The sequence below is a fragment of the Epinephelus fuscoguttatus genome, linkage group LG4 (genome assembly GCF_011397635.1).
Source record: "Epinephelus fuscoguttatus linkage group LG4, E.fuscoguttatus.final_Chr_v1".
Lineage (NCBI taxonomy): Eukaryota > Metazoa > Chordata > Actinopteri > Perciformes > Serranidae > Epinephelus > Epinephelus fuscoguttatus.
In genome coordinates, this window is record NC_064755.1 from 11,483,582 (window position 1) to 11,535,978 (window position 52,397).

A 52,397-nucleotide genomic window follows, 5' to 3' on the forward strand; every position below is an offset into this window, starting at 1 on the left:
CCAGAGGGAGGCTGATGGATTTAATTTCATTGTCCTTCCCTTCATCAGTATTCCTGCGCGGGGCCTCGTGCTCACGTCTGTGACTCCGTGCAGGTGAATTTCAGGGTTTACTCTTACAGGGTGGTTTCGAGACTGTCGGATTTTTTCGATTGCAGATATCTTAAATTTGCTGATGTGATCGTTCTTCATTTAAAATGATGAGTCTGTGTGTGTGTGTGTGTGTGTGTGTGTGTGTGTGTGTGTGTGTGTGTGACCCCAAAAATCCAGCGAGGTGAAAAATATCACACACAGCAGTAAAGGGAGATTTATAGCTCTCTAACCTTTGGAAACAACAGAGCAGGTCATGTTTTTTTTTTTTTCAACAAGCTGGGAGAAATTTAATGATGATTTTTTTTCCATATTGCCCAAAATATAAAAATTATTAAGGATTTTTATTTTTGTTTCAGTCACTGAGCTGAGGTCAACTGGGATTTATTTTCCTACAAGTGTGTGTGTGTGTGTGTGTGTGTGTGTGTGTGTGTGCACTGTTCTGCATACAGTAAATGAATGAAGTCAGAGGGCTCCTGTCCCTCATCACCTTCTGACTCCACCTCCTACCCTCCTCAGACACATACACACACACACACACATACACACAGGCTGGGAGCGTGGAGGGAAAAGAGGGCTACTCCTCCTCACTCCTCCACTCCTCTTTCTCCATTCACTGAGAAAGCTCTGAGCAGAAGCCTCTCTCCTCCTTGAATGGACTCCATCTCTCTCTGAGCCAAACACTCTTTTGCTGCTGCTGTGGGGGGACACAGTGAAGATCACAGCTGATTGCTGTGTTTCATTTGTTTTTATTTTCTCTCCTCATGCTGCTGCTGCCAAGAAAAGTTGACTGCTGCAACTTTGCTCTGTCGCCATGAGCTTTTGTCGGACTTAAGGAGTTTCCAGATCAGCCGTGTAGTGTCGTAAACAGCTGATGGGCAAGAGCCGAAGCAGAGAAGACTTGAAAGAGAAGAAGCTGTGAGAGAAGGACTCCATAGAGTCTCAGATATTTAGAGGGTGGTGGCTGATTTGGGTTTGGGTCAGCCTGACACACAGACAGGGAGGCAGACAGGTTGACAGATCAAATTTAAAAATAGCCTACCTTTGTCCTAGTGTATTCCCCTGGACCACAATGGGTTCAGACGTACGTGACCTGAACTCCCTGCTGCCTCCGCTCCCGGCGGGCCCCAGCCCTGGATGCCCGGCCCTGCCCGTCAGCACGGCCCCACAGTGGGCTCCCGTCCTGGACTTCCACACCGCCGCCTCCCCATACTCCTCCCTGACAGCCCCCCACACCTCCCTGGGGCCCCACTCCTTCATCAAGCAGGAGCCCAGCTGGGGGGCCACCGGCGACCCCCACCACCATGACACAGACCCTCACTGCGGCCTCAGCGCCTTCACCGTCCACTTCTCTGGGCAGTTTACGGGGACCGGGGCCTGCAGGTACGGGGCATTCGGGGCACCCCCACCTCCGCCAGCACCTCCGAGTCAACCGCCGTCTGTGACCGCCCCACACCACCACCAGCCCACCAGCAGGATGTTCAGCAACCCAACATACTTGACCAACTGCATGGACACACAGCAGGCAGCCCGTAACCAGACAGGTAGGGCTGTGTGTGTGTGTGTGTGTGTGTGTGTGTGTGTGTGTGTGTGTGTGTGTGTGTGTGTGCATTAGTCTGTCAATCACAAAGTGTAATCACTTATTTTGGAATCACTTTTCTTTCCAGAAGTTTTAAAGGAAGCTGATGAAATATGTCAGAAGTTTTGTCTCATCTGCACAGTTTCCTCCTGTTGCTCTTCTCCACACACACGTCCCTTTCTAAAAGCTTCACTCTCTGAGCCACATGTGTTGACAACAACTTTTCCACAACAGGCAAATGAAATTAAATGGGAAAGCAGGATGAGTCATAATTAAACGTAACTCTATCAGTAAGTGCTTAGATGCAGCGGATTCATGTTACCCGTCTTTTCATTTGCAGAAGTTGACTCACATCAGTAGTATCATACCTGCTATGAAACATTATCTGACATCTTTAAACTGGTAGACGTTCATCCTAATTTCTCACTACATTACTAAGTCTGTGATAAACAAGGACATAACTGTTAAAACCTCATAAAGGTTGTTGAGAAATCCCATTAAGAAGCACAGGGACTGTTGTCCGGCTGTAGGGAAGTGATCCAGTTTATACACTCACAGAAAACACATGGTCCTTGTTTGTGTCCTAGACAGCAGTTTAAATCCAAGCATCACTCACAAAGAAGTCACTTTAGTGTTCAGGTATTAATGTTTCAGCCAAAGATGGGTGCTGCGTGTGAAAATGGCTCGCCATAGAGCCAGATCACAACTGACCCACTTTGTTTTAGAGTCACTGTGATGCTATTCGGGTTCATAACTCCACTTTTTCCTTGAGGTTCTTTTCAGGAATTAAAATTTGGTACGTGACACATTCGTGATCATTCGCTCTTTGTCATTCATACAGTATATTTACCTTTGAAATTCATGCTTTGGCATTAAATATTCAAACAAGAGTTTTGGCAACATGGATTTGAGATATTTAATGCTCAGTATCCCAAAAGTGCACACCCACATAGATCTTTATATGAAACTCTTTTTTAATGATGGAGGGGAAAAGGTTATTCTGAACACACAGCAAGTCAAATATTTTCAAGAAACATTGTTGAAGTTGCTGAACACCTAACAGTCAGCCCCTACTAAGGCTTCTAACTACCCTAAAAATAACATTAGTGTCACTGAGCAACGGTATCTAAAAATGTGTCTGCTCATGGAATCCAAAGTTTTCCTAATAATTCCTCTCTTCTTTAATTATATTTACCGTGACTGATAAAAAAAAAAATACTTTGAATATATAAATAAATTGCTGAGGTGATGTATGACACATAGGGAAATGATCTGTATTTTTTCTTTCCAGTTGTAATAAAAAGGAAAAAAATATACAGCCGCCGAGGCTTCGCCAAGATAATCCTAATTTGTCATTTTGGCTATTAGACTCAGGTATTTCTCACACTTTACAGTTTTCCACATTTGTATACCACAGTTGAATTTTAAGTCTAAAAATCCTTAATCCATATTTTGAAAAATATCTGCTGAAAAAAATTTGTTTCTGTAAAAAAAAAACAACACTCTCATAATATTGTTTTTATTTCTTATCTCCTACTGAGCAGATGAAATTGTTTCAGACAAGTAGACACAAACTTTGTGTTGGACTGAAAATGACACTCTTTTATGAAATTAAATCGGATTAAATACTTTGCATTTATTTCTGTTCTTTTTTGTTGATTTAAATAATTGAGTTCAATTGAATTTAACTCTTTGCTCTGTTTAATTCATTATAAACGTCTGCAGCAGCACATAATACACTTAAGTCTTTGGATTTAACTTTTGTATTTAAAAAGTATTTTTAGGCTACGGAGTCAAAGGAAACATGGTACGAAAATGTGCCACAGGTCAATAATAGGCTTCAGGTAACATATTCTAACATATGATGCATACTTAATGTTAAAATCTTAACCTGCTGGATTTTTTCCTGCAGTTCTCACCTAATCCCTGGTCTTTACCGTGCAGGATAATGAATCTGTTGGTGGTTTCCCAACAGATTAATTAGTAATAACATGCTTATCAAGCAGATAATTTAAGAATAACATTATAATCAAAGAGCTGAGCCGACCTCTAACCTGTTTTATCTGCTCCCCGCTGTGGCTGGACGAGCACAGACAAACAAACTAACTGCAGGACCTGGGTCACACAGCAGAGCTGATAGCACAGCAGGGTCACAGAGACTATCACTGAAAACGCCCTCCAGGAGGGACTCCATTTTTATATCAGAGCTGATTATTTATTCTGCGTAATATTCCTTAAACCTTTATTAGTTCACATTTCACCTTGGGCTTGTTGAAGAGAGGCCTGTGGGTGCAATTACAACTTGTTTTAGTCATTTACTGGAGCAAAGAAAGTTTCTGATATTCAGTTTTACAACAGATTTCCTTTGTTTCATGAGTTAAATAGCTTTTACAGGTCTGCAGCTTTTACCAGTTAACTGTTACAGTATCAAAGTATTAAAACCTCCAACATCAGGACCGCTCTCGTTAAAAGATAAAGCTTGAAATGGACCTGAAACATCGTCATCTAGTCTTTGACGCTGTGAATGACAGCTGGAGTCTACAGAGACGATATTCTTATAGGAACATAAATACCATGTCAGGATGAAAATAAAATAATAAGAGGGAATGCACGTCTTAAAGTCATGGATTTACACGAATGTAAATATTTAAATCTTCAGGTATTTAAAAAACATTGAAATTCAGTCAGTTATTGACAAAAAAAAGACAAAAAGCTTTGGGGTATTTCCAGACTTTGGGTTTTCCAGTTGAATACAAATTGACTGCATTGCTTGTCACCTCGGTGTTGGACTTCAAGGCAACTAAAGTATCGCCCTACACACACACACACACACACACACACAGACACACACACAGTGGAGTCAGACAGGGGTGAGTGGAAGATAAATGGAGATGTTTAATGAGTTTTCTTCCTTCTCTCCTCTCACCCAATGATCCACTGACGAAAGTGAGTGAAAGTGCTGCATTTTAATTAATGAAGCATGTATGTGAGAGTGAGAGATAGTGTGTGTGTGTGTGTGTGTGTGTGTGTGTGTGTGTGTGTGTGTGTGTGTGTGTCCATGCATGTGGGTGATTTATGGGAGTGTGTGGTGCCCTTTAGGTCAGTCTAAGTCATGAGTCAGGTCTGGTCCAGGATGTCAGGCACAGATCTAGTCTCCTCTGACCAAGTGTGTGTGTGTGTGTGTGTAGAGGGCCACATATCTATGAGCCCTGGTATCACACTGTTTATTAATAAAACCAAATTAAAGATTTTTTTTCACTTAAGAAGAGACTGATGTCAGTCGCCTTCTCTCACTTGAGTGTCCATAGTTTTGCTTTAACAATTTCAAAGCAAAAATCCCCTAAATGTATAAGTGTGTATAAATTAACTACAGTATCCAGAAGTTGCATTACACCAGTGGCAACGACTACATGTGTTTATTATTTTTTTTGCAAAATTAGGGAACCACCGTCTGATTTAACATAAAATGAGAAGGGGTAAAATATAATATTTTTAAAGGCTGTCAGGTAAATTATATCCTTTTATAGTTTGATTATTTTGTGTTGATGAGTCATTCAAGTTGGCTCCAAAACATTTGTGGAAACAATTCTTCACATTCTGCCTGTTAAAGCATTTTGTTTGTCCATAGTCTTAAATCATTAATAAGGATTTACTCCATAATCTGTAGCTGTCAGAGAAGAGGAGTGAAGGAATTTCTTAGGTCTAAATTGTTGCACATTCCTCAGTCTGTGAAGCAGCACCAAACTTTATCATGACTCTTTCATCTGATTAAAATCTCACATTTTCTGCTCTGCTCAGCAGCACTTATTGTACTGTAAAATATATTCATATATTTTTTCTCATGTTTTTGTGGTAACTTGACCTGTTTTAAAAAACTGGATCGTTTATTAAAAAATGAGCAGAAAAAATGGTTCAAAGCAAATAATTACAGTGTTTAAAAAAATGGGTAGCACACCATTTACAAGATTATAGGTACAAATGCCATTTTATCCATCTTAAACTATATGAAGTCATACCGCCCTTCAAATTAGGGGAGGAGATGAAACAAAACCCTAGTGTCGTGTCAATGTAGCCGATGATCTAATTAGACATTAAGAACCAGGGATCTCCATCAGAGACCACGCGTGATGGATTTTATTTACGAGTCAGCGTCCCACACTTTTGAATATTTTGTGACTGTGTGTGTTGTTCGTTTCTGTGTTGCAGGCTACAGCGCGGTTGCATTCGACGGAGCTGGTAATTACGGTCACACTCCCACACACCACAGCTCCCAGTTCTCCAACCATTCCTTCAAACACGAAGACGCTTTAACTCAGCAAAGCACCATGGGTAAGTGTGTTTATGTGTTTGAGTGCCGAACTTACTGTTCTTTGTTTTGTTTGTTTTCAGGAACAAATTTTTTGCTCCTCTACAGTAAATTTAAAATGTACAAGCCATCTTGCAACATGGGGAACAGATATAAAGGTTATAATGACTTCACTTTCTGCCTCTGAGTTCGGATAATTACTCTACCTAAACAAATCTTTGCATATATAGAAACACAATATCGAGCAACAATTGGGTTTCTGTTGGTTTCTGAGAAAGTAAACTTTATTTTGATTTAAAGTTCACAGTTGATAGGAATGGGTACTGTTAATATTAAAAATCAAGATCTAATCTACAATGTAATATATTCAAATATGTGATTTAAATTTAGTTTACACACACTGTGTCATGTAACCTAAATTCCACATGAATTCGGCTGGCTGCTCTGCTAAGCCAGTTAGCTTTTTGTTCTCTATCATGATTGCATTAACCACTGCCTCATCAGTAATGTGAAATAATACACTGAAATTTAAAGGTTTATTGCAATGATCATTTTTCAATTATGGATCAATGCTAGGGAAAATATAGCAATGATTAGCATTTAGCTTGTGATTTTCTCACCAGCTTGCCTTCTCTTAAAGTAGCTCTCTTTCTTTAGCTGTCAAGTTAGTTGTTTCTGCAGTTCAGGGCAGCAGCTGTTTCTTTGTAGTTACTGCAGATTTCACAGAATGTACACATTTCTATGGCATAATCATTTTTGAAACTGTGAAAAAGATGTCAGAATATCACATTCAGATCAGTTTTAACTTATGTGCTGCATTTTGCCTTAAAGAGCAGTTCTGTTGCGTTTTAAGTGTGCCCCTCCTGACTGCAGCAGCTTTTAAATTCTCCCTGCACTGAACAGGAAAGGACTTTGTAGCCTGGTCTCGCTCCCATGGAGTCAAAAAAACGTCACACAGGCAGTGGCCCTCGGCATCTGATACAGATGCAAGATGCACCCTTTAGCATCTGTAGGAGAGCAAGATACACACGCTTTCAACCATCTCCAGTGTAAACCTATCTGCGTCATCGTTAGATGGTCAGAGCAATGGATGTAGTATAAAAAGTGCAAAAGTCAGACAGTCTGTCTGTGAATACAACCTGGTGTGCTGTTTTGGGCAAATCGTTGCTCTCCATGCACTATAGGAACAGAACTGTTAAATTTAGTTTTCATGATGTCATGTGTTGGGTCTTTCATATTTGCAACATAAGTCAGTGTTTGAAAAATCTTTGACTGTGTGCCAGGCTTAAACCTAACCACCAACCCCCTGTATCGAGATACAACACATTCAACTGCCCCCGATGTCACTATAATGACCTTTGCCGAAGTGTTAGAATACGACAAGCCAGGATGAGATCACGTTGGACTTTGAAACATTCCAGAATAATTTGAGTGTTTACTCTTATATTTCAGTTGTCGCTTTTCTTTAAACAACGACAGTGCACCAGACTCTTTTTCTATAGGAGCGTAAGTCGACCTCTGTGTATTTAAAGCCACTGTGTGAGTGCACACACAGCTGCGTCTGCATGGCAGCTCCATGGCCCTCACCTAGGGAGTGTCTTGTCCCTTATTCTGACATCTCCGCAGTGACCTCGCCTGTCGGAGGTATAAATCAGCCACATCCTGACTCACAAACTCCCTCGTCTCCCCCTCTCATCCCCTCTTTCATCCGCCCACCTTTCCCTTTAATCCCTCCTCGGCACATGTTATTGGTAAATATTTAGATGTGTTTGTTTTATGAAGTTGTAAATGGTTGTAAATTTCTGACGATTTTTACGGCAAAGATAACTGGAAGAATCGGAGCTGAGAGGGATTTTGGAATGTAGAGAGGTGTCGAGGGAGCCATTCACTACACTGCTGGGGAAGCTCAGAGAGAGAAACACGGAGCGAAGGCTCTTTATTTGTAGGAAAAACTGACGAAAAATGGAGAGAAATAGGAGAGGGCAACAGAGGGCAGAGTTTAAAAAGAGACCAGATAAGAAGTAAGTTGCACAACAAGTCCTCTGAGTGAGTCATGGATGAGTGTACCTTCATCTTCAGCCTTATGGGTGCATACTGAGGTCCAAATGCATTCGCACATATTATAAACTATGTCTGTGTGTCCATGCACTGCAGCCGAGCAGCAGTATCCTGTACCTCCTCCTGTCTATGGATGCCACACACCTTCAGACACCTGTACGGGCAGCCAGGCGCTGCTGCTGAGGAACCCTTACAACAGGTAACACACACACATTTACACACACTCTAGGTACTGTACATGCATCGCACACATGCTCTCTATAAAATCTATTTTTATAGGAAACAAACAGCAACAGTTGAAGCTGGAAATGTTTCAGAAACCATTGTTGATTGTTCAGTCAGCAGTAACTCAGTGAAAGGTAGCAGGATGCGGACTTGAACAGGATGTTCACCTTCAGGACAGGTCTGTCTGCCCTGGATGTTTCCTTACTGTTTCTTTTTTTTATTCTTCTTCCTCTGGGCGCTTTTCAACTGTTTCACTTGTTTTTATGCTAACTCCATAGGAGTTAGTATAAATGAGTATGTATCTTCATGCATAGATTGGTAGATGATTTACAGATACCTATAAAAATGACGGTGCCACTGATGGAGGTAAACTAACCGTATCGGGAATTTCTGAAGGAACGTAGTTTGATTTATTGTTTGGAAAATATTTTAAAAAATCTCATAATCAAGGTGTTCTGCTTGTCATAGACAGAACTATGTGGGCCAGTTATTTTACTCCTTTCATTCAACACTGGTGTTTCCTCTGACATGATATTTACTAATATTTTTTCCAGCACAGCTGATGGGCCAGGAAAATTTTGCCTTTTGTTTTATAGTTTTGATCTTATAAACTCCGCCAGTCATCAACCTGGAGAGGATCAGGCCTTTGGTTGTGTGTGTGTGAGTGAGTGAGTGTGTTTCCATCTGTCCACAGCTAATCTCGCAAACTACCAGGCCAATCAACCTGATATTTTATGTGCACATTTATGACTGTATGCTCCAGGGGCAAGTTTTCCAGACTTATGCTCAGGTAAAAACAGCAAGCCTACTTTAGTCTGTTACAGGCCACATTTTGGCCTTTGTCATGTCTCAAAATTTGACATCCATAGGAAGTCTGGTCTCATTTTGTACCTGAGGATCTGCAGATTAATTTCATACCCAATGTGTTATGATCCACTGAAGTTAGACGCATTATGGGATGAATTAGTCCCCGATTTTGTCATCTTCATCACCATCTTGACTGCAAGGAAGCCTGGAGGGACAGTTTTATTGAGGAAGTTTTGTTTTCGTTTCATCCTCCACACGGCTTCATAACACACCAGAAGTGTTTCAGAAGCAGATCGTTTTCCATGCCCGATTTTGTAGCTCTTAAGATTGTGTTGATTTGGTAATTTCCCTTGATATTTGTGCCTCTCCCATACTGTAAGTAAGTAAGAAGGCTACACAGACAAATGCTATGTTTTTATGCTATGTCTGTTTTAAATGTATGTATTGTCGTTAATTCCTAATTAAGTTCTGTAGCCTACAGAGAGAGTTAAAACCGTTGAAAGTCCAGTTATGAATAAAATGGATCAAAGATTTCAGGTCCTATTTTTGTTATATAAATATTTCATCCCCATAATTATGTTGTATTTATATCCCACAAACAATGCCTGTTAGCCTACATGCTATGCCATGCCCCAAACAAAACAGACAAGGCTGGTATTTTTATACGGGACACCTCTAGGACGTGGTGCGAAGTGTTAACTGGAATTACAAGAATTGTCTAGAATGGCTGCCATCAGCCTGGGCAGTTAATACCACTGTAAGACAGTCCTTGATCATCTGATACCTACAGTGCATTATCAAATCATTCATCATGTTAATTAATTCAGATTGTTGCAGCTCTCAAAATTAAATCTTAAACATTTTCTAGTCTAAATAAGAACGATTTCTTTTAGGCTGTATATATTGTTTTTTTGGGGTTTTTTACTGATGTTTTAGATACTTGTATAAGAGCCGCAGTTATGTGACATAAAGCCATTCTTCAAAAAACTATCTGTAATCTATTGCAGTAGATGAATGACTGGACCACTACATTTCAGAAATGTTTTCACTCATCAAACTGCTGTCGACTGAGAGAAATCAAAACCACAACCAACGCTTTTTAAAATTTACCACGCATTGATTCTACTGATGGCTCGCTCTCTTCTTGTCATTAATGTGAAGTGTGAAGAGGCTTTTAAATGTATTTGTCTTGCTTGGTCAGTGTTATTTGCAACATTATATTGTAGGTCTTTTTCAACACGGGCATTTTGACTTGTTATAGTAGCAAAAGCGCAGGTGTTACTCACAGACTGTAAATAAAGATAGGCAACGCATCTCCACTTGCTCCCACTGTACAAAAATGAAGCTAAAATATCTTGGATATGGCTGCTGCCATCTTGCGCTGGTGATGTCATTTGGAGCCAGAATGTGTGCAGCTGCGATCTCCGCTGTGTCAGGTTACCACCCATACATCCGTCTGACCAATCATGAGCAGCACCATTGATCGTGAGCACAGAGTTTCACTCACACAGCTGTCAATCATGATGTCAAACCTACTATACTGCAGCCAGCCACCAGGGGGCGATTGAGATGTTTTGGCTTCACTTTTGGGGAGCTCTCATGTCATCCATCTTTATATATAGTCTATGATGTTACTATTGACATTTAGGCCCAGGACACATGTCACACCTTTCACCACCTGTAAAGAGCGAGGTCAGGGGTCACAGGGTGCTACTTTGTGCCAGCTTTCAAGGGCTGCTCAGCGATCATGACCAGTAGTATATCATAGCCTGCTTGCCAGAAATCCCAAGTTCAGAGCTGAATTCCTTCCATGTGTTCCAAGTGTGTATCAGGTCCTCCATATTTATCATCATCTGCTGGCTGTGATTGGTTGTTTCTTGTCACATGACATGCGATGCACGCTGCTGCATTCCAAAAGTCTTATATTGTTTATCTCAGAGCACAGCTGTTGTGCTCTGAAAAATAAGAGCTTGGGAATCCTTGCAAGCCACCATGGCGTTGCTCTTGCTTTTGAGTGCCACTTCCACACATGTATATGGACAGCAATGGATTTGAGAGCGTAACAAACATAGCATGTGTACAGACCCTTACAGTGGCTACGTTCTATTCAAGTGACCCAGTCAGCAGTGTTACAGTGAGCCAGCATGCACACCAACACCAGGACCCTGAAACTGAAGCAGTTGAATGGAACCCAGCCATAACTTATCTTATGATTCACACCTGTTCTTTTCAAACTGTGACAAAATGTCTTCCATGAAAAGCCTGTAAGATATTAAGGAAATGCAGACCACCACTGAAGTTTTTCAACCACCAAAAGTTTATTCTGATTCAATGTCAATTTCTATTCCTTCAGTCAGGTATTAACATAGAAACACACTTACCTCATATACCAAATATTAAATGAATAAATAATAAATAAATAAAACCTTTACACACACAGATGCCTGAATTGTGAGTACCTAAAAAACTCTTGCCTAACCAAAACCGTTCATCTCAGCCAGTTCACCTCCGGCCACACCCTGCCTTAACCTTTTATTCCTCCCTACTGCTCCCACACACACCACGACCAAAAGCACATTTTTAAGAAAACATTTAACATCTTCACATTCTTATTGAAAATACTTTAAATCATATTAGTAGGAAAACAAGGCGGGATACTAAACTTACTGCCAAATATTCAGCTGAGATAACATTTAATGCTCAACGAGCTTGTTAATGTGCACATATTTGCCATAATGATGACTATTTCGCTCACAAGGAGGAAACTGCAGTAAAAAGGTTTTTATAAGCTTCTTCAAAATGTAATTAAGATAACATATAGAGAGACACACCTCCTCACTGTACACTCTCTAAACTGTTAGCTTGTTGTAATGTTCTTAAATATAAAATTCTTCACATGAAACTGACACACTGTATTCTAACGATGGCTGAACAGGAGGAATCCTCTGTAAATACCACAACAGGGAGTGCTACGGTTTCAGTGTGTGTGTGTGTGTGTGTGTGTGTGTGTGTGTCTGTGTGTGTGTGTGTGTCAGAGAGAGAGAGAGAAAGAGAGACAGACAGAGAGATGTGGGTTAGACGTAGACAATCCTAAAAGTCTGAGAGTCTTCTTTGTAATAAACATAACTGTAACTGCTCAGCACACACACACACACACACACACACACACACACACACACTCACTCACATGGCTGGGAAGTCTCATATGAGCTGAGTCGGTTGTCTAATCTTGCAGCCTGGTACCAACAGGACTGTATTTACTCTGCAGGCCGTCAGCTTGGCTCGCTGGAACAACATGAAATGAAAACATGAGGTCTTATTAATACACACACACACACACAGAGCACCTACAACACTACAGAAACTGACAAATTCATCACATGAGAGAAGGTTTTTAAAAGATGCAGTTTCAAAGTCCTTGAACTTTATGAAGGTGTAAAAATAGACGATAGACAATTCATCTATTTGAAACAATAGTTTGGGTTTTACTTGTAGAGGTTTTGAGATTTCTGTCTCCGGCACATTACAGTGGAGGCAAATGGAATACTGTCTCCTCTGTCCCAAAATGAAACAGTTGTCATTGGAATAACTTTGTACCACAGAAAGAGTCTCATATGAACACTAATGAAAAGACTAATCCAAAATAATGGGGACATTGTTTCTGATAGTGATATGTTGCTTTTGATGTCATTCTTTGCTACACTTGGGGGAAGGCTGTAGGGATGGTTAAGGTAGAAAAGCCACCGGAAGAAGGACGTTGAGCAGATATTCATGGTTCCCAGATGATGAATCCTAATGATGCTGACGTTTCACTAAGAGCCGCCATGAGGTTGATAGTTATGCTTTCAGTAAAATGTCTTGACAACCTTGATCACCATGAACTTTGGTTGAAACCTTGTGAACCACTGCAACATAACTAGTTTTTAAATTTTTAAACCTTGACTTAGGCCCTGATCACACAGAAAGTGTTTTAGCAGCTGGAGGCATCTTTGTAATTGTTTTTAATAGGAATGAAGCTTTTTGTTCACAGTTTTTGCGTTGCGATACACCTTGCGTTTCTGTGCTCTGGGCACCTGGTGTTTTTGCCAAAGTGCTCTGAGCTCCTTGAGTTGAAAAACCTTTAACTCAAAGCGGAAGAACACCCCACATGATCTCTTTTTTTGTCATCTTTTTTCCCATTGTCCAGTAGGATGATTTGAAAGGTGGCAAGTCTTCCGTGATGGTCACAACAGCAAGTTTGCAGTTGGCAAACAATGGAGGAAAAACGGGTGGTAGTGGTTGCCTGATACCCAGAGCTATATGGCCAGACGATAGACAGCAGATTGTCAAACTGTCCCCAGAGTCATCCTAAAATATGCCTGGAAATGGCCATCATTGAGGTGAAGCTCCTCGACCAACTGGTGGTACTCTCCGTGATCCACCCTCTCTTTTAGGGTCTCATACTCACACAGATCTCCGTTTCCCTGTGTCCAGTACACTATTTGCTGACAATATGTCACCCTCAACTAGAGCTACAGCAAGTACCCTCTGCCTGAACATTTTAGGAGCTAGCTACTAATTAGTGTGAAATAAATACATAAACGGTAGATTGATTACATTGGAAGGTTAGAATAAGGAGGTGAGTCAGTGGTTGCCTGGCAACAATAAAAAGCAAGCATTTAAAAAAAAATTGAACTAGTGGCATTCAATTAAAAAAGGCAGTGTGGCGCACCTCCATTTTGCAACCTGTAAAACGCTTTCTGTGTGATCGGGGCCAAAGTCATTTTGGAATTCACCATCTTGTTTTTTTAGAGCCATAAGTGACCATATTTGGATGAGAGGCTGAAGCTGAGGCAGACACCTCAGCACAATGGTGCGGCTACACCTCTCTGTCCTGCAACACCCTAAAGCATACCCTGCTTTATTGTCCATGTTACTCTAAACAGGACCATAACTGACAAAATCAGCATCATGCTGTCATAAAGAAGACTTGAGATTAGTGATTGAAACCAAAAACTCATTGGAAAATGTTTACTGAAGTAAATAATCAAGTGAGAAGTAGACTTTGGTGACCAGTGTAGTCACCCCCTGCTGGCCATTAGAAAGAATGCAGTTTTAAGGCACTTCTGCATTGGCTTCACTTTTCAGACCCAGAGGCTACTTCCACTTCTTTTATACTGGTTGAGACATTTATATTGTCCACTCCATGAATTACAACATCAGGTATTATATATATAATATTCAGGTCAGCGCCATCTTCATTTTCATTTGTCCAATATTCTATGACCAAATACGTACCTGCTAAACTAGAGACACCCCTAACGGCCTCAGCTGTAATTTGTAAAACTTTGTACTTCTCAATAAGCAAAACTTTGCATGCTAAACTAAGCTGGTGAACATTGTAAACATTAAACCTGATTAACATCAGCATGTTAGCATTGTCACTGTGAGTATGTTAGCATGCTGACGTTTGCAAATTTCCATTGACCTCCAATGAACTGGGGCAGGGACAGCCATTTGAAATGCTGATATTCCTAAAGTTGAGTTTAATTTTTTTTTTTTGTATTTTGGTCTATGTACCTCTAGAAGTGGTATTCCCCTATCGCACTTCTCATATACTTCATGCTCGGGATGTGATATCTTTTAGTACAGACATTGAACTGTTTGCCGTGGTCATTTGGCTGGTTCAAGAGAAAATGGCAGTTGCTGTTAGTTGTTTTGGTAAAAGCACATCAGTGGGGCCTCAACGTACATCACACTCACTAGTTTGATTGCAATGTTGTCTGGGTTTTTTTGTCACACAGTAAAAGGCAGTCAGAGGAGATGGTCAGAGTTAACAAGTTGCTAATATTACAGTATCATTTAATTAATAGAATTTCATGACTAGCCAATAGAAGTATGAAGCAGATAAATTGAATTGAAATCTTGAATTCCTCTCTAGCAGTAAGGCGACAGGGATAGTACACTAGCCCACTACAATGGTCACAGTTCTTTGCAATGGCTGCTGTTCTAACCATCCTGCTATGCTGATTTGAATGGCAATGCCCATTTACTCTCATTCTATTTCTATGGTTTTTTTCATTAGATTTTCTGTTGGTCATGTTTTCATAGTTGCGCTCTTTGTGGTCTATTATAGAAACTATCAGTCCTTATGGTAAATGACCTGTTTCTTCCTCTGTATTTTTTTTTAAAGTTATTTCTGCGGCAGGCTTCCTGTTAACCAGAGGGGTTTCCCAGGAGAGGCCTGCTGTAACACACATTGGCAGAAATGTAGGACAGAGAGCTCTGGATGTTGGCTGAATCAGTGATGGGTTCCATCAGTCAGCAATAGAGACAAAAAGCATACACGTATTTATTTGAAAATGTCGAATGTTTACTTTAAATCTTGTGCTCAGCCTCCATTCCAACAATAGTTGAGCAGAAATACCATGTGTGCTCTGCTGGCTGCGTGCCCCTGCTGTACAGTAGAATAATAGCTGCGTAATGAGCAGGGTACCAGGCACCACATCTACCCCGAGCAGACTGCTGCGAGCCTGCAGGTGGTGTGATAGAGGGGCTGTGGGGTGAGAGCTATAAATCCACTCAGTATGTATGTGTGTGTGTGTGTGTGTGTGTGTGTGTGTGTGTGTGTGTGTGTGTGTGTTTAATCATATGGCAGGTCTGAATAATGATTGTGGAGTCTGCTGTGTTTAATGAAAGGTGCCGTTATGAGAGAATTTAGCTTTCCTGGTGTCTGTCTGAGACACATTTTTTAACTTCAGCTCCACCTGGGTGTGTGTGTGTGTGTGTGTGTGTGTGTGTGTGTGTGTGTGTGTGCATGATGGTATTTCTCATTAGAGTACTTCTATTGAAGACAACAAAAGGCAACACAGCCACGCAAATGGATACAAACACTCAACCCTGCTAAATGACGCTCCACTGCACAGCTCATGAGCTTTTCTTCTACGTCTGTCTTCCCTCCACAGCGGAGAAAATGTTTATCAAATGACCTCTCAGTTGGAGTGTGTGGCGTGGAACCCTGTCAGTACACTGGCATCCACCATAAAGAGGTAGGAACATTGTTCTCTTTAAATAGCAGCAGTCAGTGACGTTTCTGTTGAATAAGACAATGGGAAACATCAAGAGTAGGTTTGATACAAGTGAGTTTGAACAGGCTGAACTTTTTGGACCAGCAACTATTAGTTTGGTACATGAGATCATTCAGTGTTGATCCAAACCATGTTTCTGTAGAGTGTAGATAACCTGGTTTTGTTCAGCAGATAAATGAAAGAAATAAACAATGAAAGTGTAACTTCACTTTTTTAAAACCTGTCCACAGTGACTGGCAGCTTCATTAGTGATGAGAGTTTGTTTTATTAGTTATGATTCTGAATAGATTATAAATGAGGCCAGTGTTCATTCCATCTGACAATATAAGAGTTCAAAAGGTAAAAGTGTGTTCAGGCAAAAGAATGAGCAATTTTTAGAGTTGGAAGTAATTGCAAATAAAGTGAATGCAAGCTCATGCAAGTGGATCAAATTGACACAGCTGTGGTGAGCAGTGTGATACAGAAGCGCATTCCATTCACTGGAAAAAAAATTAGACACCATATCGTAATTACGAGATAAGATAAAGAAAAAGAAAAAGTTCTTGTCGCCTGTAGATCCTCGCTAATCAGTGGGCAGTGATGGAGCTATCGCAGTTAATCTGCTATTACTACCTTCTCCCTAGTGATGTGCTGGATGTCGCTCTCTTTCTGCAGGAGCAGTTGAACCAACATGGGATACTTCATGGAAATGCATCCAAGCTGGTTTGGTAGTGACTCAGAGAGCTGTGCGGCACATGCTAAAAATCCTAGGAGTACAGCTAGGGCAACGGAACAGTCTAGTTGTAAAGAAACCAAGTTGTTGATTTACCCAAAGACATGAATTTACCTCTTCGTAAAATAAGATAATCCCACACTTGGGAAATTCACGTCACAGCAGCTCAAAGCACAGACAGAAAAGAGAGGGTGACAATGTAGCTAGAAAATTAAAGATTAAAAAATATAAAATGTGTATATAGTATATGTAGATATATAAATATAGGCTATGCATATATATATATATAAAAAAAAGCCTTAGTAAAAGTAAGGCACTAAATTGAATTACTGTACACACACACACACAAGACTACAATATATACACAATAAAGATATGGGATATAGTCAAGATGGCACCGCCCAAGTGGCAGCTGGTTACAGTAGCTCCGACCCCCCTTCGTGGATGTGCAGTATGTGGTTCTGAGTGAGGCAGTGGCCAATGTGGCACTTTTCCTGATCTCATAATTACGAGATAAGGTGTCTAATTTTTTTTTTTTATCCAATGCAATGTGCTTCTGTAGTGTGATGCCTCAACCTGAGTGAATAAAACAGTGATTATAGTGTAATGACTTCATCTTAACTACTAGGCAACCAGGATACTACAGCCACTTTGTTTGAAGATAATCTGTCATGAACCAAGGTGTCATTTAGAGGGACATGTTTTTGACGTGTAACTGTCAGTGGTGTTACACAAAAGATCAAATGATCTTCTGGGGACCATGAAACCCTACACCAAATTCAGCAAATCTGGTTTGCAATTCACCAAATCACCAAAATAAATGTTGGCACTGAGCATTTCTGCAAACCATGGATGTGTTACATTTGTATGTTATTAAGCAGCAGATTTAGTTCCTTTACGTTTCAATGATCCTGTGGTTAACGTGCGGTTAGGCTTAGGCACAAAAACACTTTAGGTTTGGGAAAATGTTTTGGTTTAAAATACCTGCTTAAGTCATGATATTGGCAAGAAATGCAGCGATGTCTAGATAAAAAACAACCGCTTTTCATGACACCATCTCTGTAGGAAATGCAGCAATGTCTCAGTAAAAAAACGACCCTTTTTTTGTTGTCTGCAGCTTTGCTGGCGTCTCAGTAGCTGACATGCCAACCATCCTCTCCACCTCCCGATGACTAAGTCAACTCATATACTACGTCACCTTAGAAACCTTGATGAAACGTACATGAAACGTACAAATGTAACATATCCATGGTTTCACTGTAGCATCAGCATCTCCTGTTCACACAGAGTTAAAAACATTCAGCAGTATGCACTGTACTTTATGTCATGATGACCTGCATAGCTGCACGCTGGTCAGCGTCTGTGTCGGCTCACAAATACCTTTCTACCCTGAGCCAACAGGCATTCATCATAGTTAACAGATGAATGAGTTTGTGTGTGCGTATGTGACTGAAAGAGACGTATATGTGCACAAAGGGGTGGTAGCAAGAAGGAATGTCTGTGAAGAAGTGAGTGTGTGCTTGTGTACAAGTGGTGTGTGAGGTTCATTAAATCGGATATTAGAGCCTGATTGGTCTTGAGGACTATTTTTAAATGAGTGACAGGAGAGACCATTGTGTTTTCTTTGGTTGACAGGTCTCAGAAGAGGGTTATATCATTGTGTTTCAGTGGCCTTGGTCAGAAATGACTGTGTCTCTCTCTGTGACTCTTTGTGCTCAGTGTCAGTGGGAGGAGCAGGAGAAGGGAGGGGAGGTGTGAGGGAGTAGTAAGGATGAGGAGGATAGAGAAAGAGAAGGGAGTCAGTAGAGGACAGGGAGATAAAGAAGGACGGGGCGAGGGGCAGGCAATGAGGAAGAGGAAGTGTAGGGGAGTTGAGCTCAGAGAGGAAGAGCAGATAGGCCCGTTCCCAATGTTCACGCGAAATACTGAAACACTGAACCACACGTCACCTGCTGAAGAGGAGTGTCTGTGCATAGTAAAGCCTGAGACTACATGTTTCATATGTTTTCAACAAATACTTTTGTTCTTGTAACTCTGTATTTGTCCCACACAGTGAGTTATGGGTAAGATAGACATCATATTATATTCTTATTCATTAGATTCATAGATTCTCTTCCTGGGTTACTTTCCTGATAGCCTTATTGTAGCAGTGGACTTTGCTGCTGGGCCACACTCACATTAATTTTTGAAACTTTTTCTTAGTTAATACAGCAGGTTAGATGAGGGTTAACTCCTCAGCACCACCACCTCCCACATTCACTAATCAAATTAATGAAGTTGGAGTTAAAGGTGTTTCAGTCGAGAGTCCGAGATCCATGACTAAGGTGCCCCAACGTGTACATTACCTGCAACTACCAACTGAAATGCCAAAAAATGTAAATGAATGAACATAAGTAAAGGAGCATTTACTTTGACTAACACCGTGTCGACCGCTGACGTAGTCTCAATGCTTCTCCTCCTGTCCTTGGAAATGGCGAGGCAGACAAAGAGCACCTTATGTCCACTGGGCCATATACTGAACGTTCCCACTGCAGCAGCAGCAGCACAGGATGCAAACTCCCATCCTCCTCGTTTGGTTAGACAGACTGAAATATGACACATTTCATAGACAAGAGCTTTCTGTTTCTCTGTATGTTATCATTAGAAGATACGAGAGGCAACACCGGCAGCTGTGTCACACAGAGCAGGTTTTGTTCTGCTCTTGAAGTATTAAAGCTGTTTGTGCCATTACTGTAAGCATGTCTGTAAATGATGAAATGTCAAGTCTAATTGATCAATTATCTGAATAACAGGCAACTATTGTTTTTGTCGAAACAAATTTGATAATTATTTAATAAGCTATTCTAAAGTTGAGATGAATTAGATTAATCAATTATTAATTTTCAAGTCTAAATGACAAATAGTCCCTGGTTTCAGCTTCTCAAAGATGAGTTTTTACTGCTTTTCTCTGTTTTATATAATTGTAAATTTAATATCTTTCAATCATGGATGTATGTATAGGACTATACAGTGTAGGAGATGGGGCTCTGTTCATTTCTATAAAAGTTACTCAGTGGCGCATGAAGGCAAAAATAGTTTGACTTCCCAGGTACAAAATGACCCGCATCTTCCTCATGGTGTACCCCCAGGAAGCAGGCGCACTAAAGACTTCCCAGTGCCAAGCCACTAACTTTCGGTTTAGCCCTAACTGAATGGAGATAAATGGGTTAATGGGCTAAACTGTTTGGATTTAGTTCAAAGCCTGGTGCTCTTCCTGGGGGCTTGCTTTGAAAATATCAGCATGGACTCTGGGAAATTGTGATGGATATTTTTAAGTAGATTCATTGCTAAAAAAAAAAAAAAAAAAAAAAAAAAGTCATAGGTAGCAGTAATGATAAAGCTTCAAATTCAGAAAATGAAATAGATGCAGCCAAATCAAAACTCTTTCAGGCTTTGCTAGCATGCTATCATGCACACAGTGACAAACTAACAGCAGGTATAGTGTTTATTATGTCCACCAAGTTAGATTGATGACCTTAAAGGGAAATTTCGATTTATTTCAACCTGTCTCCTATCGTCCTAAATTCGTTTCAAGTGACTAGTGACATAAAAATAATAGTTAGCATGTTAGCCGTTAGCCTAGATACAGCCGGGGCGCATAGTAGCGTCAGATCTGTTAAAACATAAGTGAACGGGCAACCTTCAAGTGCAAAGTTAGTCCACTAAACAAGCTTTTTCTCCACAAAGACCGCTTCATATTGTTAGGAAAAATGTCAGAGAACATATAGAAAACGACATGTAAACGTGTTGTCTTACCTTACCGGTGTGGTGCCGTGTTTGTTTACAACTTAGCTCTGCTTTCCAAGCACGGTCGAAATATTGCGAGAACAAACAGTGATCTCATTCTGTGCCTGAAATCTCGCAAGAACAAGCAGCAACAGCTGGAAAGCAGAACTGGACAGTAGCCTGAAAAGTTCATTCATTTATTTTCTGAAAGATTTATAGAATAATGGCTGACTTTTTGCCAGACTTCGACTTTGTGGAGGAGGAATTTGATTTTTTGTTTGATGGCCACCCTTATTTATTTGAGCCAGAATACACTGACGAAGAGCTTCGTAAAACTGAATAACGGAGGAGAGAGAGAGAGAGAGAGAGAGAGGTGCAAGAGGTAGAGGACGAGAGAGGAGGAATGGCTGCTGCAAGGCTGCGTAGCTCTGGAGATTGGTGGTGTACCTCTGAATGCTGTGCCCCAGTGCCCACAGAAGAGGAATGCCTCTGTTGGAAAGAATGGGACCGGTTGCAGCCTTATTTTCAAGGTCTGGATGTGACCGAGGACAGGACACCTCCACCTGGAGTGGTATCCAGCTGGGCTTTATCTAGAGCTCACGAGATTTCAGGCACGGTATGAGATCGCTGCTTGTTCTTGCAATATTTCAGCCATGCTTTGGAAAGCAGAGCTAGAGGGATAAACAAACATGGCAGCACACCGGTAAGGTAAGACAACACGTTTACATGTCGTTTCCTATATGTTCTCTGACATTTATCCTAATGATATGAGGCGGTCTTTGTGGAAAAAAAGCTTGTTTAGTGGACTAACTTTGCACTTGAAGGTTGCCCGTTCACTTATGTTTTAACAGATCTGACGCTACTATGCGCCCCGGCTGTATCTAGGCTAACGGCTAACATGCTAACTATTATTTTTATGTCACTAGTCACTTGAAACAAATTTAGGACGATAGGAGACAGGTTGAAATAAACCGAAATTTCCGTTTAATAACCTCTAAGTTAGATTAATTAGCAAATGTTAGCATGCTAACATTTGCTAATTGGCACTGGACACAAAACAAAGTTAAGGCTGATATGACTTTCATTATTTTTTTAGTTATTTTGTCATTATTGAAAGTATTAGACAAATTCAAAGTATGACCTGACATTCGGCGTTTGATGAAAAATTAAGGGATCATCAAAGTTGTTACGATGCATCTTCAGGGGAACCTGAATGTGTGTACCAATTTTAATAGCAACTAATAAATGCAGTAGTTGTTGAGATATTTTGATCTGGACCAAAGCGGTGGACTGGCTGACTGACATGCTATCCCTAAAACCATGCTGCTCGCAAGGCTAAAAATATAATCTGAGTAAATACTGCATAGAACCGCACAAAGAGGCCTAATGTAGAGTTCTGCATTCATCCTAGGCTACATGCTTCATTCACATAGAACGGTTCCTATGATATCCTACAAACGACGTCCTAACGAATGATGTTACATCCTTGATGCACTGTTACGTAACTGACGTGAAGTTACAGAGGTTAGGTTAAGGCAAGTAAAGTTGCTGTGGGTAGGTTTAGGAAACATGACTAGGACGTACCTTAAAATAACTCAAAATTCACTCGGTTCCAAACACACGTCTCCAGGGGAAAGTCCTGGCACAAGGTAAACGTTTTTGTGACCCATCAACCACCCCTACCTGCCTCCTTACACGACCGCCTGGAACTTGCTCACGTGATCTCAGCCTTTCGAAAATCCGTGGGATGTTTATGAATTTGGGCATGTTACTTTACATATGAAAACCTATGAACAGTTTGTGAGAACAGCCTGCATGGTTTCATGTGGTCAGTTTCTCTGATATCAGTTCTGTTTAAATATAAACACCTCTTCCTTTACATGGGCCAGCTGATTTTGTATCTGGGCTCGTTGTGCCAAAGGTCAAAGTTGAACATCTAAGACCAGATGTTTTACACAACCCCCCCAACTACACATGAATGGTCTGTGTTTTGCATTATGGGCTGTATATGATGAGGTGAACATGTTTGAATAATGATACTTTAATGGCGCTACCTGCAGTCAAACAGAATTTTATGCTCTATATATCTGCCACTGTGTTACACTGTACGGATTTATAGCATTGAATCACGTTCTTGCATCTTGTTACATGATGTCTCGCTGCTTTATGTTCACCCTACTGTATGTGGCAGCTGTCTGTGCACAAACCGTCTTTTTACCTGTGACTTTTTGTGATTGGAAAATAATTTAGTGGCACAGGATTTGCAATTCTGATATGTTGGAGCTGAAAATGTTTCAGCTGTCTACACTTGGATAGCTAGAGTTGCTGTGCAGCTGGATCTAAGACAGCTGGTCAACTGTGTAAAAGTGTTTAACTGAAGTCGATTTTCTGACTTTTTCATAAATTGACTGTTGATTTAATTTTATTTTTCATCACTCTCACTTTCTGTGTTGGCAGCCATACAGCAGGCTACGACAGCGACCCCAGTACCCCCATGTTGTACAGCTGCAGCACACAGTACCGCATACACACACATGGAGTCTTCAGGGGAATACAGGTAAGTCTCATACTGCATCTCTCCACATGTTACTACTTTATTTATTATCAAGAGGACATAGTGAGGTCCAACAGCTTCTCTGTCTTTATTGTACATGTTTTTTATACACACATATTACTTTTACACACTCTGTAATGGTTACCCTGCATAAAAAAGACACACTGAAAACCCTACAGACACAAAAACACGTCAGTGACACAAAAGAAAGAGAATAATTTTAACATTTTTAAACGAGTGGACTAAAGGAGATGAGCAGTGGAGAGCCTGATGCAATGACCAGGCTATGTGAAGAGGAAATACTGATATGTAGCAGAGGAGAGATTTACAAACACACACACACACACGAATGCCTTCACATGCGCGCACACACAAACATGTTGTGTCCACACATACACAAAGATTTTTAAAGGCAGCTCTAAAGGCCAAGAGGAATCTTTTTCCACAAATCCATTAGCAGTGGTGAAACAGACACACGTGCGTGCGCACACACACACACACACACACACACACAGAGTTACACTGGGTAAAGATACAGTTTCCATACGAGGATCAGCATGTTAATAAATCATTAGATTTTAATTATTGTCTGTCAGCAGCTCTAAAAGACGGGGAGCAGAGATTCTCCAGACCTGCTCTTAGTCCACAGCAGGACTTTTTAAAATATTTCTTTCTTTCTTTCTTTCCTTTTGGGGCCTGTTTCATCATTCACCATGCTCCTTTTCTTCCTTTGCTCTTTTTTTTTTCTTCTGTTCATAGAAATGGATTGTACAACACACACATAAGAGGTCTGGCTCAGTGCAAAAGAATAAACCAACTCTCACTCTCATGCCTTTTAAAGTATAATTTAGGAGCTGCTAAAACACAAGATAACAGATCGGGTAGCAAAGTGATGCTTTGCTCCGTAATTTTTATTACAGGGATTACACTAATTCTCAGTCACTGCCAAAGGAAATACAGATGACAGCCATGGAATTTCATTCTTCATTAATACGGGTTTATGACGAGCAAAAAATATTACACAGCTTGTTAAAAACTAAGTACTATGATCAAGAATCACGTAGCAAATTACTGAATCATGGTTAATTCTATCACTCTATCAATCAGGCAGCTTTGCTGATCTGTGACTAGCAACACCAGACTGTACTCCTGATTACTGTAGTAAGAAATGCTGCGTTAGTTGTCAGTTATTTTAGTATGGGGCCCCAGCGTGTTCGATAATAAACAGATAACTAAGTAATTGTGAAACAAATAATCCCATAAATAAATTATGAAGAAGAACCAACAATTCGTGAAATAATTCAACATAATATTAAACTCAACACATTATTTTGACATGCTTTACATTCCATCATTGTTATTTTCATGATAATTTTCACTTTCATTTAGGAAAAAAAATATTGCAAAATGCCCTCTCTCAATTTCTTTTTAATTGTTTATTTTTATTTCAAAATGGAGATGTTACCAATGTCTCTTCGTGACAGTGGCTGTCACCACCCCAACACCTTTTAGCCAATCACATGCCCCCAGCCTCTCTGACAGCTGTGCTAGGCAGAAATCTCCCTTCTGTCTTAAGCCCCTCCCATCAGACAACCAAGGGCATCTGCACAAGCTTCAAAAATTAACCCATTGTTTCCCATAAATTGATTTATTTAATTTTATTTCATTAGAGTTGCAATGCATTCACTCAGCCCGTCCTTGCCCTGCTTTCTGTCTCTCTGTTTATCAAACCACAAATGAGACCCCACGGCCCCTCTGCCTCACTTCCCTCCGCTGTAGGCTACTTCGCCAGGAGGAGACAGACCTTCAATCAGTGACTGTAGGGGTCTGTATATGAAAACCTCCAGTGCCTGAAGTCACGGCTGGCTGGTGGCCAGCAGCAGTGCCAGGTATAACCTGTGTCACAGCAGCAACAGAAAGACTGTTGATTTGGCAAGGAGTTGGAGCTGTCTGGTCCCCTGGCAGTGGCTACAGGGATACAGGGTGCTGCAGCCGCTGACTGGAGAAAACCCGGAGACTCCCACGCTGACACGGGGAGAACATGCAAACTCCGCACAGAAGGGCTCCCTCCTGGGATTAAACCCTCTTGCTGTGAGGCGACAGTGCTAACCACCACACCACCGTGCTGCCCACAAGCTCAACAACTGCTACCAAATTTATGCAGTTAGCACCTGTTAGCTAGAGCAACTAGAAGCTGCTGTTGTGAATAAAAACAATACATAGACGCAGTCAACCTCTGTTCTTATTTTGCATTACCAGCTAACTAGCTGGGCAGAGTACTGAGTGTAGGTTATTACTTCGCATCAACGTAAAGAGCCAGTGATAACAGTGTTAGATAGCTCTTTAATTACAGGTCACGCCAGCAGCGTTTTGATTCTAAAAGTTTGTCACATAGAGAGACAGAACTCCATTAGGAGCAAAAAGATATAGAGTCATGCTTTGTGGTTGCTCTCGCCAGCAGAGCTGGAGATGTGCTGAACTGTCACATCATGTACTGGGTTGACAAATAGCAAAATACAGGAAATGTAGGTGTGAAAATATAAACCTGCATTTACTATATAGACAGAAAATTTTGATTGACCATGTGTTACTTGTTACTAATTCTTCTCCTGCAGGGTGAGCAGTGAGCAGCAGGGCTGTCATGGGGTGCTGTGGAAGTGGGTCTGTTTAAAAGGCGTGACTAACAGCTCCCTTTGGGCTGCAGTCTGTCTGGGGTCACTTTACTGCTAATTCCCATCTAATGAATATATGAGCATTTTATTATAATGGTCCCCATGAGCCAGACACATCACATGCACTTATTTACACACAGGACAGATTTAATTGCCTGTTTTCTAAATTACATTTTACCGGTTCAATTATTAATGTCCCATTTAAATTATATGTGTGTGTGTGTGTGTGTGTGTGTCTGTGTGTGTTTGTGTGAGTGCAGGATGTGCGGCGGGTGCCCAGCATTGCCCCAGCCATAGTGCGGTCAGAGAGCAGTGAGAAGCGTCCGTTCATGTGCGCCTACCCAGGATGCAACAAACGTTACTTCAAGCTGTCTCATCTGCAGATGCACAGTCGCAAACACACAGGTGAAACCAACAGAAAATGTGCTGTGATATTTCACTAAGCCTGTTACATAACTGCTGACAGCTGTATTGTTTGTGCCAGTGGTTCCAAACACACCTCCCAAAGGCACCCTAACTGACAACGTGTTCTTCACACTAAGGTTTTCTGTTTGCCTTCTTAAAAAGCTTGAAAGTGATATTTCCACTGGCCCCAGTTTTCTTATCCGCTATTGCCAGAAAATACTTACTGGATCGTGAGCATGATTTATTGGTCAACTGTCAAAATTAAGAGCAACTGTTAGCAGCAGCAGTTTCACAGCTCTGTGAAGAGCTGAGTATTTCCTCCCAGGCTCTAGCTAACAGGAGTTAGTTGGTCGGACCAAAACTTGAAGACATTCAGGTAACACAGAATCCTGAGAAAACCAGCAAATGAAAAGATTTAATAAAATATTTCAGAATTGTTGCAATTTAAAGCTACAGTTTGTCAACTTTTATAGAATAACTTGTCATACTTGTTGAAACTGTCTGTAATCTGACAGTAGTACATCAGACAGATAATCTTTGAAAAAATTGAGTTACTTTGGCTCCTCCCAATGCTTCTAAAGGCATTTGCAAGAATCCACTTCACCTGAACTTAGTCAGCCCAGTGAATTAAGTTATTTCTTTCTCAGACTACAGATGCTGCGAAAAGTCAGCAAAACATCCTCTCATTTTATAGTTATTGTTTACTAAGACTTACCATGGTATGAATAAAGGTTACCTAAGCCTCAAAACCAGCCACAACTCAGCCCTGAGCAAGAGTAACTGTTCACTGTTGACCAGTCAACAGACTGCAGTGTTCACAGCTCCACCTTTTAGTACCAGACCTGTGTGCTAGGTACTCCAACAGAAGGAGTGACCAAAAATGGAGACAGTTAGGAGTTCTTTTGGTATCATCCACAACTTTTCACAGTGGAAACGGAAAAAAGGTGTACTGGACTGTACCGTACCGTACTGCTTGGTGAAAACGGGGCTTAACACGATGTCTATCACTGCTTGTGCACTCACTGCACAGCCCTCTTCTGTTTACTTGTCTTAACCGTGCACACTGCAATGCAGCGAATGCACTAGCAGTGATTTACACTGTGTTAGAGACCCCTCCTGGCTCTGATTGGTTGTTTCCATTCTTGCAAAGCCATTAGGAGCACTAGGAGAAGCCAGAGAAACCAGATTATATGTCTCATGTACTACTGTCAGGATATAGAGTTTCAGCAAATATGAGAAAGTTATTTTATAAAAGTTACCTACTGTAGCTTTAAGTTTCTGTCATTTAGCTTATCAATTAATCGCCTGATTGATTCAGCTCTACATATATTGCTATTGTACATGAACAGCCACAAGGAGAACAGCAGACGTGTTATTGTCAACAAAATTTAACAAGGAGACATTTAAACCAAATTTTCGCTTTGGGTGTGTGTGTAATCTATGACGTCCAAGGGGATAAAAAAAAGTGATCAAATAATTTAAAATTTAACCGTATTTCACTGTCTTCTCTCTCATCTTTGTACAGGGGAGAAACCCTACCAGTGTGAGTTCACAGACTGTGGCCGCAGGTTTTCTCGCTCTGACCAGCTGAAAAGACACCAGAGGAGACACACAGGTTTGATCTGTTTTACTCAATCTGTCTCTGTCTTTATGTTGTTTTTCCTTTCAGTTGGTTGTATTTGCTCTCTCCACTTGCTCTCCTCTGCTGTTTGCATGACAGCCATTTTGTGGACAATGCAGTCTTTGGATATGCACAGTTTGCATTTTGTGTACACTGAACGCTAAAGTTGCTAAAGGCTGGTCAAACTTTGGAATGGCTTCCCTGCAAACCTCTGCTCTACTGTATTTTTCTATCTCCCTCTGTGTGTGTGTGTGTGTGTGTGTGCTGTGCGTGTGTGTGATGTTGAACATGTGTTTTCTGTATGTGTGTGTCTGTGTGTGTGAACTGGGGCTTGTTTGTATGCTGTGTGTGTGTGTGTGTGTGTGTGTGTGTGTGTGTGTGTGTGTGTGTGTGTGTGTGCGCGCATGCATATTGTACATGTCTTTAGGAGTTAAACCCTTCGAATGCGAGACGTGTCAGAGAAAGTTCTCTCGGTCTGACCACCTTAAGACACACACCCGGACTCATACAGGTAAAACAAGTGCGTAAACTTTTATTTTTCCATTTCTTCTTCATCCATTCGATGTTCATACAAAGTAACGTAATGTAATGTAACAACATATTTAGGAATGTCAACATGTATTTATTCTTACTTGACTTGTGCAGTTATTTACAGTACTACATAAAGTCCATTTAATCTTCCCATTCAGACTGTGATCAGCATAATATTCTAATATTTCTCTCGTTTTCTTCTTTCTTTTCACTTGATTTCATTGTTATTCCATCTGGCTTGCATCCTTTCTAAATCCTTCCTCTCCTCCACCTCTTGTCATTACCATCCTCTCCACGTCTTCTTCAATCCACCCTCTGTCTCTCCCAACCTGTCCATCCATCCCACCTCTCTCTCAGGCGAGAAGCCATTCAACTGCCGGTGGCCCAACTGTCAGAAGAAGTTCGCCCGGAGCGATGAGTTGGTGCGACACCACAACATGCACCAAAGGAACCTCACCAAGCTCCAGCTGGCCATCTGAGTCTTCTCTCAGCCTGTATCATGGTTTAACATGTAAACATCTGGCTTACATCTGCTTATATATTCTGTCTCCGGTTAATCCAGACCTGGTGACCCTCTTTGCAGCCAAGAAACTAGCCTGTGTGGGAACCAGGAGAGTCCTAATGGGTTCCTTAAAGTGTTAATAGTAGTTGTACATCTGTTTGAGTTTAAGAAGTAGACACCACAGTCTACCCTCTGAGCCAAAAGAGTCTTGACACATTCAGAATTGTGTTTCTATTGCTTAAGTTGTCAGGTTTAAAAGGATAAGACTGGTGATATTCTAAATTTATTCTATTGCCAACAAAGCCCATTAAAAGACCAAAACCAAGAATATGTTACGGCGTTTTCAAACCAACATTAGAACTGCACGAAAACCACAGCCTCCTCAATCAGCTGAATGGGACCACTCTGTTGGTAAAAAAAATTTTGAACTCAATGCAACTTCAGTTGGTGAGATGCTGTTTTGGCCAATCATGTACTTGCAAGCATGCTGCATTTCCACTATTTACCTGCAAGTAATATAAAATAAGTTGTAAAATCCTTCTTTGTATCATTATAAGCTGCTGTGCAGTGTTTTAGTGTCTGATAAACACCAAGACACAGGTTAGAGGGCTTCTGTTGCAGTGACCAGTACCGCTATGCAGCTATCAGGTATTAAACAGCTGTGTTTCTTGCTATGCAGCCACATATAAGCTGACTTTATTATTGGGAGGTGAAGGGGATGGTGGCTGGAGAACCAACAATCACATCACCCGTTGCTCACTAGCAAGTCATCACTGCTCTTCCAGCTACATTTATTAGCCCCAGACACGAGTGTTTAAGATCAAAACATGATCTTCTCTTAACCATAAACAAGTGGGGGTTTTTTGTGCCTAAACAGAACCAAAACTTAACTACAACATTTTTCCAGATTATGTGAACTGATTTTTCAAATTGAAAAATTGAAATAAAGTATATTAAAAGGATATAAAACATTAAAGCCCAAGAGCTTATTTCCATTGTGATCCTTAGGAACGTAAACGGCCATTTAATAAGGTCATTGTGACATTCTGACCATACAAGTCGGTGCAGCAGGAGCCTTCTAATTTACAAGACTGATAACCACTGCTAACACCTAGTTACTAGAGTAGCGACAGATCAGTGACTGACTTTCTGAATGGTATTTATGAAGCCTGTATCTGCAAAAGCAAAAATAAAACCAAAAAAAATAATTAAAATAAAATAACATTCAAAATGCATGGCATATTCAGCTGCGTATATGCTGCAGTATGACTTAAATTAAATTATAATGCTCATGTTTATTGGAAGGAAGGATCATGTCACCCAGTGCAACAGCGTTTCACAGGTCTATGGCATTGATCCCATCACAATACTTGCTAGTGAGATCAATTCATTGTTGGTTTTGGTCTTACAATTAAAATACAGAATATCACCAGACTTATCCTTCAAAGAAACCTCTCCTTATTTTCAATGATCATTTCATACAGTCAGTCAGTAAAATGGAAAGTAGCATTTAATTTGAGTTTCTGTTTACCAGTACATTTTCCACAGGCAAGAAATGCTGTGTAATTTAGATGTTAATATGAAAATATTCACACTACAGTACATTTACTTTACAGAAGGTTCCCATTGCTCAGCGTGAATGCTGGTGTCTTTAACGAGCGTCGAGACACCCTGGTCAAAAAATGTTTCCATAACAATAATGTAGTGTTTCAATCATCCCTAGTAACTGACTATTTTCTTGCCACCCTGTGTACAGTGAGGTCGAAGGTTGCGGTCAGCTACATATATGCCCTGACAGCTTAAAGCCTTTTCAGCTGTAAATATCTTTTATGTTGAACTTCTTTGGGAGGTTTATTTATTATCTCTTTGTGGTCAAACATTGCTTTCACTGGAATGCTTTAAAAGGAGTGAGGTGTCATTTTGCTGTGCTCACGCACATGCTGTCCTCTCTGCCGTCTCTTATAGTTTTCACAGTTATAAAAAATAATGCTGGGTTTGATTTAAAGGATCAAATGAAGTGATTAATTTGCATCTAACACCCTCTGAAGTGTTTGCAATGTAAGCTTTAGGTGTTTTGTCTGATTAGCATAATACATACATTGCAAACACATATGCCTTTATGGTTGCATTTTAAAAGCTGAACTTTTTGTTTTTGAGTAATGTGAGGGTTGGATTTTTTTGTAAGTGCTCAGCGCTCTTAGAGCTAAATTGTCTGAGTCTTTTGTCTTTGCGGTGTGTAAATATTGCTGGACTCTGGCAGTGTTTTAGATACTGCGAGCTCTAAAATATGTCTTTTGGGTCACACTGGCTCTGTGGCCGGGACATTATGGTCAAGATGTAAATAATACTTCTTCACCATGGGAACTGAACTCTTTCCATGGGGGAAAATATGTAACTTAACTGATATATTTTAGACTTGTCTTTGGATGGATCCAGGAAGTGTTTATACTTTAATTTTTCTTTCTTTCATGTGTATTAATATTTGTGTCATAAAACAGCAAATGTCATTGAAACATTTTGTACTGAGATAATTGAAAATGATGGTTTCTCTCTGTTTAAATGTATTGTGACTGTTTTGATACAGTACCAGTTTGCCTCTGTGGTCTTTATTTATTCTTTTAAAAGTTTCTTAATATTAAGTCGGCATTTATTTATTTATTTATTATTCTGTAATATATCATGGCCGTCGTAAAAACCCACAAGCAGGTCACATAGTTTAATCTGTCCAAAGTACTAAAATGTCAACTCCTCCTCATACACAGAGAGACAGTAAGGAAACACTGTTGACGTCATTATATGTAATTCCATCATTTTGAGGATTAAATTATATTTTTGGAATTTTATGCCCCTGACCTGAAGTCACAGTATCTTAAAAAAGAAATAAAGAAAGGAAAGCAAAGAGAGAGAAAAAGAAATATGTGCAAATACTAAATCTATACATCAGCTGACCTTGACCGAGGTTTCACCCTGTAACACACAGCAGAAGGTTTTTCCCGCCAGTACAGTAGGGGAGAGCAGGGTCCACTGGGACACTTTTGTATCGACACGAAAAAAAAAACATCCATTGCTCACAGACTACTGAAACAGTAATGAAAATAATTTGATCCCTGGACAGATACAAGTTTTTTAGAGCCAAACATGAAAGGAACAATTTTGAGTGCACTTTCCCAAAATTCCTCCTTCCTGTGATGATTGCGACGGTGGGTAGGGTAGGGTTCTAAATTTGAACACCATGTAGTTAGGATTGCACTTGTTCATACATTATAGCTCAGCAAATCTGCTAATAGCTTTGAATCACAGTGTGTCTTATCAAACTCGGAAAAACGTTTGTCTTGTTTTGTCCTACTAAGGTAGAAACTATACATAAAACTGTCCTTACCGTCCCAAGCAGTGACGGACTCAGGATGTTTGAAGGACGGGCGAAAAGGAAAAAAGGGCACCTACTGCATGATATGGGGACAAGAGGGCAGCCAAAAGGGCACATCCTCTCATTTTTGCCACTGAAGAGTAGGGGTGGGAATCTCTAGGCACCTCACGATTCGATTCAATTCCAATTCTGAGGGCAACGATTTCGATTATAAAACGATTCTTGATTCTAAAACAAGCCAATAAGAAAATTTACACTAGATATTGAAAAACATTTTTGTAGTAAAGCTGGGAATACATATCCAGTTCATACAAACTGTATTACTTACTGTGGTTGAGATGACTACATTCCATCAGTCTCCTCTGGTCCATCCTCCTCATCCACAAATCTCAACGGGACTCTCCTGTCCCTCGTCGACCTCCTCGACATTTCTCCTCCAGTATTTACAAAACTACAACTGACTATAACTACCTATGAACATAAAAAAAACCGAACTATTGTAAAAAAGCCGAACGATGGCAAAACTACTAACTATGGTGAAAACACGATGAAAACACATCAAAAAACACTCAAAAACACGGCATAAAAACTCAAAAGCTCTCAAAAAACCACAAATACTATTATTTACAATACTAAATATTATTTACAAAGAAAACGCTGCCCAAACTCCACTAAAACTCACCAAGCATGGATGATATATACAGATGGACGACACATCTCTACCTACCCCCACTGAAAATAAGCAAAGCTAAAATTTCCTGGATACGGCCACTGCCATCTTACTCTGGTGACGTCATTCTGAGCCAGAGTCTGTGCAGTTGCGTTCTTTGCGGTATCAAGTTTCCCGCCCATGCACCCATCCAACCAGTTGCAAGCAACACCACTGAATGCAAGCCCATTTGGCTCACACAGTTGTCAGTCATGTTGTAAAATCCCCATTTTATAGCATTGAATAGCTTATTAAAACCAAACTTTTCCCATTTCCCAACCACTAACATGGAGAGGGCAGGCTTTATGACCTATACTGCAGCCAGCCACCAGGGGGCGATCAAGATGTCACAGCTTCACTTCTGGGAAGCTGTCATGTCATCCATCTTTATATACAGTCTATGGTCCCAAGGAGAGCAGACACACTTTGGGCTCCCGAGCTATCTGCCGACAAAAATTCAGACAGCTCACACTTGCATTAACTCATAGGTCAGAAAATCACCTTTCTGTCAATATTTTCATGTTTGGTGGAAGAAAAATTAGAGCCAAAAATTTACTTCAAACACTGTTGATTTCAAAACAGAACAAAATGCGAGGAATAATCAGAAGGTCTCCTTTTAGAGGTTCTAAAGTGAAGAGGGTGTGGCTGAGTATGAGCATGGTGAATGGCATCAGGATAGTTGTTTTCTAACTTGTGAAAAAGGCACTGTCCCAACCGACCCCGCTCTCCCCTATATCCTGCCCACTGTGCTTACAACCAGACTTTTTCATTTAAAATTCAAACATTTTTAGAGAGCAGGTTTGTGAGTGACAAGACAAAGGGCCATAATTAAAAAAAAAAAAAAAAAAAAAAAAACTCGACTGTGTACTCCAGTGGATACAAACAGTTGCACAATCAGCTCTCGCTCTCTCACACACACACACACACACACACACACACACACACACACACACACACACACACACACACACACAGTATAGTACAGTACCATCCACTTTCCTCTCTTTATCTCTCACCAGATTCCTCATTGCATTCCTTGGCTCTCCTCTCAGTGAAAAAAGAGTCAGTAAATGCAGATAAAAATGAATGTTTTCTTTCAGACTCTCAACTTTCTTTTACACTTTTCACTCTCTTTCACACTCTCATGCTGTTTCTTCTTCTCATCCTTCCTTGTCCAACATTAGCTACTTCTACTTTTTTTCCCCCAATGCACTGTTTTATTTATGTCACTCTTATGACCTTTAGTTTCTCAATAACTGATGACAATACTTTTTGGGGAGGAAATTTCGTCAGTAAGATGACAGTCAACAACTCTCACATATATGAAAACAATAACTCACAACACAAAATGTTCTGGACCAACAGCCACCGCAGTATTTATGAAGAGAGAGCGAGAGAAAGCAGCAGAGCAGAAAACAGAGACAAAGACAGATGGAGGCAGAGATGGATAAAGACAGATACAGCAATGTTTCTTTTGTGAACTTTTATCATAAGTTTAGCCAAAGTGTTAGTGTAAATCAGACAACGTGTCCGATTCCCTCTGTGGAAATCCCCTGAAATTCCCCAGGGCTCTTGTGCTATATCTCAGCTGCTGGACAAGGCCTATATCTCTCATCTCTCTCTGCTGCGTGTGTGTGTGTGTGTATGTGTGTGTGTGTGTGTTTCGGTGTTTCATCTCTGTCCCAGCCTTATGCCGCCAAGGGCCTTTGAAGTACGAGAGCTGGTCAGTGTAACTGTAGTTTTGTCCACTTTCAGTAGTCACATTAGAGGCTGTATCTAAATGTTCTACTTAGAGCAGATATAGAAAACATGGATTAGGCCTCTTGAAAAAAAATTTTGGGGGAAAAAAATTACATACAAGTAAATCCTGAGGGCGCCAAGTGCAGTATATCAACCCTTTTTGGTGCTCAGCCAATCAGAACATTTCTGTAGTTATTTTAACCTGCAAGCAACTAGTTCAGCCTGGTCTCAGTCACAGCTGTGTAGCTGCTATGGAGGATGCTACTTATGTAGCCTGTTTGCTAAAAAGAACGCCCCAAAGAAATGTTTAAGCAGCTATGATAGATATTTTTGTGAAAGAGGTTGCTCTAATAATGAATCTGAATAGAGCTGAGTCCCAAATCTGCAGCTCCCCTCAGCTTTATGGAGCATTTCAGCGAGTTTCAGGTCCTTGTTTAGCAACTTATTTTTTTTGGTTCATTCTCATTGCTCTCATTGTGGCCTTTTTCAGACATGGTAAACTCTAATGGTAATGATAATGATAATTTTGCTCAGTGTCTGCTGGACATGTCAGCAGGCAGCTTTTGCTAACTTTGTACCATAGACTGAAAATCTCCCCCTAGTGGCCACAAATAGGTCTATGCAGCTTTAATGTACCTCTGGTTTTGATGGTGTCTGTACTACCATGAAACATCAGTCAAAAGCCAAGCCCCAATTAAACGCTGATTTCCTTTCATTAGCTGGGTCAACACATTCTCACTCTGACCTCGTCATACATGGACATTTGGTCATGGACTACCATGGTACCCTGGGTGCATTTGTTGTTGACGTTATCGGGCACTGTGCACAGGAAATGTACAGTTTGCGTATACCCTCTTACAAAATAAACCTACTATGTCAGAACAACATCACGTATTGACGTTTTTCCCTTCAACGATACACACATGTGGTTTGGTTTATGCTACCCACCCTACTTGGAATTTTTGCCCCCTGAACCTAGAGTTTTTTTTCTAGCTGCGTTTCTCCCTGACACGGCCAGAGGAGCTCCTGGACCTCATTGTTTTCCTAATTTGTGGACATTTTCAAGTGCTGTTCTTCTTCTTTTAATTAGCTGCTAACTGCTATCAGCTGCTTTTTAACTCTCCGGTTATGGGTCGCACACAGAACATGTTGTCAAAACATCACATCTGCACCACTAATGATCCTGTCCTACTGGCTGTCCCATTTATACTGACTTCCTGTTGGCACTGTTACTACCTCTGCTGCTGTTTTACAAGAGACAAAACTCCAATTCTGTGACTGTACCTTTTTTACAGAGCAGCCAGGTAGAATAATGGTGTGAAATTTTGACAAATTTAGGCAGGTCTCAAGTAGATGCCAGCTCTGGTTTCCATTCACTCTGCAAAGCAGCTTATTTTTAAAGAATTTTTTTTTTATGTATAAAATGTCTTAGGAACACACTGGGTTGTCGGCTACCCGCTTAAACTAATTCTAAGCTGCTATGATTGCGCATACAAATATGAACATTAAAACTTTTTTTCAATCTAGACATGCTACACATCATTAGCTTGGTCAACTTCTCTCAGATTCATTTGTTCAATTCATTTAATGGAGACCATGAGCACCAAAGTATAATTCATTTAGATTGACTGGCATGTATAGAAGACATACGAAAAGAAAGTGGTGACTTCTTACCTTTAAAGTGATCATAAAATCTAAATATGTCCATTCTTTCAGGGTTTGCCAATCAAAAAAATCAAAACAATTTTCATGAAAATCAATCTAAGTTGTGAATATTGTCAGGTGAAGTCCGTTGCTAACTGTCCCCACTGACCCCACCTTTCTCTATTTAGTTTTCACCCCTTCCTCACTCCTTTCTTCTTCCTGCCATAAACCTTTTTGGCTCTCATCCTACCAGTGGTTTGAATCTTTTGTTCTTGCAGAAAACAGCAATATATATGCAACAACATGATTTAAAATCACTTCACACCTGTGGTTCACCCACACAGGTGTTTTTACTCTGCCTGATTAGACCTCTCCTCAGCACTGTGTGGACATGTATGGATGGTTCATGGTTAACATCATCTTCACTCTCCTGTTGCACCTGTTAAAGTGGGCCAGCTAACACCTTCATCATTTTAATTGGTACGCTGAGTTTGGTGACCTCGTGGTATTCCCAGTTTATTATATCTCAGCCCACCTTCAACCTGATCAAAGGTTCAATCAACTAGAATTACTGAAAACATCATTTCAGAAAGTGTTTAAAAAAACTCAAATAAACAGTGAAAAAGTTTGTTAGTCTGTCTTGCTGAGACATTTTGACTTGTCATAACAGGAAACACACAGGTGGAAATAATGACATTAACCATGGCTCAGTGTCCTGATAAGGTATTTCAGTGAGCCGCAATAAAAGGACGTCCTCTTAGTGGAATGCAACCATCATGTTATTAAATACATCTGTGCTTTACCTACTTTGACATGTCAAAATGTCTGCTGTGAAAAGTTCAAGCACATTGTCAGTTTCATTTATTACACCTGTGCTTGTCCTGTTGTAACATGTCAAAATGTTTGCTGTAACAAAGGCCTATTGGACCTTATTATGTTTAAGTTTTCAGTAATGTATCATATGAATGAAAAATGAACGTGTTCATTGTCGTCATGCATACAGCTATCCCAGACCGCATGCAATTAAAGGACACCACAAATTCATATATGCTAGATCTAGCATATTGTGTACACTTTTGAATAAAACTGCAAAAAGGGTTCGCTCAATTGTTGTCTGTCTCTGTAGCCCTTTTACACTGAAATTGCACAACAAGTCCCATCTTTATGCCGCCTTTGCATTTTTACACAGAATCAAACCACAGTGGCATGATGCTGCTCCACTGTGTGATTTTAGTGTGTCAGCATGTGTGACATGCTGACATTGCCGAAGCAAAAGAGGCATGATGGGCGTGACATGTAACATAACAGTGTCAGCCTGTAGTGTACCATATAATAGGCACGTGTGTCAGTATTTTAGAAACAACAACAATGGCATTAACATGGCAATAACAGTCATTTACCATCCTTGTTATATGGCCGCTGATCTCGTCCTCTGCTTGGAGGGTAAGGAGCTCCTGGACCTCATTGTTTTCCTAATTTGTGGACATTTTCAGCTGCTGTTCTTCTTCTTTTAGTTAGCTGCTAACTGCTATCAGCTGCTTTTTAACTCTCCGGTGATGGGTCGCACACAGAACACGTTGTGAAAATGTCACATCTGCACCAGTCATGATCCCGAACTCCTGGCTGTCCCATTTATACTGACTTCCTGTTGGCATTGTTACTACCTCTGATGCTGTTTTACAAGAGAGACAACTCTGTCCCCCCAATTCTGTGACGGTACCTTTTGTACAGAGCGGCGAGGTAGAATAATGGTGTGAAATTTTGGCCTCAAAGAGCCATTGTAAAAGAGGCTTATGTGTGACAGTCTGGTGATCTGTCCAGGTCGTATCCAGCCTCTTGCCCAGTGTCAGCTGGGATAGGCTCCACAACTCGTAATAGTGTAAGCAGTTACAGATGGATGGATGGAAAGTATTGATTTGCCCTCTAGTGGTTTAACCCATCCATTCTGTTGGTAGTGGAAGTGCACTAATTTTGATGTCTCCCTCACTTACAACTGGTTGCCACCTGCTGTGGAAAAATATCTAATAAAAATGCAGGTTTAGTGTCTGAGTAGAAATGAGAATGAGACAAAATGTTAACAATCTGAGCATTTTCCTAAGTTGAAAGACAAAAAAAAAGATAAACAGCAACATCATGAAAGAAACCAGCAGCAGAGTAGGAGAGAGAGAGAGAGAGGAGAAACTGGGGGAAAGAGTGAAAGACAGGGAAAAAAAACACAGAAACGTGGAGAAGGGGAGATGATACTGTGGATGTTTAGGTCCTGGTACGGCTCAGCACAACTCATTCCCCCGAAGCTGAATACACACACACACAAGTGCGCGCGCACACACACACACACACACTCACACAGAGCTGAAAGTGCTTAGTGTAGTTTGTTTCTCAAGGGGCTGCATTCCTTCACTTACTGTCAAAGACTCAAGTTGCTTCAAGAGGATAAAAATCTTGACATGAGTACAGCAAAGCCACAGCAGGACAGATTGATATTAAAGTGCAGAGGAAGAGCTGAGTAAACAGAAATAATAGCAGGAAAACACAATCATTTATCATTTAGTTGGTACTTGACCTATGATTTTCTGAATTTTAACAACCTTGTTTTAACATCTGTGACGTACTAATTGCATCATCAAGGGCTGGTTTGCAGCCTCCACAGCGGCGGCTCTTTCTTGCGTGGTCGCTGAATGTGTGAGCCTCTACCAGCAGCTACTCTGTGTTTTTCATTTTGTTCCTCCGCGTAGGATTTGGAGGGAAATCTGTTTTATTGATCGATGGCACAAAACAGGATGAAGGCGATGTTCCTCCAGCCCTGACTAAGTGAAAGCTTTGTCAGTTTCTGGCAGTGGTGGATGAAAGGAGTGAAAGGCTGATGGAAGAGTCAATTCCATCATGGTTATCCTCTTCAGTAGAGCCAAGAGAACAACAAGGGCGCTCGAAGAAGTGCTGTGTTTGGGAGTATTGTTGAATGTGGCCTAGGTTTTGAGATAAACTAGAGAAAGTGTTTAATACATTTAAAAAACAAACCAAAAAAAAAACAAAACAGGTCCATAATCACCTTTTTAACATTAGGGGAGGAACCATTTCCAGCTTCTGCTACCCAACCCTACAGGTGGGTCTGCAGGGAATCCCCCCCAAGAGATTTTATGAGAGTAAAACAGACCATTTAAAGCAACCTTAAACAAAAATCTTAGATGAAGGGTTCTGAGAGTTTTGATCACTGAGTGGGGGAGCCAGCATATGATTGAGGGCCGTACAGGAAAAGTGCACACACTATGACTTTTTTCTGATGCATACACTTTACAAAAACTTTAACAACTGACAGTGATATAGGCGATGTAATACTTACATAACATTTTAGATTTCCATTATGTAATACATTTGAAATTAATGAAATGGAGTGCTGGGATACTGTTACGCCCCACCCTTAGGCGGCCCTATGTGGCTAACAAAACTCCAAACACTGACCCAATAATTAACAGGACTGTACACCTTTAAAACACTCAAATCCATGGGATTTATTAGAATTAAAACAGGCAAACAAGACAACAAAATCCCTCGGTGAGAGGCAGCAGGACCAGCAGCCCCCACACCAGAGCCTCTCCCCTCTGCTGCTGGCACAGGAGCTCTTAAACACCTCCTCCACGCCAGGTGTGCTGCACCTTGTTAAGTAATGCAGCACACCTGGGCATATCTACAAGGGAGGAAAAAAGAGACAGCGGCACACAACACATACACAGCCGTAACAGGTACGACAACACCACTTGCACAAACCACATGCAGAACTGCAGTACACTGTGATACTAGAACTGGTAGTAATAATGATGGCAGTTTGTTAAGTCTATTTATGATTATAACTACAGTATAATAATGATTATATGTGCTAATGATTATTTTGAACAGTGGTGCATGGTTGCCTTGCGTAGCATAGAAAATTTTTGTTTTGCTAATAAACTATTGTAACAATATCGCTGCCTAGTTTGAAAATTATATAGTCGTGTCCCAGTTTCAGCCCTAAAATGCTTTGACCAAAACAATTACTTACCCTGTAACACAGAAACATATCACACACGGCCTGTTTTTGCATTTATTGATTACACATCGAAACCCTAAAAGTCCAAGCCCTAAAAATAGGTTGGTCCATTATTAACTTTTTTATGTTTAACACAAAACAAAGTTTATTTTTGCATTAAGCATCTTTATCTTGTGTTTTTAATTGATATATAATGCTTATTATTTGAAATCTGCACCACAAATTTTTACCTGAGTAAATGAGTAAGACTGCCATACTGATGCATATGAACGATGCAGAGGGAAACATATAATTTTGAGTAATGGTAGTAGGCAAGTGGGCTGTTTAAATTACAGCCTCATTAGGCAAATTAAAGTGTTTAGACTCATTTTGCCTGATTAAAAAAAAAGATAATAATGAAAGTCATATAATCTGCAAAGCAATCTTTGTGGAACTAGATCAAATCTGTGATGTCATCACTCATCACTGATGTGTATTCAAACAAGAACAATGGGAAAAGGATTATTAAAACCCCCCTGTGTGGTTTTGGGTGTGTGCATTGACTCAGTGTAATGTGAGATCAAATTATTCTGAGACAAAACAACTCCAGAACTCTGTCCAGTCCGACCCATAAATACAGGACACAGGTGGTATAGTTGTATTTAAACTCCCCATGACCTCATTTTTTTGTACGTGCCCTGACAGAAGAAAGCAAACAGAGAGAAAGAGGAAGAGAGATTGGCTCCGCTGCTGGAGTGATGCACCGCAGGGGTCAAAGAGGTCAGGTCGGATTCAGATACTTTCAAGACACTTTCAAGACATTTTAAGATCATGTGATCAACATGCTGCTCTTAGTTGCATTTGCTGGTTCCTCTTAAGTGTGATTTTTTTTTTTTTTTGTTGGTGTGAGAGAGAAGAAGAGGGAGAGGATGGTAACAGACACAAAGACACAGAGGTGAATGATGAGCAAAGATGCTATCAGGCAGTATTCTGTCACTATGATGTCGTCTAGTACCTTTCTTGTCGCCCTCAGAAGTCTTTTCCCTCCTGTTTCTCTCTGTCACTGGCTACTATGGAAAACATGTGTCTACTTCATATCTATAGAACACATTTCCCCTGTCGCTTATTGTCTCCTGTGGCAAAGTGACTGTGAATTTTTCTTCAACTCTCAATAACAGGTCTGTCCGGACACACTGGAGCCCCAACAGTTAAACTGGAGAAAGACTAAGTATCTGCCTCCACCTTGTGGTTGATCTCTGACATGACCTCTGCATGTTGAGTGCAGTACCTCAAATTAAAGCTTAACTAGAGATAAAATGGACAGTTTAGGTAGGCTGTATAAGTAACTTATTGTTCCCTATGGAATGAGTGAGTAAGATACTGTGAGTATCTTCACAAGCTACTCTCAGACAATTTGCCAGCACACATAATTTAAGTTCAATATATTACATTTAAAGGTCAGTTTAAGAAAGTGATATAATGTTTCCATATTGTAGCAGTCATCTGTTATGTCCTTACATGCATGGTGGATATTTCAACCAGCTAGTTATTAACTGTGTCACTTCAAATGATTATATTAAGAGGATCCTCATAATACAGGATGATTCACAGAGTCAAGATGATTCAAATGTGAGTCAAGCTTTGCCAATACTTCGCTATAAAACTTTTTTGTAATAATGTGACACATCTGGCACAGTGTGCTGGCAAAAAGCAGAGACATCATACATGCTGATATTACTAATATACTGGGTGAGGGGCGTTTCTGTGCTGTTGTGCTGCCTGTGATGTTCTGGGACACACAGGTCATTTCTTTTACCACCTGTAAGAACTCATTTTGCTTAGTCTATCTTAGTGTAATTCCTGCTGCAGGTTGGTCGTCACTGCTTCTAGCTGCCATGTTAAAAAGGCAGCACCACTGCAGCATAACTTATTGTTGGTTGTGTGTCAGTGAGGGATGCAGCTGCCAAATTCAGCTTCACACCACTGAAGTGTTACACACAGACACTGCCTGAAAATATGACCTTTTTTTCTTCATATTATTTATTTACAGTATTCAGTAGTTGGGGCGCCTGGTGGTTTTGTGGGTAGTGTAGGCGCCCCATGTACAAGGCTGTGTCCTTGCTGCAGCAGCCGCAGATGTAATGCAGTTTTGCTGCGTGTCATCCCCACGCCCCAAAGCATCATATCTAGGGGGGATATCAAACATATCTGTCTGAGCAATTAAAGGCAAAATGCCCACATAAATCATCAGATGACAGAGCATCTTCACCCACACATAAATCAAATTTAAAACAAAAAAACATCAGTAATTGGTGGACTCTGGTTGAGTCGGTGCAGCAGGTGAGGCCAGTGACATGGAGGCTGTTTCTGGGGAAACCAGCGTGAAGGCAGGGCTGACCTCACACAGCTGTGGCAGGTGACGCACAGGCACATGTACAGTCGCTGCAGTCTGTGTGTTTGGCTGCTGCACCTGGACTGTCTGTGTGTGAGGAGCCTCAGAGAGTAAGAGTAAGAGGTCATGTTACTGATGTTACTTTAGAGAGAAACATTAATGCTTTTATGCAAAACCATATCTTTGAGGCACTGAGAGGGAGTGGGAAACATACAGTAGGGAAGTAAAATTCTGCAGCATGCTACAAGTGAACCTCATTCACAGTCACAAGTTATGCCATGCACCAATACAAAAAAGAAATCACTTTAAAGGTTTATAACAAGGTGGTTTTGAAAAAAGCAACTGTTGAGATTTACCTACGGGCCTCACGTTAGCATGACCTCCCTCGTCAGCTGCAAACCAGAGGGGTATTCCAGAAAGCGGGTTATGTGAAAACTCAGAGTAAGTTAACCCTGAGATGAGGGAAACTCTGAGTTATCCGTTCCAGAGAGAGAGGTAGCTGAAACTCTGAGTCAGTCACCATGGTAACAGACTCTGTGATCATAACCTGCTCGCTGGCAGGTTTACTACACTGAACAAAAATATAAACGCACCACTTTTGTTTTTGCTCTCATTTTTCATGAGCTGAACTCAAAGATCTAAAACATTTTCTATACACACAAAAGACCATTTCCTCACAAATATTGTTCACAAATCTGTCTAAATCTGTGTTAGTGAGCACTTCTCCTTTGCCGCAATAATCCATCCCACCTCACAGGTGTGGCATATCAAGATGCTGATTAGACAGCATGAATATTGCACAGGTGTGCCTTAGGCTGGCCACAATAAAAGGCCACTCTGAAATGTGCAGTTTTATCACACAGCACAATGCCACAGATGTCGCAAGTTTTGAGGGAGCGTGCAATTGGCATGCTGATTGCAGGAATGTCCACCAGAGCTGTTGCCTGTGAATTGAATGTTCATTTCTCTACCATAAGCCATCTCCAAAGGCGTTTCAGACAGTTTGGCAGTACATCCAACCAGCCTCACAACCACAGACCACGTGTAACCACACCAGCCCAGGACCTCTACATCCAGCATGTTCACCTCCAAGATCGTCTGAGACCAGCCACCCGGACAGCTGCTGCAACAATCGGTTTGCATAACCAAAGAATTTCTGCACAAACTGTCAGAAACCGTCTCAGGGAAGCTCATCTGCATGCTCGTCATCCTCATCGGGGTCTCGACCTGACTGCAGTTCGTTGTCGTAACCAACTTGAGTGGGCAAATGCTCACATTCGATGGCGTCTGGCACGTTGGAGAGGTGTTCTCTTCATGGATGAATCCCAGTTTTCACTGTTCAGGGCAGATGGCAGACAGCATGTGAGGCGTCGTGTGGGGGGGCGGTTTGCTGATGTCAACGCTGTGGATCGAGTGGCCCATGGTGGCGGTGGGGTTATGGTATGGGCAGGCGTATGTTATGGACAGCGAACACAGGTGCATTTTATTGATGGCATTTTGAATGCACAGAGATATCGTGACGAGATCCTGAGGCCCATTGTTGTGCCATTCATCCACGACCATCACCTCATGTTGCAGCATGATAATGCACGGCCCATGTTGCAAGGATCTGTACACAATTCCTGGAAGCTGAAAACATCCCAGTTCTTGCATGGCCAGCATACTCACCGGACATGTCACCCATTGAGCATGTTTGGGATGCTCTGGATCGGCGTATACGACAGCATGTTCCAGTTCCTGCCAATATCCAGCAACTTCGCACAGCCATTGAAGAGGAGTGGACCAACATTCCACAGGCCACAATCAACAACCTGATCAACTCTATGCGAAGGAGATGTGCTGCACTGCGTGAGGCAAATGGTGGTCACACCAGATACTGACTGGTTTTCTGACCCCCCCCCAATAAAGCAAAACTGCACATTTCAGAGTGACCTTTTATTGTAGCCAGCCTAAGGCACACCTGTGCAATATTCATGCTGTCTAATCAGCATCTTGATATGCCACACCTGTGAGGTGGGATGGATTATCTCGGCAAAGGAGAAGTGCTCACTAACACAGATTTAGACAGATTTGTGAACAATATTTGTGAGGAAATGGTCTTTAGTGTGGATAGAAAATGTTTTAGATCTTTGAGTTCAGCTCATGAAAAATGGGAGCAAAAACAAAAGTGGTGCGTTTATATTTTTGTTCAGTGTATAATAAACCCTGAGTTTCTACCTGTCTCCTCCCATATGAAGAAAGCTGTTAGACATGGATTGCCCATCCATTCCCAATCAGGTTGATATCGAAGCCGAACTGATTTGAAATGCTTTACATCGCGAGAGAATCTTCCGACCCAGATTAGATGTCCTGTCATTTCCAGAGGAATATCTGTTCGAACGCGACCGCTTTCATCAAAAAACCTGTTAGAAACATCAAAGAGGAGTTCCACAGGATTGCAGGTGACTGATGTAGAAATCATATATTCTATTATTTTAAATTATGATATACATTCTGCTGCGAGCTCAGAGTGGGGTCGGTAGCTTAATTAGCTGTCATTTTGCAGGGCTTCCAAATGTGATAGGATGCATAGATGGGACACAAATTCCTATTACTGTGCCTGCAGAAAACAAAGGGAACTATTTGAAAAGAAAATCCTTTCACAGCATCAATGTCCAGGTATATGACCTACCATCTTAAAAAATATGTACATGAAAATGTATACATTACAATACAACTAACTCATGTCATTCTCTGCACTGTGAAGATCATAAAAGCCAAGTGGCCTGGCTCTGTACATGATTCCCGGATCTACCGGGAGTGTAATCTGAGCAACAGATTTGCACATGGTAAGGAAGCTAAAACTGTTCTTTGTCTCCCTTTTTAACGCACTCAAATGTGTCCTCTATAATTACAGGGGAGTTTGATGGCTACCTACTGGGGGATCGAGGCTATCCATGCCAGCCCTCTCTGTTGACCCCTCACCCTGACCCTGAGCTGGGGCCCCAACAACATTTTAATGTGGCCCACTGCAGGACTAGAGCCCGGGTTGAGATGACCATTGGCATACTCAAATCCTGGTTCCAGTGCCTGCGTAAGCTCAGGGTCACCCCAGAGAGGGCATGTGACATCATTGTGGCATGTGTTGTTATTGCAACTATTAGAGGACAGCAGCACCCTGCCATACAAATTAATGACTCTGAGGATGACCATCCCATCCACCATCCAGATGTCCAGGATGGAAGGGCTGTAAGGGTCCTAATTAACAGAAATTACTTTTGATTAAAACCGTCAAATAAAGACAAATTCACATGTGATGTGGTTCTTCTTTATTCCATAAAAGTACAAAAGCAACAGTTAGGATTTGTAATATAGTTCCAACCATTAACATATTTCACATATTCACCTATTTCACCATGACAATGCACCCTCCTCAACTGGTGTTCCAGTAATAGGATTTCAAGGTCTGTTTTTCTAATCTGGCAATCCAGGTAGATTATTTCCTTTTCAGTTTTTGCTATAGTCCTCATGAGGTGCACTCTATACAACTCCTTTACTGGTAACTGGGAAACATATGGACGACATTTAATTCCTACAGTTCTATACAGATTTTAGATGGTATTGACCGAAAATCTCACCGTGTCAAACTATGCTGTGGAAGTTGATGGACCCTCCTCCTGGTGATGCCCAGCCATGTTCTGTTGAAGGACAAGAATGTGCTAGTTGTTTGTCCATTATCTATGCTCATCACTTCAGTGTACATGTCAAACTCCAAATTCCACTCAAGAATGTAAAGGAATGTGAATGGGTAGAGCACTGCCAGTAGCTATACATAATATTAAGACACAATTCAGTAGGCCTCTCTGGATCTCTCCCTGTGGCAGCAGACAGCGTTTCATCATCATCATCATCATCATCATCATCATCATCATCATCCTCCTGTGATGTAGGAAAAGATACTGTTTCAGAATACTTTGAACTACCATCTGAGGCAAGATCTGAGTATGGAATACTTACAGCTGCAGGGTGTTCAATTGTTTCAGTAGTCGGAGGCTGAGCTAGGCAGATGACACCATCCACAACTGTTGGGTGGGTGGATATATATATATATTTATTTATTAAAAAGTAGGCTATATATATTTATATATTAGTTTTATTTTTTTTTAAAAAGACACAAGTGTATACTTGCATGTGATGTAGGCACTTGTGTCCTGGGGGGTGACAGGCTGAGATGAGCTTCCCCCGGGGATGCCTTCAGCCACTGGTCAACCATAGTTTTGGCTGAGGGCCAGCTCCTCCTCAGGTGGCCCTCCACCCGTTTTTCGGGCCTCTGCCTTCTTTGTGTTGGCTGAGCAAAACTCAAATGTTAATTTTTTTTTAAATTAGTATTTTATTGAGTGTTCGTGTACACATCGTCACATTTTAAATGACTTCAATACGTATGAAATAAAAATGTGTAAACATTGTATCAAGTGTTAATCTACTAAGTGGAGTATTAAGTGAGAGGATGTGTTAAAACAACATTTTGTTAGGGGTTTAAATTACTGTTTGAAGTAGCCACTGAATTAATATTTACTTTGTTTAATAGCCCAAGTCAATTAAAAAAAAATAAAATCAAAATCAAAGTGAGGTGCAATCATAGCCTAGCAAAATATGCCTTACCTTTTTGAATGATGTTTTTTTATTTCATTTTTAGCTGCTTCCAAGTCCATTTTTCCCCTGTTGGATTGCACCTAAATGAAAATCAGATTTAATTCCTATTTATATTCATAACTATGCTACGATCATACGGTTAAATGTTAAGTCAGTGGAATGGTACATTCAAACTTACGCGTTGATTGGGTAGCAATTTTCTCCCATGCCGTATCTCTGTCCTTCACTGCTGCAGCGGTGTTACATTTATGGCGAAATATGTGGTCATATTCTCCATAGGCCTGCATTAGGACCTCCAACTCCATCGGGGTAAAATAACTGGATCTTTTTTTTTTTAGTTGTCATGGTGACTCGTGGTATCGGAGCTCCATTGATGATGGCTTTTATAGTGGTTGTGCACACGCGTAACTCCAGGTGAACATACTCAGAGTGGATTGAACTAACTCAGATCAGCTGTTCTGGAACCGCATACTCAGAGTTTCCCATCTCAGAGTAAGTCAACTCAGAGTTCAGGGATAGACTCGAGTTTGTTGAACCTCCTTTCTGGAATACCCCTCTGAAGCTCTAAATTGTCTTTTTGAATTAATAGAGGTATGCACAGAACAGCAATCTCATTTGTTTGTTAGCTATCATGTAGTGCTTATGTAGGGGTTATATATGCTTGTTATTGTTTGTTTGCCTAATATTCTGGGGGTTTTTTCTACTCTGATCAGAACGAATCAGAAACCAGTGAAGAGGAGGAACCAGATGATGAATATGACGATCCAGAATATGTTCCAGCCTCAGAAACGGATACAGATGAACCAACAAACCGCACAACTAACTCAAAACCTTTTGTTGCTGAGGAATCACTAATGGACGACTTAATGGACTTGGGCAACACCAACAGTGTCTTCAGTGAAAAACCTGCTAATGAAAAAGCAGCAGACAAAGATTCAGACAGTCCAACCAACCACTGTAGCTAGAGGACAGAATTTCTGCTTTTTTGCAAGAAGGCTTGTTTCAAAATGGCTAGACACTTCAAAACACATGTGAATGAGGATGCTGACATAGCAAATCTCCCTGCAGGCTCGAGGACAAGGAAGGAGTTGCTTGAGAAACTTTGGAACAGAGGAAACTTTATGCATAACAATGAAGTTCTGAAAAAAGGAAGTAGCTCACTTAAAGTCAAGCGAAGAGCTAAGGGTGAGGATAAAAACTATAAATACTACATCCATTGTAGAGGTATGTTTTTGTGAACTGAGCTTTGGAGACATATGAGGAGGTGCTCTTCTAAGCCAGAGGACCAGGAACACCAGGGCAGAAAAAGAGTGCTTGGCGTAGCATCAGTGGTCAAGTCAGCATGTTCAGGCATAGTTGGTGATGGGGTGCTAAAGATGTTAAGTCCTATGCATGATGATGGCAGTGCAAATGTAGTTTGCAATGACTTTTGTCTTCTACGGTTTGCTGAGTCCCTTTACAGCAAACATGAACATGACCCTGCAAAGCACGACTATACGCCAAAAAGTCTGTCAGCTTGGAAGATTCCTAATGACAATGCCCAAAACGTCTCCAGTCCAAATCTTAGAGGATGCTATAAAACCTCAAAATGTCATGCATGTGATTAAGGCAGTTAAAGAGACAGCTGGATTTGACGAGAAACAGAACTGTTACAAAACTCCAAGCCTTGCATTGAAAATTGGACATTCCCTGTTAAAAGTGAGTGACATCATTTATTGCCATGCTCTCATGGCTGGAGATGAGGATCTCTTTAAAACCTTGGAGGCATTGCAGAAGCTTTACCAAGCAAAGTGGTCATAGTACATATCACACTCTGCCTTGAGCACCATTAGTGATTTAAAGTACAACAAACCAACCAAACTATCACTCACTGAGTACATCACAAAACTTCACAAACATCTTGATGAGAATGCAGAATCGACAACTATGACACTGAAGGAGCAGGCAACGGTGCAGATCTATCGATAGTCCTATTCAACAGAAGACGTGTTGGGTAAGTCTCGAAGATGAAACTGAGAAATTTTCTGGAACGAGATTGCTCAAACACCCATGAAGAAATGGGGCTGTCAGAATACGAACAGAAGCTGTGCTGCTATTTTGAGCGGGCTGAACTGAAGGGAAAAAGGTAGCAGTGTTGTTTGTCATAACCAAGAAACATTGCTAAGTCAATTTAATCAGTTTGTCTCGTGTCTACGTTGTCTCGTGATTTCCTGTTTTATTTTGAAAGTTAACTCTCCTCTCGTTTCAGGCAACTTGCTCCTTCCCCTGTGTGTTTTCTCGCTGGTCTGATTGTCTGCCTCGCCCCTGATTGTTTCCACCTGTGCCCTTACCGTGTGTGTATATATTGTCTGTGTCTCCCTTTGTCCTGTGCCAGTTCGTCTTGTCCTTTGTGTTAGAGAACCAGCGTCGTATCCATGCCATTTTGCCATTGCCAGGTCTTGTTATTCTGATACTTTGTTCATGTTTGTTTTCTGTTTGATTTTTCATAGTGAAAGTTCAGCCTTTTTTAGTCTAGCATTTATTTCCTAGATCATTTTTTGTTCTTAGATTTAGTGTAGGTTTTTCCTCTCTCGAGTGATTTTCATTCTGTGTTAAATAAACTTTGATTTTGTACTTCGCCTCTCGAGTCGTGCATTTGGGTTCAGGTCCTTTTGTTCGGTCGTGACTTTGTTAACACCTGCACTCAATCTGGTGATTTAGAAGAGAAAGGAATGTGGTGTGCCAGATGAAAATGAGTACTTGTTTGCCATGCCAAAATGCCTGACTTACTACAGAGGACATCAAAGTCTCACAAGGTTTGCAGATGAGTGTGGTGCAAAGAAGCCTGGTTACTTACGATCTACTCAACTGCACAGAGAAATGGCGACCACTTCACAAATCCTTAAACTTAAGGAACAATTAACTGGATCAGCTTGCCAGTTTCCTAGGATGTGACATCTAAACACAGACCAGTCTACCGGCTGTCTTAGCCCACCATTCAAAGTGCAAAAATTTCAAAGTTGCTTCTTGCACTGGAAAGGGGAAAACTGCATGAGCTACAAGGAAAATCTCTGGACAAAATTGGAGGTATTTATGTTCTAATAGGTGTTACGCCCCACCCTTAGGAGATCCTATGGGGCGACTGAAACTCCAAACACTGACCCAATAATTAACAGCACTGTACACCTTTAAAACACTCAAATCCATGGGATTTATTAGAATCAAAACAAGCAGACAAGACAACAAAAATCCCTCGGTGAGAAGCAGCAGGACCAGCAGTCCCCACACCAGAGCCTCTCCCTTCTGCTGCTGGCACAGGAGCTCTTAAGCACCTCCTCCACACCAGGTGTACTGCACCTTGTTAGGTAATTCAGCACACCTGGGCAGATCTACAAGGAGGGAAAAGGGACAGCAGCAAGGAATGCATACAAAGCTGTAACACCCCCACCCTTAAAACAATGAACAGTTTGTCCCACTGTCAGTCACAATTAATGAGGCAGTTAAGGTTAACATTAAGGTAACAACACCCCATAGTTCATTGACAAATGCTATTTATTTGTTGAAATGTAAGAGGAAAAGAGTGCTACTAACCAAGGCTGTATGTTAAAATAAACAACCAAACACAGATTAATAGCACTGATAAGGTGTCACCTTGGGTCAAATTGGGATCAAACAAGATCAAATCATAAAAAGGGCCAACTAAACTGCTGCCACTGAGTTCAAGAATAAGCAGCAGCTGCACAGATAGCCAGATCAGTGGGTGCCACTCCCACCTGGTGCAAAATGGCTACAACAAGCAACACAAAGATCCAACAAAAGTGAACTGACACTTCAACCTGACCACAACACAAAATGGACGCCATATGGTCTTCAACCACACACAAGTTACTGTGATGGATGCAGGAAACCAGCAATACAAATGGACCTGATGAATTGGGAAGCCTCACCCACCACTCTAAGATCTAATGATCTGTGGGGGTGACTACATCCCAAACCACAAAACAAGTTCACAACGAATTTGCTACACAAAAACAGTAACACACAAGCAACCACAACAAAAAGTGGACTTCTACAACCACAGCACAAAATGGACACAATGTAGTCTACCACTACACAAATGTTGCCAACTTCCACTTAAGCAGCAACCAACAAGTGACCCAACAAATGTGGAGTGCAGTGACCACAAACCTAACGGTCACAAACCACAAGTTACTGCACAAGTATTCATCACAGCTACACAAAACCGTGACCAAACACAAACTAGTCATCTCAAGCAAAACAAAATCACAGTCAAGTTGCTCTGCAAAGTGCCAAAAACTAGGAAACAAGTTGTTGAAGCATCCCAACCCTGACCTGCGTACCAAGATAGCTAACTAACCTAGCTAGTCTTCAGTGGCCTGCCGAGCTCGAGGCGGCTTTAAACGCTGAACTCGGTGCATCGCAGAAGACCATAGAAATAGCCAGCTGTAACATACTGAAGCGTGCCCCTACTCAGGATTACCACCAAAAATAAAAAAGGCAAAATAACTAAGTGGCAAGATCTTACCTGCCCGGTGACTACCTAGTCAGGATGCTCAAAACTAAAGTTTCAACTAAACACAAAGCAACAACCACAAATAATAATTTAACAAAAGAGATGTGTAACACTTGTAAGGGGTTGATAAGATAAGATAAGATAAGATACACCTTTATTGATCCCATAATTGAGAAATTCCAGTGTTACAGCAGTCAAGGAAAAAGAGTCAGATTAAAGATTTCAAAATTAGACTTAAAAAACTTAAATAACTAGGCATGCAAATAAGTACAAAAATCCAAGAGTCAATAACAATAATAATAATAATGAAAATAATAGGAAGTGGATAATAATGAGCAGCAGTGAATAAAAATGAGCAGTGGATAAAGGGAGTACATCTAGTGATCATCTAATGTTGATGATTAATATCACAATATCAGAGACGAGTTTAGGTTTTATATGATGCAGGGTCCGACATTAACAGTTGCCCGAATGCCCGGGGCAAGTAAAAATAGCCGGCGGGCCAG

General features: G+C 40.9%; 1 protein-coding gene across 4 annotated transcripts; it reads left to right on the forward strand.

Moving 5' to 3' along the window:
• Nucleotides 1–625: 625 nt before the first annotated feature.
• On the forward strand, nt 626–33,941 carry wt1a (WT1 transcription factor a). Of its 4 annotated transcripts, none has more exons than XM_049573591.1 (9): nt 626–1,631; nt 5,873–5,995; nt 8,127–8,229; nt 16,007–16,090; nt 23,064–23,163; nt 26,093–26,237; nt 27,763–27,852; nt 28,286–28,369; nt 28,747–33,941. In XM_049573591.1, the coding sequence occupies exons 1-9, from the start codon at nt 1,160–1,162 to the stop codon at nt 28,866–28,868; spliced, it is 1,323 nt and encodes a 440-aa protein (XP_049429548.1). In that variant the 5' UTR covers nt 626–1,159; the 3' UTR covers nt 28,869–33,941. The 4 variants fall into 4 exon arrangements, with proteins under 4 accessions (XP_049429548.1, XP_049429547.1, XP_049429550.1 ...); XM_049573590.1 differs by having other exon boundaries at nt 630–1,631; nt 28,286–28,378; XM_049573593.1 differs by lacking the exon at nt 16,007–16,090 and having other exon boundaries at nt 631–1,631.
• Nucleotides 33,942–52,397: the final 18,456 nt, after the last annotated feature.

What these genes read in the sequence shown, in the direction of transcription:
- wt1a (XM_049573590.1), top strand. Translation starts at nt 1,160, where the DNA reads ATGGGTTCAGACGTACGTGACCTGAACTCCCTGCTGCCTCCGCTCCCG. An exon ending in GAGTCTTCAGGGGAATACAG is followed by an intron (nt 23,164 to 26,092) that starts GTAAGTCTCATA and finishes GTGTGAGTGCAG; the next exon opens with GATGTGCGGCGGGTGCCCAG. An exon ending in GCACAGTCGCAAACACACAG is followed by an intron (nt 26,238 to 27,762) that starts GTGAAACCAACA and finishes ATCTTTGTACAG; the next exon opens with GGGAGAAACCCTACCAGTGT.